The 72089-nt window shown below is 39.6% G+C and overlaps 1 long non-coding RNA gene across 1 annotated transcript; it reads right to left on the minus strand.

The window, feature by feature from the left end:
- Window positions 1-8989: 8989 nt before the first annotated feature.
- LOC140174246 (uncharacterized) lies at window positions 8990-11786 on the minus strand. The gene is made up of 4 exons (XR_011863511.1): window positions 11673-11786; window positions 11528-11582; window positions 11282-11439; window positions 8990-9092 (listed from the first exon to the last, which is right to left on the minus strand). It is a non-coding gene; the product is annotated as an uncharacterized lncRNA (long non-coding RNA).
- Between the last annotated feature and the right edge of the window lie 60303 nt (window positions 11787-72089).

A 72089-nucleotide genomic window follows, 5' to 3' on the forward strand; every position in this document is an offset into this window, starting at 1 on the left:
CCTTGCCGTCCTAGCAGAAGTCGGAAAGTACTTCTTATAGAACTCCTCTTGGAAAACATTCCAAGTGATATAGTCATCACCCTGCTGTAGAAGACGTCGGATACCTTGCCACCAATGGATGCTTCACCGACAAGCATATAGGTAGCAAACTCGACACGCTGTCCTTCAGGCACCACTTGCGCTTGCAGCGCTCGCTCTATAGCTTGAAACCATGTGTCAGCCTCAGTCGGACTAGTAGTTCCCTTGAACGTAGGCGGATTGACCTTCAAAAAGTTTGCCAAGGTCATCGGACCCTGAACTCCACCTCCATCATTACCATGGTTGTTCATCTGTTGACCAAGAGCCTCAGCAGTGGCTTGCATAGCAGCAGCCATGTTCTCCAACGCAGCCATAAAGTTTACCGGGTCATTAGGGTTATTCTCCGGTGCACGAGCATTCGTACGACCTCTCGCACTACCTCTACCGCGTCCACGAGGCGCCATCTGGTTCCTATACATACCCAACAATCGATATTAAGTTGATCAGTCTCAATATCGGAAGTCTAGTACTTCAAAGTCCCAAATGCATGCTCATGAACGTTTATGCCAATTATATCAAGCAGATATACTAATAGCACATAACACACACACACACACAGAATGCACAGAAGCATAATAATCAGTCCATCCCTCAGGCTCTACAGGAACGAACTGCTCTGATACCATAATGTAACACCCTACCATACAAAGTCTTATGCTTAAGTCATAATTCAGAGATGGCAAGGTATTACGACCTCTAAAAAAAAATTAGTACATATAGTAGTATGAATAATTGATTATAACTAGGAGCCTTTGTAGAAAAAAAAGGGTAAACAAAAACCGCAACCATAAAGCGCAACACTCCGATCGAAAACGTAACATATAAGGATAAACCAACGAGAGATTATATATATATACAAGGAGTGTCAAAAACAGGAATATCAAGACTCAAGATCCGGATGCGAAGATAACCGGTCCGAGCATAACAATATGTACATATGATAAAATAAGGAAAACCCCAAAGGGACACAAATACATAAAACCTATTCTCCAAAATCTCCCATAAGAGGAGTCATCACAGTTTATATTATTTAATGGAGATAAAAGTATCTAAGCAAAACATATAAACCAAAACATAGCCCCGAGAACAAAGGATCTTCGCAGTAATAGAAGTCTCCAGCATGCATCAGCGGGACGCCTCACGTCCTGCATCTGAAAACCACAAAATCCGCATGGGTGAGAACCAGAGGTTCCCACAGGTAACAGCTTCCACATATATAATACATAATAATAGAGGAAAGCCAAAGGCAATCCTAGAACTTCCTCCAAATAATATCAAAGCTTACAAACAAGCTAACCATATAAGGGTATCTGACTAAAGATTCTTCAGTCTATCTAATACTTCCCTTTCCACTTCCTTCAAACCTCCCAACCACCAGCAGGAGTATAATATAGCAAACACAGTTATATCAAACAAAGAATATACAAATAGGAGCAGTTAAGACATTTAGACAAATAGCAATTAATATGCAGTCAAATAGGCAATCTCAAACAATTCACATAGTATGCATATGATGAATGCCTGTCCCTAGTGGCCGATGATATCATCTTGTCGGTTATATAGCCAACCCGACAAGTCCTGGTCGCTAACCATTGGACTGTCCCTCTGTCGTGCATCCCCAAACTCGAGTTATACTCGTTATAAACTTGATCATAAACATGATCCATATCAATCACCTTCACTGGTGAATATTTACGGGGGTTCGAGCTCATCCGGGCCTTTCACAGTGCCCGGCCACACTTACAACATAGGGTTAACAGAGCTTCGAGTCTCAACCTGGAGCACGTGGTGGCTAGCCACTGCTACTACCCAAGGAAACTCGTACTCAGATAGTGGAAGTGCAATTTCACAATTATTAATAATTCAGCATCAACATGCGTGAATTCTCATCCATGGATCAATATCCATATCAGCCATTCCGACTCACGGTTCAATCCAGAACCAGCCAACATTCATAGCATACACAGCTATCCCGGCTCATGGTTAAATCCATAACCAGCCATTTCATTAACAATTATAGCCTTTCGGCCCATGGTATAACAGCACTTCCACCACCATCCTCCACATCTCACATAATCATCTTGATCCTCATTGATCATTCATATTTCCCTTGCTTCACTTACAAGTTATCACATTCACTAGCCCTTTTTAGTAGCTAGGCATACCATAATGATTTAAGACATAAATGGTGAGATCGGAGGCTTAGAAGTATGAATTTGGCTTTTAAAACTCAAAAATCAACTTTGGGATGAAAACAGGGCCGCGCGTACGCGCACTCCACGCTCACGCGTGGGTGGCCTCAAAAACTCATCGACGCGTAAGCGCCATGCACGCTAACGCGTGGATTCCAAACTTGCCCATTGACGCGCACGCGTCAACCACGCGTACGCGTGGGTGTTCTCGTGCCCCAGGCACAACACCGGCACAGTTCTGGCATAACTCTCTGGAAAAATGGCTGGGCATTGGGTGCAGCACAATCGGCGCGCCCGCGCACGTCACGCGTACGCGTGGATGGCACTTTTCGGAAGACCGGCGCGCACGCGCCAGGTGCGCCCACGTGCAAGGGGTCATTCTGCTAAAAATTTTCTAAGTTAAAAACTGCAGAATTCACAGATTTATACCCCAATCTTCCAACGGACATAACTTCCTCATTTTAAATCGTTTTTCGCCCGTTCTTCGAACGGCATGGACATCCCGGATCCAATTTCATTTCTAAATAGATTTGGTACAAAACGGAGATCCGTAGTCCAAGTTATGTTCCGCCAAAGTATGCCCAAAAACCATATTTTCATACAAAACCACAATATGCCATTTTCAAAACAAACCATTTTCAACTCTTTCCAAAACCAATCAAAACATGCCAATTTCATCCCTTTTCTTTAAAATCAATCAAAATGTATCAAATTCAACATCAAGCCTCCTCAATTCACACATTGACACATTACCACAATATACAAAATCACTACCTCATCATTTTACCCCACTTCTCCCAAGTGGCTCAATTCAAACATATTGACATATCATATACTATTCCTCATGCCAATTATCAACAACACCAATTCCAATAAATCATTATGGTACACAATTAACATCATACTCACCATCAACATGGTCCAACCCACAATTCAACCATAACCAATTATCAAGCATATATCACAACATGCATACTTCTCATACATCATACCATTAAGGCATCAATAATCACCATCACATATATGACCACATCATATATCTCAATCATTCAACAACATCAACCATTCAATGCCTATCTTAGGGCCTCTAGCCTAAGCATTTCCTACCACATTACATATTAGATACGGGAAACCGAAACCATACCTTAGCCGAATTTCCCAAGCTCCACCGGAGCACTTCCAAACCACTTAACCACAAGCTCTCAAGGCCTCAACACTTCCAAGAACAGATTTTGCACCACCAAACCCTTTCCAAGCTTTTCAAAGTCACCAATCAAGCTCCAATATCCACACACACACAACCTAAGCCACAACCATCATACCCATGCACAACATCTCAAAATCCAAACATCATAAAATCACAAAATACACTAGGGTTGAGAATCTTACCACACCCAAGGTCCAAGGAGACAAGATTAACCTTCTCCTTCAAGAGGGTTGGGTCCTATAACATCAAAGAACCCAAAATCTCAACATTTTACCCATGAAACTCGAAAATAGGGGCTGAGATTTCGAACAGAAACTTGTGGCTTACCTCAAGATTGATGGTATGGGTTTTGTAGAGCTCTCCGCGGTGAACGCGTGGCCGCAAACGGGCGGCAATCGGAGCTCTAGATCAAAAGTTATGGTGATTTGAAGATCAAGTGAGAGATAGAGGTTTGAGAGAGTGTTCTTCCCCCATTTTCTCTCTTTTTCAGCGTGTTGGGTGTTGTGTGAGGAGAGAGAGTGCTGAAAACTAGGGTTTTGGTTAAGTTATGTTGGGCCAAGGGCCCACTTTGGGTCCGTTTGGCCCGGTTTGGCCCGTTCGGTCCAATCTTGGTCCGAATTCTATAAAATTGGTACCGAAATTCTCGTCTCAATCTCCTCTATCACATTTAGCCATAAAAATCACATTTTAGGCTTTCTAGAATAAATTCTCATTTATGGGTTAATTAGCCGTTAATTAACCGGGTTTTACATTCTACCCACCTAATTGGGAATTTTGCCCACAAAATTCAAATGCAATTACCTGAGAATAAATGCGGATAGTCCGTTCGCATCTCCGACTCAAGTTCCCAAGTGTGTTCCTCAACACCGCCTCGACTCCATGCCATTTTGACCAATGACACCTCTTTTCCACGCAACCGTTTGATACTAGTATCATCGATTCTGACCGGAGTCACTGGAAGCGTCAAATCTTCCCTCAATTGAACCGACTCAGGTTCCAACACATGGCTAGCATCAGGAGTGTACTTCCGAAGCTGCGACACGTGAAACACATCGTGCAGATTCGAAAGATGAGGTGGTAGAGCCATCCGATACGCCACCGGCCCAATCCTTTCTAGGATCTGAAATGGACCAATGTATCGAGGATTCAACTTCTTTGCCTTAATCGCCCTACCTACTCCCGTGGTCGGAGTAACCTTAAGGAAAGCATGATCTCCTTCCTCAAATTCTAAGGGCTTTCGCCTCTAATCGGCGTAACTCTTTTGACGACTCTGCGCCGTAAGCATCCTATCACGGATTTTCTTGACTTGTTCAGTAGTCTCAGCTATCATTTCCGGCCCTAACAAGGTTTTCTCTCCAGCTTCATACCAACATAGCGGAGATTGACATTTCCTCCCATACAAGGCCTCATACGGAGCCATTCCGATGCTTGCATGATAACTATTATTGTATGCAAACTCCACCAATGGCATATACCGATCCCAACTCGCCGGTTGGTCCAAAACACAAGCTCTCAACATATCCTCTAGTGTTTGGATCGTCCTCTCGGATTGACCATCGGTTTGAGGATGGTAAGCCGTGCTCAAGCTTAATCGGGTTCCAAAAGCTTTCTGAAATGCACCCCAAAACCTTGAAGTGAAGCGACGATCTCTATCAGAGATTATAGTAGCAGGTACACCATGAAGTCTCACAATCTCTTTTATGTACAACCGTGCTAGCTCCTCAAGGGTGTAAGTCATCCGAATGGGCAAAAAGTGAGCTGACTTCGTTAGTCGGTCCACAATCACCCAAATAGCATCAAAACCAGCCCTAGTCCTTGGCAATCCCGACACAAAGTCCATTGCAATACTTTCCCACTTCCATTGTGGAATCTCTAAAGGTTGCAACATCCCGGAAGGTCTTTGATGTTCAATCTTTACCTTTTGACAAGTTAAGCACTTTGAAACTTATTCCGCCACATCATTCTTCATTCCCGGCCACCAGAACATTGCCTTTAAATCATGGTACATCTTAGTACTTCCCGGGTGAATGGAGAATCCACTTTTGTGTGCCTCCTTTAAAATATCTTGCCTCAAAGTGCCAACATCCGGCACAATGATTCTACCCTTGAATCTCCATAACCCATCTTTTTCTTCCGACATTCTCCACTGTTTTCCTTGCTCAATGGTCGGTAACACTTTCCATAACGCTTCATCATTTTGATGAGCCTTTAGGAGTTCGGACTTAAAATCACTTGAGATCTCTAATCGGCTCAAACACAAAGTTCCGGATACTTCTCGAGCACCAATTTTCAGACTCTCGAATCCCTTGAGCAACTTCTCTTGAAGCATCATCCAAGCCGCATATAACGACTTCCGACTTAACGCATCCGCCACTACATTCGCCTTTCCCGGATGGTAATGCAACTCGAAGTCGTAGTCCTTCAACAATTCCATCCACCTTCTCTGCCTCATATTAAGCTCTTTCTGATCAAAGAGATACTTCAAGCTCTTATGATCAGAGAAAACTTGGAACTTAACCCCATAGAGATAATGCCTCCACACCTTCAAGGCAAACACAACCGCAGCGAGTTCCAAATCGTGCGTAGGGTAACTAACTTCATGAGGTCTCAACTGTCGTGAGGCATACGCCACCACATTACGATGCTGCATCAGCACGCACCCTAGACCCTTCAATGAGGCATCACAATACACCTCAAATGGCTCATTCGGCTCGGGTAACACTAACACAGGTGCAGTGGTCAACTTTTTCTTCAATGTCTGAAAGCTCTCCTCGCATTCAGGAGTCCAAACAAACGGAGTGTCTTTGCGGGTTAACTTTGTCATTGGCAAAGCTATCTGTGAAAAGCCCTTGATAAACCTTCGGTAATAGCCAGCTAAACCCAGAAAACTCCTTATCTCTGTTACGGTGGTTGGTTGCTTCCAATCCATCACAGCCTCCACCTTAGTTGGATCTACGGCTATTCCCTTCTTACTCACCACATGGCCCAAAAACTTCACCTCACTCTTCCAAAACTCGCACTTAGACAGTTTTGCATAGAGTTTCTTCTCCTTTAGAATCTGCAACACGGTCCTCAAGTGTTCCGCATGCTCTTCTTCAGTCTTGGAATAAATCAGTATGTCATCAATGAAGACAACAACGAATTTATCCAAAAACGGACGGAAAACTCTAACGGTGACATCCTATAAGGAGCACTTGAGATTGGTCCCGCCCCGGGCACCAACTCAATAGCAAACTCAACCTCTCGGTTAGGTGGAAACTCATCAATATCATCAGGAAATACTTCCGGAAACTCACACACAACCGGAATCTGTTCCAACTTTTGATCATCACCTGAAACACCCGCTGTTAACAACATGATACCTTGACATTCGGTTCCGGAACAATTCACCATCATCGAATTCAAGTAATAATTATTCACCACGACCGGCCCTTCAGTATCTTCCGGCATAAAGTACACCGACTTTGTAGAACAATCAAGCAGAACATGGTTCTTAGATAACCAGTCCAATCCCAAGATAAGATCAAGACCAATCATCGGCAAGCAGATTAAATTATGAACAAAATCACGCTGCTTGAATCTAAAGGAAACTTCCGGACATCCTAGCCTAGTTACCATGGCTTCATGGGTAGCATTATATACCTTTAGGTCATAACCTAAAGTTGCAATCTTCAACCCTAACTCATGGGCTTTCTCAAATGCAATGAATGAATGTGATGCTCCCGAATCAAATAAAGCATTTAAAGTTTGACCAGCTATTTCACAGTTACCTCGAATGAGTGTCTCAGATCCCTCAGCTCCTACAGCTGAAGTGGTGAACACCCGACCAGTCTGTTGTGCCTTCCCAGCACCTTGTTTCTGCCTCTCCAGACAATTGGCGGCTTTATGCCCCGCTTTTCCATAATTGTAGCACAAACCCCATCCGGCCTTGCATGGTGCTCCCGGATGGTGACTCCCACACCTAGTGCAAGCTTGATCATTCTGAGGCTGCTTCCCAAACTTCTTTCCTTGGGAATTGTTGTTGTTGTTGGGCCTCCTGAAAGAGCTTCCTCTCTTGAAAGACGAACCTCTAGGTGCAAAGCTCTTCCCTCGGTTCTGTGGGAATGATCCCCTTTGACTCCCTTTCTCAGCGGTTGCCCTCTTCACACACTCTTCAGCAACCCTACACTTGTTTACCAACTCGGAGAAAGTCCTAATCTCCATTGGTCCCACTGAACTGAAAATATCACTCCGGAGTCCTCCTTCATACTTAACACACTTCCATTCCTCATAGTCCACCGGAGTCCCTTGGCACATACGAGAGAACTTGAACAGCTCCTCAAACTTGTCAGTATACTCTGATATGGACATAGTACCCTGCTTCAGCTGTAACAATTCAAGTTCCTTAGCCGTCCTAGCAGAAGTCGGAAAGTACTTCTTATAGAACTCCTCTTGGAAAACATTCCAAGTGATATAGTCATCACCCTGCTGTAGAAGACGTCGGATACCTTGCCACCAATGGGATGCTTCACCGACAAGCATATAGGTAGCAAACTCGACACGCTGTCCTTCAGGCACCACTTGCGCTTGCAGCGCTCGCTCTATAGCTTGAAACCATGTGTCAGCCTCAGTCGGACTAGTAGTTCCCTTGAACTTAGGCGGATTGACCTTCAAAAAGTTTGCCAAGGTCATCGGACCCTGAACTCCACCTCCATCATTACCATGGTTGTTCATCTGTTGACCAAGAGCCTCAGCAGTGGCTTGCATAGCAGCAGCCATGTTCTCCAACACAGCCATAAAGTTTACCGGGTCATTAGGGTTATTCTCCGGTGCAAGAGCATTCGTACGACCTCTCGCACTACCTCTACCGCGTCCACGAGGCGCCATCTGGTTCCTATACATACCCAACAATCGATATTAAGTTGATCAGTCTCAATATCGGAAGTCTAGTACTTCAAAGTCCCAAATGCATGCTCATGAACGTTTATGCCAATTATATCAAGCAGATATACTAATAGCACATAACACACACACACACACAGAATGCACAGAAGCATAATAATCAGTCCATCCCTCAGGCTCTACAGGAACGAACTGCTCTGATACCATAATGTAACACCCTACCATACAAAGTCTTATGCTTAAGTCATAATTCAGAGATGGCAAGGTATTACGACCTCTAAAACAAAAATTAGTACATATAGTAGTATGAATAATTGATTATAACTAGGAGCCTTTGTAGAAAAAAAAAGGGTAAACAAAAACCGCAACCATAAAGCGCAACACTCCGATCGAAAACGTAACATATAAGGATAAACCAACGAGAGATTATATATATATACAAGGAGTGTCAAAAACAGGAATATCAAGACTCAAGATCCGGATGCGAAGATAACCGGTCCGAGCATAACAATATGTACATATGATAAAATAAGGAAAACCCCAAAGGGACACAAATACATAAAACCTATTCTCCAAAATCTCCCATAAGAGGAGTCATCACAGTTTATATTATTTAATGGAGATAAAAGTATCTAAGCAAAACATATAAACCAAAACATAGCCCCGAGAACAAAGGATCTTCGCAGTAATAGAAGTCTCCAGCATGCATCAGCGGGACGCCTCACGTCCTGCATCTGAAAACCACAAAATCCGCATAGGTGAGAACCAGAGGTTCCCAGCAGGTAACAGCTTCCACATATATAATACATAATAATAGAGGAAAGCCAAAGGCAATCCTAGAACTTCCTCCAAATAATATCAAAGCTTACAAACAAGCTAACCATATAAGGGTATCTGACTAAAGATTCTTCAGTCTATCTAATACTTCCCTTTCCACTTCCTTCAAACCTCCCAACCACCAGCAGGAGTATAATATAGCAAACACAGTTATATCAAACAAAGAATATACAAATAGGAGCAGTTAAGACATTTAGACAAATAGCAATTAATATGCAGTCAAATAGGCAATCTCAAACAATTCACATAGTATGCATATGATGAATGCCTGTCCCTAGTGGCCGATGATATCATCTTGTCGGTTATATAGCCAACCCGACAAGTCCTGGTCGCTAACCATTGGACTGTCCCTCTGTCGTGCATCCCCAAACTCGAGTTATACTCGTTATAAACTTGATCATAAACATGATCCATATCAATCACCCTCACTGGTGAATATTTACGGGGGTTCGAGCTCATCCGGGCCTTTCACAGTGCCCGGCCACACTTACAACATAGGGTTAACAGAGCTTCGAGTCTCAACCTGGAGCACGTGGTGGCTAGCCACTGCTACTACCCAAGGAAACTCGTACTCAGATAGTGGAAGTGCAATTTCACAATTATTAATAATTCAGCATCAACATGCGTGAATTCTCATCCATGGATCAATATCCATATCAGCCATTCCGACTCACGGTTCAATCCAGAACCAGCCAACATTCATAGCATACACAGCTATCCCGGCTCATGGTTAAATCCATAACCAGCCATTTCATTAACAATTATAGCCTTTCGGCCCATGGTATAACAAGCACTTCCACCACCATCCTCCACATCTCACATAATCATCTTGATCCTCATTGATCATTCATATTTCCCTTGCTTCACTTACAAGTTATCACATTCACTAGCCCCTTTTTAGTAGCTAGGCATACCATAATGATTTAAGACATAAATGGTGAGATCGGAGGCTTAGAAGTATGAGATTTGGCTTTTAAAACTCAAAAATCAACTTTGGGATGAAAACAGGGCCGCGCGTACGCGCACTCCACGCTCACGCGTGGGTGGCCTCAAAAACTCATCGACGCGTAAGCGCCATGCACGCTAACGCGTGGATTCCAAACTTGCCCATTGACGCGCACGCGTCAACCACGCGTACGCGCGGGTGTTCTCGTGCCCCAGGCACAACACCGGCACAGTTCTGGCATAACTCTCTGGAAAAATGGCTGGGCATTGGGTGCAGCACAATCGGCGCGCCCGCGCACATCACGCGTACGCGTGGATGGCACTTTTCGGAAGACCGGCGCGCACGCGCCAGGTGCGCCCACGCGCAAGGGGTCATTCTGCTAAAAATTTTCTAAGTTAAAAACTGCAGAATTCACAGATTTATACCCCAATCTTCCAACGGACATAACTTCCTCATTTTAAATCGTTTTTCGCCCGTTCTTCGAACGGCATGGACATCCCGGATCCAATTTCATTTCTAAATAGATTTGGTACAAAACGGAGATCCGTAGTCCAAGTTATGTTCCGCCAAAGTATGCCCAAAAACCATATTTTCATACAAAACCACAATATGCCATTTTCAAAACAAACCATTTTCAACTCTTTCCAAAACCAATCAAAACATGCCAATTTCATCCCTTTTCTTTAAAATCAATCAAAATGTATCAAATTCAACATCAAGCCTCCTCAATTCACACATTGACACATTACCACAATATACAAAATCACTACCTCATCATTTTACCCCACTTCTCCCAAGTGGCTCAATTCAAACATATTGACATATCATATACTATTCCTCATGCCAATTATCAACAACACCAATTCCAATAAATCATTATGGTACACAATTAACATCATACTCACCATCAACATGGTCCAACCCACAATTCAACCATAACCAATTATCAAGCATATATCACAACATGCATACTTCTCATACATCATACCATTAAGGCATCAATAATCACCATCACATATATGACCACATCATATATCTCAATCATTCAACAACATCAACCATTCAATGCCTATCTTAGGGCCTCTAGCCTAAGCATTTCCTACCACATTACATATTAGATACGGGAAACCGAAACCATACCTTAGCCGAATTTCCCAAGCTCCACCGGAGCACTTCCAAACCACTTAACCACAAGCTCTCAAGGCCTCAACACTTCCAAGAACAGATTTTGCACCACCAAACCCTTTCCAAGCTTTTCAAAGTCACCAATCAAGCTCCAATATCCACACACACACAACCTAAGCCACAACCATCATACCCATGCACAACATCTCAAAATCCAAACATCATAAAATCACAAAAATACACTAGGGTTGAGAATCTTACCACACCCAAGGTCCAAGGAGACAAGATTAACCTTCTCCTTCAAGAGGGTTGGGTCCTATAACATCAAAGAACCCAAAATCTCAATATTTTACCCATGAAACTCGAAAATTGGGGCTGCGATTTCGAACAGAAACTTGTGGCTTACCTCAAGATTGATGGTATGGGTTTTGTAGAGCTCTCCGCGGTGAACGCGTGGCCGCAAACGGGGCGGCAATCGGAGCTCTAGATCAAAAGTTATGGTGATTTGAAGATCAAGTGAGAGATAGAGGTTTGAGAGAGTGTTCTTCCCCCATTTTCTCTCTTTTTCAGCGTGTTGGGTGTTGTGTGAGGAGAGAGAGTGCTGAAAACTAGGGTTTTGGTTAAGTTATGTTGGGCCAAGGTCCCACTTTGGGTCCGTTTGGCCCGGTTTGGCCCGTTCGGTCCAATCTTGGTCCGAATTCTATAAAATTGATACCGAAATTCTCGTCTCAATCTCCTCTATCACATTTAGCCATAAAAATCACATTTTAGGCTTTCTAGAATAAATTCTCATTTATGGGTTAATTAGCCGTTAATTAACCGGGTTTTACATCTCTCCTCTCTCTTAGGATTAGGATTAGGATTATAATTTCATCTTCTTCAATCACAGGTTCAATATTCCTTTTATATATTTTCCCAATTTAGTTTATGAACTCTTTATGTTTGGATTGATTTTCTTAATTAATGTTATTTGAGGTATTTTAGTTTATGATTGTTTTATTTATATAAATGCTTTTAATTTAATTTAGATATTTTCCCTTTTGGCTTTGGTTAAATAATTGGTGACTTTTGAGTTATCAAACTCATTGTTGATTGAAAATTAGAATTCTTCAAGAATTAATTTAAGATCCAATAACTCCAACTTTTCCCAAGGAAAGACTGGGACTTGAGGATTCGAATTAATTCATCCACTTAACTTACCTTCATAGTTAGAGGTTAACAAAGTGGGAGAAAAATCCAATTCTCATCATAATTGATAAGGATAACTAGGATAGGACTTCCAGTTCTTCATACCTTGCCAAGAGATTTTATTATTATTAATTTATTTTACTTGTCATTTGAATATACCTGTGCCCATTGCCCAAACTCCAAAACCCCAATTTACAAACTCATAACCAATAATAAGAACATACCTCCCTGCAATTCCTTAAGAAGACGACCCGAGGTTTAAATGCTCGGTTATCAATTTTAAAAAGGGGTTTGTTACTTGTGACAACCAAAACGTTTGTATGAAAGGACTTTTGTTGGTTTAGAAGCTATACTTGCAACGGGAATTTATTCTGAATTCTAGACCACGCAAAAGTTCTCTCATCAAAATCTCGCCGTTGTCGGGGAATTGCAAACGTGTGCCTTATTACTGGTTATTGTAAATATTTAAAAAAAATTTCAGATTTTTATTTTAAAATTTTTATCTTATCTTATCTTATTTTTCGAAATTCAATTTTTTTAAAATCATATCTTTTTCAAAATATTTTCTTTTTGTTAGTTTTTGTTTTTTTTCTCTCACTACTATGAACTCTCACTCCTTTGGCTATGAGTCTGGTTACAATTATGTTGCAGAATGAAGAAATTACAATGAGAACATGCATCAAGGTTTGAACAATCAAAGATGGGAGGAGCCACAAGGATTTGATCAACCCGCATGGCAACAACCACCTCCAAAGGACTATCAACAATCACCACCATATGCCTATGAACCCTCTCCTCAACATGACTTTGGACCACCATACTCACAAGCCCCTTTCTGCCATTCACCTCCATATGACTGTAACCCTCAACCACCATACCAACCACCTTATGAGCCATATGAACCATATATAGAACTACCCAAATTCCAACCCAATTACTCACAAGAACCACCACTTCAATATTCACCATCTCCATATCCATCAATCCAAGAGCACTATGATCCTATTTATGACAGCCGAGCGCATCAAGAGACAAAGGATCGTTTCAAAGAAACAGTGGATCGATTTCAGGCAACCCTTCATCAATTGGAGCAAGTGATAAATCAATTAGTTTCCCGATGTTTGAACACTCAAGGAACCCCCATGGCTTCATGTGGACAATCTAATGAAGAACGTAGCATGAAGGAGATACTAGAAACTCCAGTGAACAGTACGGAGCATGACTTTGTACTGGAACAAGTGGAGGAAGCCGGAATTATTGAGGAAGAAGAAGTGGTTGAAGACTTAGGAGATGCAGAACCTCCATGGGAAAGTCCAGTCATAGAACCCCCTTCCAAGACGTTCGAAATTTATGTTGAGGTGGGTGTACAACCTCCAAGGCATATCACAGTTGAAGACTTGGAAGAGGTTGATCAAGAGATGGAGATTCAAGAAGAAGAAGCACACCCTCCCATGCCCTTGGAAAGCAATGAAGAGGAGATTGAATTGGAAGAAAGCTACCAAGAGGAAGAGGTTGAAATTAAAGAAGCTTGCAAAGAGGTGATAATTATCAGTAAAGAGCACAAGGGAGTGGAGCTTGCAATTTCATTAAAAATACCTCCCCCTAAGTTGCCATCATCCTTCACAACATTCAAGTGGGTAAAATTCATATCCCTTAGCTTTCTAATTCTACTTGAATATGGGCTACTGGACACGGATGGTAAACTTAGAGCTCTTTGTAACATTAAGAGTAAAAGGAAGATGGCCAGTGGTAAGAATTGTCCTGCAAGGTTCATCATGGTTGGAAGCTTTAAGTTTAAACGCAAAGGTTGGTGTAAAGCTCAACTGAATGGGTCTAGGAAGCTGTTTGGTAGCTGCAGTGAGAATTCAAATTACTTATCACCCAGTTGGAAAAATACAGATCCCGACAAAAGATGGGTGTAAAAGCAAGATTTGGGATCCTGGAATCTGCTCTGACACTTGTTATCCCGAGTGCCTAAGAATCTGTTTGAAGCTTCTTAAGGGCTTTACATGCTTAGTTTGGGACCCCAGAGGTTACTGGAGATACAAATATTGGTGGAGATTCCTGGATGAGTTCAAACACAAGCCACCATAACAGGGAGCTCACCAAATGTCCAACTTAAGGACTTTAACTAAAAGTGCTAGGTGGGAGACGACCCACCATGGTATGATCGTTCTTTTCTTTATTTTTAGTTTTTCTAATCAATAACTCTTTTCTTTATCAGCACATTTCGTGCATCTGCATTTGCATACTTTTAATTTAAAAAAAAAATGCCAGTGGCTAGAGGGGAGAAAATAAAAACGAACAGAGAGTCACACTGGAGCGTGGCTGGAGGCGTGCCAGCGGCACAAATCGACCCACGCGACTGCGTCACCGACGCGTCCGCGTCACATGGGAATAATGGCCTCCCACGCGACCGCGTGACCCACGCGGCCGCCTGCCCTGATTTTCGACGTAAAAAGGGTGCACAATGAATTATTGTGCGAGAGTGGTGCTGGATTGGTGCTGAACACACAATTCTACCCACGCAGACGCATGGCTCACGCGTCCGCATCATTCCCTTCTAAAGCCCACTCACGCGATAGCATGCCCCACGCGATCGCGTCACGCCAAATTTGGCAAATAAAATAATTCGAACAGAGAGTTGTGCAGGCGCGAGGCTGCACTCGCGCCAGAAGCATAACATGTGTCACGCGACCGCGTGACCGACGCGACTGCGTCGATTAACTTAAAGCGCAAGTCACGCAACCGCGTGCTCCACGCGTCCGCGTCACTTGTGCCGCACAGCTTATCCTAATTTGCCAAATATCTTATCTTTTCTTCCCCAATCCTAATTTTTCCCTCCCTCCTTTCTTACCCACTTCTTTCCCTTCTCACTCTTCTTATCTTTCATTTTATTTTACTTAATTTATTTGCATATTTCATTCATTGCATTTTAATTTAGTGCATATTCTTCTTTTCTTTTCTAAATTTATTATTTTTCCTTTGGTGTTGATTTTATTATTTAACTGTTGCATCTTTTCTGGTGTCATTTTGATGCTTAGTGACTTGTTTTACAATGTTGGGTAATGTTAATTTTCTGTCAATGTCAATCTTTTATACCTGTATTCCTTTTGCATTGGCATGAACTTACATTGTCTTTCATTACCCACTCTCTTCCCCATTGTTGTACATTTTGTCCCACTGGCATGCCATGACTTCTATTGTTTTCTAACATACATGTTGAAGCTTCCATGTAAATGAGACCCTTATCATTTGGCATTAACCCAACCATACTTCATTTATTTTCTTATCTTTATTTCTGGGTTACTTTTCTTCCCTATTTCCTTTCAGGATGGCCACCCGGAAGGGAAGTGGAAGACATTTATATGGGGAGAGAAGACAAGTCCATCTGCACAATTTTTGGAGAACAGCATCAGTTGGAACAACCCGTCCACCTGCACATCTTAGCATGCACCGAGGACGGTACAATCTTTAAGTGTGGGGAGGTCGATACCGATCTCCATGGGTTAGTTATTTCCTATTTCAACACCAATGTTTTATTTTATTTGATAGTTCATTTTTGCATTTGCATATTTGTTTGATTTTTGCATATTTTACCACTTGGTTAAAGTAATAATTTCTTTTGCAATAAAATTTTTGTTACACTTGTTTGAAGTTGTATTTAGAACATGGTTTTTGAGCCAAAGAACACACAACCTACGAGATTTTGAGCTTATTTACATGGTTACATTATTTAACCATAATATTTATTCTTGTGTGTTTTCTTCTCTATAATTGCAATCTTTACTTTGTTCCATTCTATATGTCCATTATTTAGTATATTTACATGCTTGCATATGATTGAGGCCATTGTTTGATTCTAGCTCACCATTCCCAAATTAGCCTACCTTTACATCACCCTTGTTAGCTCCCTTGAGCCTTTAAATCCCCTCTTGTTTTATAACCACATTACTAGCCTTAAGCAGAAAAATAAAATAAAAGTCCCAAGTTGAATCCTTGGTTAGCTTAAGATAGAAATTGTGTAATTATTTAAGTGTGGGGAAACTTTATGGGAACACGGATGATAGAAACAAGGTAGAAAGTTAAAAAGAACAAAGATATTTCAAAATAAAAATTTTTGGGAAGCATGCTCATGTGAAATCAAAGTAATTAAATTACCATGTGCATATAAAAAAATTTCAGTATTTAAATAAAGGGGATACAAAAGAATTCCCCAAGTGCAAAATAAAGCAATGCACATGGGACAAAATTCAAAAATAAGTTTGATACATGAGCATGTAATACAAAAGTGGGAAAAATTTGGGTAGCTAGGTAAAGTATTTTAAAATTGTATAAAGTATGTATATGTTAGGTGAGATATTAGACTAATCAAGGATTCACTTTGTTAGCTCACTTAGCCTTATATATATACATCCTTACCTTTACCTCAGCCCCATTACAACCCTGAAAAGACCTCATGATGTTTGCATTTGTATACTAAATTTTGTTGCTTGGTTAGATGAAGAACAAAGTTTAGAAAGCATGACTAGAGAAGAGTAGAGAGATTAACCCTAGACACTTGAGAGATTAGAGTGCATATACACTACCAGTGAGGGTTCAATGCTTGATTCTATGTTCCCTGCTTTTAGGAGCTATCTTCTTACAAGTTTACTTATTTTCACTGTATGATTTGAATTAGTGAAATCCAGTTCATATTTATTCTTGAAGGATTTATTTACTTTTCTACCAAGTAGGTAGAAACATTTTGCATGTAGTTGCATTCACATTCATATGCTGCATTGCATGAGTCTTGCCTTTCCCTATTCATTTATTTGGTCTCCTTGAGTTTATCATGAGGACATGCTAATGATTAAGTGTGGGGAGGTTGATAAACCACTATTTTATGGTTTATATTGTATTTAATTGAGTGGTTTTATCAAGCTTTTCACCCACTTATTCATAGGATTTGCATGATTTTACAATTCCTTCCTAGTTTAGTTCTATGATTGAAAACATTTTTCTTTAGTCTTAATTTAGCTAATCTTAATCCTCTCTTATTACCATTCAATGCCTTGATCTATGTGTTAAGTGTTTCAGGCTTCATAGGGCAGGAATGGCTTAGAGAATGAAGAGGAAGTGTGCAAAGATGGAGGGAACACAAGGAATTAAGGAGATGACCAGCGAGAAGTGACGCGATCACATGGCTCACGCGACCGCGCGAAATGGAAGAAATCAGAGTGACGCGTTCGCGTGCCTGACGCGACCGCGCGGATTGGAAGCTGCACGAACGACGTGAATGCGTGGACGACGCGCACGCGTGGTACGAAAAACGTTGAGTGACGTGATCTCGTGGACGATGCAGACGCATGACGTGCGCGATCTGTAGAATTACAAAAGTTGCTGGCAGACATTCTGGGCTGCATTTCAACCCAGTTTTCGGCCTAGAAACACAGATTAAAGTCAGGGAACTTGCAGAGACTCAACATACTCTCATAATTCATAATTTTAGTTTTAGATGTAGTTTTTAGAGAGAGAAGTTCTCTCCTCTCTCTTAGGATTAGGATTAGGATTAGGATTAGGATTTCATCTTCTTCAATCATAGGTTCACTATTCCTTTTATATATTTTCCCAATTTAGTTTATGAACTCTTTATGTTTGGATTGATTTTCTTAATTAATGTTATTTGAGGTATTTTAGTTTATGATTGTTTTATTTATATGAATGCTTTTAATTTAATTTAGATATTTTCCCTTTTGGCTTTGGTTAAATAATTGGTGACTCTTAAGTTATCAAACTCATTGTTGGTTGAAAATTGGAATTCTTCAAGAATTAATTCGAGATCCAATAACTCCAACTTTTCCCAAGGAAAGACTGGGACTTGAGGATTCGAATTAATTCATCCACTTAACTTACCTTCATAGTTAGAGGTTAACAAAGTGGGAGAAAAATCCAATTCTCATCATAATTGATAAGGATAACTAGGATAGGACTTCCAGTTCTTCATACCTTGCCAAGAGATTTTATTATTGTTAATTTATTTTACTTGTCATTTAAATATACCTGTGCCCATTTCCCAAATTCCAAAACCCCAATTTACAAACTCATAACCAATAATAAGAACATACCTCCCTGCAATTCCTTGAGAAGACGACCCGAGGTTTAAATACTCGGTTATCAATTTTAAAAAGGGGTTTGTTACTTGTGACAACCAAAACGTTTGTATGAAAAAACTTTTGTTGGTTTAGAAGCTATACTTGCAACAGAAATTTATTCTGAATTCTAGACCACGCAAAAGTTCTCTCATCATTCACCAAAGTTTAACTATAAATGAGCTTGAAGATAATTGGACTGGTTTTGTGAACGTCTACTATCTCGAGGATAATGAACGGTTGCAAGGGTTGTGAAATTATTACTGACGTTGGGTTCTATTGTATCTGAAGGGTGACTTTTCAGCGGGAATATCATCCACTTAGAGAAGTGAGAGCGCCAATGTCTTGTTTAACAAGTATCTAACCCCACAGGCAACTTTGGCCAAATTTTTAACCCAATACAACAATGATCTAATGTTTAGGGTGGAAAAGGAAGATGTGAAAAATTTTGACTCTCTAAACAAAGTTGTGCTGTGTTGCTCCAAAAGCAAGATTGACGTGTACTTTTTGTTGGATACATGAATGACATCTTTCAGAAGGTGCAGCGTGAATTTCGAGAGAAAATGAATTGCGTTGTCTCCTTGACATGGGATAAAGATGATAACCAAGTTTATGAGGTGGTCCATGATGTGAAGATAGCAGGCCAACAACAAGAAGTGAGACACCGAGTCATATTTGACAAGGACGGGGAGTATGTATGGTGTGATTGCCTTCAACTTGAATTCAAGGGCATTATGTGTTGTCATTCACTGGTTGTGCTTCAACAGGAGAGAATTTCAACTGTCCCTAATTGGTATTCGCTTCAGAGGTGTAGCAAGAGAATTTTTAGAAGGCATTCTACCATCAAGAGTTGCTACATGGTGGACCATTGATGGCCACACGTGAGGCATTATGACCACCTTTAGGACTATTTCAACAAGGTTGCGGAAACTGTTGTATACTCTGATCAGTACACTAACCTCTTGCACAACATGCTTAAGGAGTTCCATGCCGGTCTTCCCCAAAATGTTTCTTGCAGTGACTGCGATGCATTTGGTAACCATGGTTGAAAAGGAATAAATGATTGTGGTAGAATTGAAACGGATGCCAAACTCAGCATCCGTAGTCTCATGAAGGGTAAGCATAACAAACTGCCCCTCAAAGAATAGAACGGTTTTGGCTTTTGAACGTGAATCTGTAAAATGTAAGAAGCGTGCATTGAAGAGGAGTGTGGACTCCAATTCCAACCATAAAGGGAATAATAGTGAAGGGAAATGACAAAAAATGATATCCACAAAGGACGTCGAAGAGGTAACTTGTCATTAAAGTCTCTATCTTAGTTGTTTCCATGTTTTTGTTAGTATAATAATGAACAATAACTTTAATGGTTTCTAGTGTCATCCTAACCAAAGTGAATTAACTGCTACGATGTGCTTCGAAGCAAAAATCTCAATTTTTGTGTAATTAGTTTTTTAGGACCAAACCTATTGATGAGTTACTAAGCAAATGTACATTCTAATGGTGACTCGTCGTTATTTGCGTTATTGATTTATATTTGAATTTTTAGACCTCCTTTATAGGCTGCCCATTTTGAAAGCATGGCATCTATGTTGAGATGATAAATATGGTCAAATTTTATTATTGTGACAAATTTTTTATTACTGATGATCATTTATTGTTTTTATGCTACCTGTTCATTTACTCTTCTTATTGTTATGCATATTTTTTTTGCAACTTTAGTCAAGCGGGACCTAAAAAATCGTAGGAGATGTGTGGCCAGGCTCAAATTGTAGAGAAAATAAGTTTGTGTCATTACTTCAATCAACTGATATTTTAAGTTATTATCGAACTGATTTTTCTCTCCATAGTTCAACCACTAAGACTACCTAAAGGACATCAACGATTTCAGTTTCAGACTCATTGGATTTATTTCATTTTACATTGCGACTCTACTCTCAAAGTGAAAGTGAAGGCTGTGTTGTCTCTTTGTTTTTTTTTTTATAGAACACAGTCACAACCTTTTATAACCATGTGGAGAAATACTTTAGGTTGGCCTATTCAAAAGGAATTTTTATTCATGCCCCACTTAATGTGCATATCAACCAGTCAGGAATAGCCACTCGCATAACCCAGTTTGCTGGGTGTCGTGTTTTCGACGAAGGAAAAAGCCCCCTCCCATAAGCAGGCACGAACCCATGCTTATGAAATTGGGGGGGGGGGGCACTTGCCCCCAGTCTCATTTCATATTTTTAAACCAATATATATATATATATATATATATATATATATATATATATATATATATATATATATATATATCCGTTTTAAATTTTAAATGACCCCACTACAAATAAACTAAACCCAATTATTAAAAGTCCAAACCCATTTTATCTTTCTATGACTTTGACTATTAGTTAACCTAATTAAATCTAGTCTTCTTCTGTTTTCAAATCCCAGCCGTCACTCATTTATTCTCTTAAACCATTTTCTTAGTTTCACATTTTCAACCTTTTTTTCTATTCCTTTTTTAGTGGCCATCTTCTCTTCATCAAAAGGTAAATTTTAAATTCTCTATTTTGTTTTATATAGCTCTCTATGACTCTATGTATCTTTCAATTTCATTGTTTCTCTTTTTGATAATTTCAATTACAAATTTTAATTTAAATAATTACAGTTTAGGTATTAAACTATTTTTTATTCTCTTCATGATTTTATATATTTTATTTTATTCTCAATTATGTGATCCTTATTATTTATTTGTTTATCTTTTGTTCTATTCTATTATATGTAATTATATTGCATATAAATTTTTAAAGTGAATTGATCATTTTACTAATTTAGAATATATATATTTTTATTTTTAGAAATAGTAATGGAAAAATATTTCAAAAGAAAGCTACCACTAGAATCTGAAGTCACTCCATTAGTCTCTTCTAGTAAAGAGAAGTTCTTAGAATTCAGTATGGAAAGTCTGGTAGCTGATCGTGGACAATGACCTAAAATTTCAAATTATGATCCAAATGACGGAGATGAAATTAGACGAGCTTGTTTGCAAAAAGGGCCTTGTCAACCAAGAGAACATGATTTTCCATAAACATATTTTGGAACTTCTCTCCGTAGATTTAATGCTAATTGGTTTGATGAATTTGGAAATTGATTGGAATATAGTATTTCAAAAGATGCTGTCTTTTGTCTCTGTTGCTATCTTATGAAACCTGATGGTGCGAGTAGTAATGCTTTTGTAAAAGAGGGCTTTTCAAATTGGAAAAGGAAGGAGCAATTACGAGCACATGTTGGAAATCATGATGGTGCTCATAATCAAGCTCGAAGAAAATGCGAAGCACTAATGAAGCAAAAGCAACATATTGAAGTTGTTTTTCAAAAGCATTCAGACCAAGCTAAAAGAGATTACCGAACTCACTTAACAGCAACAATTGAGTACATTAGGTTCTTACTGCGATAAGGATTGGCCTTTCGTGGTGATGATGAATCGCACAATTCAAACAATTAAGGTAATTTATTGGAGCTTCTTGACTTTCTTGCTCAACATAATATACAGATTGATCGTGTTTTAAAAAATGCTCATGAAAACCTTAAGCTAGTAGCACCTAAAATTCAAAAAGATATTCTTAGAGCTACTGCAAGTGAAACCACTAAAGCTCTTTATGCTTTGACTTTACTCTTGCATCAAGTTTAATGATATGCCTTAGCGTATATTGTTTTCTCACTCACATGTTGTAGCTACGATGTAGTTGAAAACCTTACTCTTATTTGGCATTAGCCTCCGCCTATATTCTATTTGCTTTGATATCTTTGTTATAGGCTTAATTTTCTTTCTTTTTCTCTCCTTTTAGGTTGGCCACCAAAAGAGGAAAAAGGAAAAGTTTCTACATGGGGCGACAAACAAGTCATCCGCACAATCTTTTGAGGAAGCTCATCAATTGTAGTAACCCATCCACCTTGCTCTTCTTTGCATACACTGAGGACGGTGCAATCTTCAAGTGTGGGGAGGTCGTTCGACCGACTTCCGTGGGTAACTGATAAACTGCTATTTTATGGTTTATCTTGTGTTGAATTTAGTGATTTTTATCACCTTTCTCCTACACCTGCTCATGTAATTAGCATGTTATACATTTGCCTTCCTAATTTAATACTATGATTAAAAACTTGCTTCCAAAGCCTTTAAATTGTAGATTTTTATCCATCTCTATACCATTCGATACCATGATCTGTGTTAAGTGTTTCCAGGCTTCACAGGGCAGGAATGACTTAGAGAATGGAAAGGAAGCTTGCAAAAATGGAAGGAACACAAAGGAACGATGGAGCTGACCAGCGAGACATGACGCACACGCATGGCCAACGCGTGTGCGTGATTTGGAGCATTTCATAGTGACGCGCACTTGATGCGCACACGTGATTAGCACAGAGGATGAGGAGTTTTTGCAAACGACGCGCACGCGTGACAAGGAGTTTTTGCAAACGACGCGCATGCGTGACTGACGCGTACGCGTGACATGCGCGACGTACAACAGTTGTAGAAAATCGCTGGGGGCGATTTCGGGCCAGTTTTAGACCCAGTTTTCGGCTTAGAAGCACATACTAGTGCCAGGGAACAGCAGAGACTCAAAACACATTCTCATTCTGCATAGTTTTAGTTGAGTTTTGAATCTAGAGAGAGATTTCCACTTCTTTCTCTAAGTTTTCTTCACATTCATAGTTCTTAGAACATTATTACTTTTTGCTATTGATTGGGATATTGAGAAGAGTTTCTACCTCCGTTGAAGTTTCATTTATTCCAGTTTGTTTCCTTTGTCCCTTACTCTTCCATATCCTTAATCCTTATTCAGAGTTACAATTGGATTTTTTTTAGAATTTATTAATGCAAGAACTATTTTTACTTTTAATTAATTTTTAGTTATTGTTTATCATGTCTCACTTTTATCCGTCTCTTAATTCTGTGAAAGTTATATTCATGTCAACGGAGTAGAACTCCCACTTGACTTGGGGGTTGATTAAAAGGAGACCCTTGAGTTGGAATGTCCAAGCGATTAGTTAATTTGGAAGTTATTGGCTAATTCTATATTTACTAATGCTAATTCTTCCTAAGGGAGAGGATTAGGACTTGCAAATAAGAGTTAGCTCAATCACTTGAATTTTCTTTATCTAGTAAGGGTTAACTAAGTGAAAATAACAACCTCTTGAAGCTACACTTGAGAAATTCTAACAAGGATAGAACTTCCAATTAATCTACCCCCGGTCAATGCTTTTTATTTAATTATATAAATTCTCAACCACTTATCTCTCAGTTCTTCAACTCTTAAAAATCCTTGAAAAACCTCTGATAAATAAAATAGCACTCTTTTGTCAGCTCGTTGGGAGACAACCTGGGATTCATACTCCAAGTAATTTATTTCCAAATGTTGTGACAACTCTTTTAAATTGATACGCGGTATCTTCATTGGTTAAGATCTATACTTGCAACGTTGTTCTCTTTATAAACTCTTGATCGGTGATTTTCCGTACGTCAATTTTTGGCATCGTTGTCGGGGAGTTGCAACAGTGTGCTAATTTATTGGTTGGAATTTATTTATTTGCATTTTTTCTATTTTATTACCATGAGCTGTATGTTTCTTTCATTGAATGACGCGTTCACTACCTGATCCGAGCCTACTCATATTTGATCCTGAAATTGAAAGAACTATCTTACGTATAAGGCGGGCTCGGCTTCGGTTAGTCCTTTCTAAGGACGAATCTGAAACGTCATTTAAGGAAGAAACAAGCTCCTTTCCTATTGATTTGGTTGATTTACGCACAGAGAACATGGCAGCTCCAATGAGAATTACTCTCTAGAAAGCAGGAACTCCGGACTTTACACTACCACCTTTCCAAGCGCGTCATCCAAATCTGGGTGCAGATATTGAACTGAAGACTGCACTAATCAATCTACTGCCAAAGTTTGATGGCTTACCTGCTCAAGAGCCTCTCAAGCACCTCAGAGATTTTTGGACAGCCTGTTCTACTGTCAGGCATAATGGTGCAACTGAAACTTCTATTCTGCTAGCCGTCTTTCCATTTTCTCTTGAAGGAAACGCGAGAGAGTGGTACTACACTCAACCTGAAGCAGTTGTTACTAACTGGGACACGCTCGGGAGAGAATTCTTGGAAAAATACTTTCCAGCTGAAGTTACTGATAGACTGAGGAAAGAAATTTCAATAATTATTCAAGGCGAATCTGAGACTCTTTACGAGTATTGGGAGCGTTTCAATAATCTCCTAGAGGCATGCCCCCACCACATGATTGAAAAGTTGGTATTGATCAGCTACTTCACACAGGGCATGAAGCCTCAGGACAAAACTACATTGGATGGTGCGAGTAATGGTTCTCTGAAAAAGTATAAGACCACAGAAGAAGCATGGCAACTGATCACCGACCTGGCTGAGTCCGCTCGGAATCACAAGCACAGAAACAATCATCCCAAGGCTGTGGCAGAGGTCTCCTCTAGCAGTGAGACTACTGCTCTCACACAGAGTCTATATGAGATGACCAAATTACTGAAGCAGATACACCTGAATCAACAACAACCTCAGCCTCCCCCAACACAACAGAGTCATCAACTGGTTCCTCAGAGAGTATGCGGAATATATGCTAATTATAGTCATTACACTGATGAGTGTCTACAGCTCCGACATGAGGACAACACCTTGACAGCTAGTCACAACTTCTATGATCGCCCGAATCAAGGATACTATCAACAAGACGGCAACTACAATCAAAGTTGGCAGGACAACTCCAACCAGGGTTGGAGAGATAATTCCAACCAAGGATGGAGGGATAACTACAACAGAGGAGGCAGAGACAACAATAGAAATTAGAGGTGGAATAACAACAACAACAGATAGCAGAACCAAAACCAGCCTTACAGAGCACCTCACCGAAGGCAATCCCAAGCGCCTCAGAACAACCAACAGCAGACTCCTCAGATTACTTACCCCCCCTTCCTCTTCTAATGACGAATTGCTACACTCTATTGATCAAAGATAGAAGACCATGGAGAACAACCTTACTTCTACCTTAAACGGTCTAAATTATACTTTACAAGCTCTCGTCTAACAGATTGGATCATTGAACAACTCCAACAACTAGCCTTTAAGCTCTAGTGGAATTTCTTCTCAACCTTTACCCAACCCCAAGGGGGGGCATCAATGCCATCACTTTGAGGTCCGGTACCACACTGCAAGAGCGGAATCATGAGGAGCCGAGACCACAAGAACACGCCCCAGCTGAAGACATGGTTGAAGTGGAGGATGTTGAGGAAGAAGATGAAGTACAAGGCATGGTTGAAGATGAAGTAACTCAACCAGAGAATGGCGCACCAGAAGAAGCTAAAGCTACCAGAGATGCCATCCCTATTCCATTTCCACACCTTGCAAGGAAGCCCAGAAAGCAGATGGAACTTGATCCTAAAATGGTAAAAATCTTCAAAAAGGTTGAGGTAACTGTTCCCCTTTTTTATGTTATTCAGAAAGTACCCAAATATGCAAAGTTTCTGAAAGATTTATGCATCCATAAGGATAAAATTGATGAATTAGAAACTATTCCTTTAGGTAGTTCTATATCTGCTTTAATGGGGGATATACCTGAAAAATGTAGTCACTCAGGTCCATGCATGGTTAGCTGTACCATTAGAGGTGTAATATTTTCTGACTGCATGTGTGATTTAGGTGCGTGCGTTAGTATTATACCTTTGTCTATATATGATGCTTTGAGGCTCCCTCCCTTAAAAAGGTCGGCAGCTCGTTTTGTGTTAGCAGATAAAAGCATTATTACAGTGGCTGGAATTACTGAGGACGTACTGGTGAGCATCAAGGGGCTCACATTTCCCATTGAATTCTACATCTTGGAGATGCCCCCAAATGACTCAGGAAGATCGTCATCCATCTTGCTCAGAAGACCATTTTCGAAGACCTCAAAGTTCAAGTTGGATGCATTCTCAGGAACTTATTCTTTTGAGATAGACGACCGAGCAGTGAGCTTCAATCTGAATGAGGCTATGAAGCATCCTTCGAAAGACCATTCCATCTTCCAGTACGACATCATTGATGAGACTGTAGTTGCAGTTCACCAGGAGGAAGTAGAGGAGCGGCACATGGAGCAAGGTGCAAGTGTAGGGACATCCCTTGGACAAGACAGAGACACATTACAACCGTCACTAATTCTAAATTATCAAGTGCCTAACCATGAGTAGAGATTGGAGTTAAAGCCCCTTCCACCCCACCTCAAGTATGCTTACCTTGAGGATAACCAGAAGCTCCCATTTATCATTGCAAGGGAACTCACTTCCCAACAAGAGGAGCAACTGCTTAGTGTGCTAAGAAGACACAAGAAAGCAATTGGGTGGAGTTTGGCGGATATAATAGGCATCAGCCCTCAAGTTTGTGAGCACAGAATATTTTTAGAAGAGGGAGCAAGGCCTGTCTGTCAACCCCAAAGAAGACTGAATCCCACCATCTTAGAGGTTGTCAAGAAGGAAGTGACCAGACTATTGGAGGCAGACATCATCTACCCAATCTCAGATAGCAAATGGGTCAGCCCAGTACAAGTGGTTCCAAAGAAATCTGGAGTCACAACAGTAAGGAATGAGCATGGAGAGCTCATTGCGACTAGGGTGCAGAACGCCTGGAAGGTATGCATTGATTACAGGCGTCTCAACCAGGCTACTTGTAAAGATCACTACCCCTTACCATTTATGGATCAGATGCTTGATCGCCTGTCAGGTAAATCACACTACTATTTTCTAGATGGTTACACTGCCTATTTTCAAATTCATATAGCTCCTGAAGATCAGAAGAAAGCTACTTTTACATGTCCCTTTGGAACGTATGCGTATAAGAGGATGCCTTTTGGCTTATGTAATGCACCGGCAACATTCCAAAGATGCATGATGAGTATTTTCTTAGATCTCCTTGAAGGCTGTATGGAAGTTTTCATGGATGACTTTAGCGTGTATGGTGATTCTTTTAGCCTTTGCTTGGATAGTTTAGCTAGAGTATTAGACAGGTGTGTTAGTTCAAACCTTGTTTTGAATTTTGAAAAGTGTCATTTTATGGTCCAACAAGGTATTGTTCTAGGACACGTTGTCTCCAATACTTGTATTTCTATAGATCCAGCAAAGGTAGATGTCATTTCTAGTTTACCTTACCCCCCCTCTGTGAGGGAAGTCCGTTCGTTCCTTGGCCATTCAGGTTTCTACCAGAGATTCATCAAGGACTTCAGTAAGGTAGCTTTACCTTTATCTAGACTGCTGTAGAAAGATGTTGAGTTCGAGCTGAGTGAGGACTGCATGGAAGCATTTGATAAGCTGAAGATTGCCTTGACTCAAGCTCCAATTGTGAGAGGACTAGATTGGAGCCAGTCTTTTGAGATTATGTGTGATGCATCCAACCATGCTGTAGGAGCGGCGCTGGCCCAGCACGCAAGTAAGGATCCTTTTGTAATTGCATATGCTTCAAAGACATTAGGCACTGCTCAGTCCAATTACACTACCACTGGAAAAGAGCTTCTAGCCATTATTTTTGTTCTGGATAAATTCTGAGCCTACTTACTTGGTACTAAGGTGTTAGTGTACCCAAACCATGCAGCTCTAAAATATTTATTAGCTAAAAAAGAGTCCAAACCAAGGCTAATATGTTGGATACTGCTTGATAAACCACTATTTTATGATATTTATTGTACTCAATTGAGTGGTTTTTATCAAGTCTTTGCTCACTTATTCATATAAATTGCTTGGTTTTACAATTCCTTCCTTATTCTTTGATGTATGTGAAAACATGTTTCTTGGACCTTAAAACTATTAATTTTAATTATCCTTTATCACCATTTGATGCCGTAATCTGTGTGTTAAGTATTTTCGGGCTTTATAAGGTAGGAATGGCTTAGAGGATGGAGAGGAAGCTTGCAAAAAAATGGAAGGAACACAAGAAACTAAGGAGATAACGAGCGAGCAGCGATGCGCACGCATGGCTCACGCGTTCGCGTGACATGGAGAAAATTGCAGTGACACATGCGCGTGCCTGACGCGTATGTGTGGATTGGAGTTCTGCAATATGACGCGAGAGCGTGCTTGACGCGAATGCGTGACACGCCAAAATGACCAGTGACAGGAACGCATGACTGACGTGTATGCGTGACATGCGCGATCTGCAGAATTAACAGAAAATGCTGGGGGCAATTTCTGGGCTGTTTTTGACCCAGTTTTCGGCCCAGAAAAGACATATTAGAGGCTACAAAGTGGGGGAATGCATCCATTCATACAACATTCATTATTCACAATTTTAGTTTTAGATGTAGTTTTTTTTAGAGAGAGGCTCTCTCCTCTCTCTTAGTTTTTAGGATTTAGGATTTTTCTTAGGTTAGGTTTACTTCTTCTTCATTCCAGGTTCAATGTTCCTTTACTTTGGGTTCTCTTCTATTTTTATTTATTCTATTACTTTGATTTATGGATTCTCATGTTAGATTTGATTTTATATTTAATATAATTTGAGGTATTTCAGATTTATGATTGCTTTCTTTTATTTATGATATAAATAATTTGGATTTTTTCCCTTTTGGCTTTGGTTGAGTAAGTGGTGACACTTGAGTTATCAAACTCGGTGCTGATTGAAAATTAGAATTTGCTGATTGATTTGGATTCCTCTAACGCTAGTCTTTGGAGTTGACTAGGATTTGAGGAATCAAACTGATTAGTGCACTTGACTTTCGTGAATTTAGTAAGGGTTAACTAAGTGGGAGCAATAAACAATTCTCATCACAACTGATAAGGATAACTAGGATGGGATTTCCAGTTCTCATACCTTGCCAATAGTTTTTTATTTATTAATTTATTTTCTTGCCATCTAAATTCCTTGTTCAACCTTTTCAAGAAAACCCAAAAGATACTTTTTCATAACCAATAATAAATCATACCTCCCTGCAATTCCGTGAGAGACGATCTGAGGTTTAAATACTTCGGTTATAAATTTTACTGGGTTTGCTTTAGTGACAAACAAGTTTTTTGTACGAATAGATTTTTGTTGGTTTAGAAGCTATACTTTCAACGAGAGCTTATTTGTAAAATTCTAGACCACGCAAGAATCCATTCGTGAAAATGGCACCGATGCCGGAGAATTGCAAATGTGTGCCTTATTATTGGTTATTGTAAATATTTGCTTTTTCTTGTTTATTTGTTTTCATTTTTGTTTTTTTTTTATTTTCATTAACTACTATGAATGCTCACCCCTCTGGCTTTAAGTTTGGTTCTAATGTCGTTGTAAGGAATGGAAGCTATAATGAGAACAGGCATCAAGGTTGGAAGAATCAAAGATGGGAGGAGCCACAAGGATTTGATCAACCCTCTTGGCAACAACCCCCTCCAATGCGCTATAGCCAACAACCACTCTATGATGCATACGAAGACAATAGTTATGGTGGACCTTTTCGTGACAACTGGTGCACGAAATTGTGATCATCAACAATGGCGCCAAAGACTTGGTGCTCTCAAATGTGAATCACACTTTGTCACAACTTCGCACAACTAACCAGCAAGTACACTGGTTCATCCAAGTAATACCTTACGTGAGTAAGGGTCGATCCCATGGAGATTATTGGTATGAAGCAAGCTATGGTTATCTTGTAAATCTCAGTTAGGCGGATTCAAATGATTATAAAGGTTTTCGAAATTAATAATAAATAAAGCATAAAGATAGAGATACTTATGTAAATCATTGGTGTGAATTTCAGATAAGTGTATGAAGATGCTTTGTCCCTGTTAAATCTCTGCTTTCCTACTACATTCCTTCAATCCTTCATACTCCTATCCATGGCAAGCTGTATGTAGGGCATCACTGTTTTCAATGGCTAATTCCCATCCTCTCAGTGAAAATGGTCCAAATTCTTTGTCACAGCACGGCTAATCATCTGTCGGTTCTCGATCATGTCAGAATAGAATCCATTGATTCTTTTGCGTCTGTCACCACGCCCAACAATCGCGAGTTTAAGGCTCGTCACAGTCATTCAATCCTTGAATCCTACTCGGAATACCACAGACAAGGTTTAGACTTTCCGGACTCTCAGGAATGGCCGCCAATAATTCTAGCTTATACCACGAAGATTCTGATTAAGGAATCCAAGAGATAAACGCTCGGTCTAAGGTAGAACGGAAGTGGTTGTCAGTCACGTGTTCATAGGTGAAAATGATTATGAGTGTCACGGATCATCACATTCATCAAGTTGAAGTGCAGCGAATATATTAGAACAGGAATAAACTGAATTGAATAGAAAATAGTATTAATTGCATTAAAACTCGAGGTACAGCAGAGCTCCACACCCTTAATCTATGGTGTGTAGAAACTCCACCGTTGAAAATACATAAGTTATGGTGGTTCAGGCATGGCCGAATGGCCAGCCCCCAAAACGTGATTAAAGGATCAAAATACAATCCAAAGATGTCTAATACAGTAGTAAAAGGTCCTATTTATACTAGACTAGTTACTAGGGTTTACAGAAATAAGTAATTGATGCAGAAATCCACTTCTGGGGCCCACTTGGTGTGTGCTTGGGCTGAGCATGAGCTTTACACGTGCAGAGGCTTCTTTTGGAGTTAAACGCCAAGTTGTAATGTGTTTTTGGCGTTTAACTCTAGTTTGTGACGTGTTTTTGGTGTTTTACTCTAGAATGCAGCATGGAACCGGCGTTGAACGCCAGTTTGCGTCGTCTAAGCTCGAACAAAGGATAGACCATTATATATTGCTGGAAAGATCTGGATGTCTACCTTCCAACGCCGTTAAGAGCGTGCCATTTGGAGTTCTGTAGCTCCAGAAAATCCATTTCGAGTGCAGGGAGGTCAGAATCCAACAACATCAGCAGTCCTTTTTCAGCCTGAATCAGATTTTTGCTCAGGTCCCTCAATTTCAGCTAGAAAATACCTGAAATCACAGAAAAACACACAAACTCATAGTAAAGTCCAGAAATGTGAATTTTGCATAAAAACTAATGAAAACATCCCTAAAAGTAGATAGATCCTACTAAAAACTACCTAAAAACAATGCCAAAAAGCGTATAAATTATCCGCTCATCACAACACCTAACTTAAATTGTTGCTTGTCCCCAAGAAACTGAAAATCAATTAGGATAAAAAGAAGAGAATATACTATAAATCTCAAAATATCAATGAATATTAGTTCTAATTAAATGAGCGGGACTTGTAGCTTTTTGCTTCTGAACAGTTTTAGCATCTCACTTTATCCTTTGAAGTTTAGAATGATTGGCATCTATAGGAACTTAGAATTTCAGATAGTGTTATTGATTCTCCTAGTTAAGTATGTTGATTCTTGAACACAGCTACTTTTATGAGTCTTGGCCGTGGCCCTAAGCACTTTGTTTTCCAATATTACCACCGGATACATAAATGTCACAGACACATGACTGGGTGAACCTTTTCAGATTGTGACTCAGCTTTGCTAAAGTCCCCAGTTAGAGGTGTCCAGAGTTCTTAAGCACACTCTTTTTGCTTTGGATCATGACTTTAACCACTCAGTCTCAAGCTTTTCACTTGGACCTGCATGCCACAAGCACACGATTAGGGACAGCTTGATTTAGCTGCTTAGGCCTGGATTTTATTTCCTTGGGCCCTTCTATCCATTGATGCTCAAAGCCTTGGATCCTTTTTACCCTTGCCTTTTGGTTTTAAGGGCTATTGGCTTTTTCTACTTGCTTTTTCTTTTTCTTTCTATTTTTTTCGCAAGCTTTTGCTTTTTCACTACTTTTTCTTGCTTCAAGAATCAATTTTATGATTTTTCAGATTATCAATAACATTTCTCTTTGTTCATCATTCTTTCAAGAGCCAACAATTTTAACATTCATAAACAACAAGATAAAAAATATGCACTGTTCAAGCATTCATTCAGAAAACAAAAAATATTATCACTACATCAATATAATTAAACTAAATTTAAGGATGAATTCGAAACTCATGTACTTCTTGTTCGTTTGTATTAAAATATTTTTCATTTAAGAGAGGTGAAGGATTCATGGAATTATTCATAACCTTAAGACATAGTTGCTAAATACTAATGATCATGTAATAAAGACACAAACATAGACAAACATATAGCAAATAAACTGATAAACAGAGAAATAAGAACAAGGAATGAGTCCACCTTAGTGATGGTGGCGTCTTCTTCTTGATGGACCAATGATGTCCTTGAGTTCTTCTATGTCTCTTCCTTGCCTTTGTTACTCCTCCCTCATTGCTCTTTGATCTTTTCTAATCTCATGGAGAATGATGGAGTGCTCTTGATGCTCCACCCTTAGTTGGTCCATGTTATAACTCAAGTCTTCTAGAGAAGTGTTGAGTTATTCCCAGTAGTTGTTTGGAGGAAAGTGCATCCTTTGAAGCATCTCAAGGATTTCTTGATGATGAGCTTCCTCATGTGTCTCTTGAGATCCATGAATGGGCTCTCTTGTTTGTTCAATCCTCTTCTTAGTGATGGGCTTAACCTCCTCAATGAGGATGTCTCCTTCTATGATAACTCCAGCTGAGTAGCATAGATGGCAAATGAGATGAGGAAAAGCTAGCCTTGCCAAGGTAGAGGGCTTTTCGGCTATTTTGTAGAATTCAAGAGAGATGACTTCATGAACTTCTACTTCCTCTCCAATCATGATGCTATGGATTATGATGGCCCGATCCACAGTAACTTCGGATCGGTTGCTAGTGGGCATGATAGAGCGTTGGATGAACTCCAACCATCCTCTAGCCACAGGCTTAAGGTCCAGTCTTCTCAATTGAACCGGCTTGCCTTTTGAGTCTCTTTTCCATTGAGCTCCTTCCACACATATGTCCATGAGGACTTGGTCCAACCTATGATCAAAGTTGACCCTTCTAGTGTAGGGGCGTGCATTTTCTTGCATCATAGGCAAGTTGAACGCCAACCTTATATTTTCCGAACTGAAATCTAAGTATTTCTCCTGAACCATTGTAAGATAATTCTTTGGGTTCGGGTTCATACTTTGATCATGGTTTCTAGTGATCCATGCATTGGCATAGAACTCTTAAACCATTAAGATTTCGACTTGTTGAATGGGGTTGGTCAGAACTTCCCAACCTCTTCTTTGGATCTCATGTCGGATCTCCGGATACTCATTTTTCTTGAGCTTGAAAGGGACCTCGGGGATCACCTTCTTCTTAGCCACAACTTCATAGAAGTGGTCTTGATGGGCTTTTGAGATGAATCTCTCCATCTCCCATGACTCAGAGGTGGAAGCTTTTGTCTTCCCTTTCCCTTTTCCAGAGGTTTCTCTGGCCTTAAGTGCCATAAGTGGTTATGGAAAAACAAAAAAAGCTATGCTTTTACCACACAAAACTTAGAATATTTCTCGCCCTCAAGCAAAAGAAGAAAGAAAAGAAGAAGAAGAAGAAGATATGGAGGAGAGGGAGAGAGATGTGTATTCGGCCAAGGGGTAGAAGAGAGGGTTGTGTTGGGTGAAAATGAAGAAGGATGGAGGGGTTTATATAGTGGAGGGAGAGGGTATTGGTTCGGCCATTTAGAGTGGGTTTGAGTGGGAAAGAGATTTTGAATTTTGAAGGTAGGTGGGGTTTATAGGGAAGAGAAGATGGATGTGAGTGGTGAAGAGGTGATGGGGAAGAGAGATTGAGGTGATTGGTGAAGGTCTTTTTTTTTGGGAAAGAGTGTTATTGGATTGTGTGAAAGAAGAGAGAGAGTGAGTTGAGGTCAGTGGAGATCTTGTGGGATCCACAGATCCTGAGGTGATCCTGTGGGGTCCACAGATCCTGAGGTGTCAAGGATTTAACATCCCTGCACCAATTGGGCGTGTAAAATGCCATGTCTATGCAATCCTAGCATTTAACACCAGATTGATGCTTGTTTATGGCGTTAAATGCCAGCTCTATGCTTGTTTTGGGCGTTCAACGCCAATCTGCAGCATGTTTCTAGCATTGAACGCCAGTTCCATGCTTGTTTTTGGCGTTTAACGCCAGCTCTCTTCAGGGTGTAATCCTGGCGTTTGAACGCCAGATTGCTGCTTGTTTCTGGCGTTCAACGCCAGATTCATGCTCTGTTCTGGCATTGAACGCCAGCCAGATGCTCCTTACTGGAGTTTAAACGCCAGTAAGCTCTTCCTCCAAGGTGTGCTGTTTCTTCTGCTATTTTTGATTCTATTTTTAAGTTTAGTAATTATTTTGTGACTTCACATGATCATGAACCTAATAAAACACAAAAGAACAATAAAATAAAAAATAAAATTAGATAAAAAAATTGGGTTGCCTCCCAATAAGAGCTTCTTTAATGTCAATAGCTTGACAGTGAGCTCCCTTGGAGCTTCACAAGTGATCAAGTCAATGTTGTGGACTCCCAACACCAAACTTAGAGTTTGAATGTAGGGGTTTGTCAATACCAAACTTAGAGTTTGGTTGTGGCCTCCCAACATCAAACTTAGAGTTTGATTGTGGGGGCTTTGTTTGACTCTGTACTGAGAGAAGCTTTTCATGCTTCCTCTCCATTGTTACAGAAGGATAGCCTTGGGCTTTAAACACAAGGTAGTCCCCATTCAATTGAAGTACTAATTCTCCTCTGTTAACATCAATCACAGCTCTTGCTGTGGCTAGGAAGGATCTTCCAAGGATGATGCATCCATCCTCATTCTTCCTAGTCTCTAAGATTATGAAATCAGCAGGGATGTAAAGGCCTTTAACCTACACTAACACGTCCTCTACGAATCCATAAGCTTGTCTTTGTGATCTGTCTGCCATCTCTAATGAGAATGTGACAGGTTGTACCTCAATGATCCCCAGCTTCTCCATTACAGAGAGTGGCATAAAATTTATGCCTGACCCTAGGTCTCACAGAGCCTTCTCAAAGGTCATGGAGCCTGTGGTAAAGGGTATTAAGATTTTACCAGGATCTTATTTCTTTTGAGGTAAAGTTTGCTGAACCCATGTATCTAGTTCAATAATGAGCAAGGGAGGTTCATCTCCCCAAGTCTCATTACCAAATAATTTGGCATTTAGCTTCATGATAGATCTTAGATATTGAGCAACTTGCTCTCCAGTTACATCTTCATCCTCTTCAGAGGAAGAATAGTTCTCAGAGCTCATGAATGGCAGAAGAAAGTTTAATGGAATCTCTATGGTCTCTATATGAGCCTCAAATTCCTTTAGGTCCTCAATAAGGAACTCCTTCTTGCCTGGGAGACATCCCATGAGGTCTTCCTCATTGGGATTCACGTCCTCCCTTTCCTCTCTAGGTTCGGCAATTTTGATTATATCAATGGCCTAACACTCTCTTTTTGGATTCTCTTCAGTATTGCTTGGGAGAGTTCTAGGAGGAGTTTCTGTGACTTTCTTACACAGCTGGCCCACTTGTGCCTCCGAATTTCTGATGGAGGACCTTATTTCACTCATGAAACTTAAAGTGGCCTTAGATAGATCAGAGAATATGTTTGCTAAGCTAGAGGAACTCTGCTCAAAATTCTCTATCTGTTGTTGAGAAGATGATGGAAAAGGCTTGCTATTGCTGAGCCTGTTTCTTCCACCTTTATTAAAGCCTTGTTGAGGCTTTTGTTGATCCTTCCATGAGAAATTCGGATGATTTCTCCATGAGGAATTATAGGTGTTCCCATATGGTTCACCCATGTAATTTACCTCTGTTATTGCAGGGTTCTCATGATCATAAGCTTCTTCTTCAGAAGATGCCTCTTTAGTACTGTTGGATGCATTTTGCCATCCATTCAGACTTTGAGAGATCATGTTGACTTGCTGAGTCAATATTTTGTTCTGAGCCAATATGGCATTCAGAGCATCAATTTCAAGAACTCCCTTCCTTTGAGGCGTCCTATTACTCATGGAATTCCTCTCAGAAGTGTACTGATGACTACGCATCATGTACCCATTTTCCTATCTAAAAGGACCATAAAATGAGCACATTCCTATTGAATCAATGCAATTTCATGGAACAAATGATATATATTGTGGTACATTTTGAAATAATTTGTGTTAAATTTCAGGTGAAAAAAGAAGAAAAAAGAGCACAAAACAAGCAAATAAAATTGGGCGTGCCACTTGGAGCTCTGGGCATGGCACGCCAAGCCAACATTCCAGCAAAGAAGGTTGAAGAATTTCACATGGGCGTGCCACTTGGAGCTCTGGGCGTGGCACGCCAAGTTTGTGAAGCCAAGATGTCAAAGATGGCGTGCCACTTGGAATTTTTGGCGTGGCACGCCGGGGCATATGCCAGCCTGACCTCCTCTCATTAAAATAAAGATATCTTGAGCTACACAACTCCAAATGAGATGATTCCAGTGCCATTAAAAAGTAGACATCCAAGAGCTTTCCAACAATATATAACACTCTAGGGTGGACATTAAAACCAGAGGTGAAAATGGCTATTATTTCAGCATTGCAAAACCTGGGCGTGCCACTTGGTATCGAAGGCATGGCACGCCAGCTCAAGAATCTCACTATGGCGTGCCACTTGAAGCTTTGGGCATGGCACGCCAGTTCTAATGGCCAGAGAGGAGATTTCGGTGCATCATTAAGGTGTGGCACACCAGTTTTGGGCGTGGCACGCCAGCTTCAAAACATATGGGGCGTGGCATGCCAGAAGTGGGTGTGGCACGCTGGGCTACCTGACAGACTGACCTCTTCACATTCAAATGGACATAACTTGAGTTTCAGAGATCCAAATGAGTTAATTCCAATAGCGTTGGAAAGCTAACATCCTGGGCTTTCCAAAAATATATAATACTTCATAGTGGACATTTAGTTTGAGGCCCAACCAACTCCATACTTTCAACGTTACAAAGTGGGTCATATTCCAAAGGGCAAATTCAAGTGGGAGTGGCACTTGGAACCACACGCTAACTTCTTCCTGCAGCCCCCAACCTTCAATCAAGCCCACTCCAACTCTCATTCAAGCCACACTTATCAATCAATCAAGGCCACAAGAAGAGTCTAGAATAGTTTATTTTCATTTCATTGTAATTTGCTTTTAATTTCATTTAAGTTTGTAATTTAGGAGAGCCTATATAAAGGCCTTAGTTTCATAGAATTACTCATGTTGGATTGGGGGAAGTCTTCGGACCCTCTCTGTTCACCATCAGCTTCCTTTCTTTTCTTTCTAATTTTTATAAATATCTTTTACTTATGAATCACTAACTCTTTCCGTTGGGAAAGAGAGCTCTATTGTTTTTCAATGGATTGATTGTTTTTATTCTTCTTCTTCTCTTCATCTCTCTTTGATTTACTAGAAGAAATTTCATTCTTAATGCTTAGTGTTCAGTTATCTTGGGAAAGAGATTGAATGCAATTGGGTTTCATGGGAACCTTGGGAAGGGAAAGATGAAACCATGCTTGAAATCCCTTCTCACACTTGAGTAGAATCTGGGTTTTGGTGTTTGGATACGTGACATATAATCCTCCCTCTACCTAGACCTATAAGGGTGTGTGGTATAATCGGGGACCATTCTTCATCTCTTCTCATGAGCAATTAGGCCAAGGAATTGGCTATTGATCAAGATTTGAGAGATTGAATCACCAAGGGATTGGTGTTCAATCAATCATGATTGCCAAGAGGTCAATGAGTTGCATGATTGAAGATGAGATGAAATCAATTAATCTGGAGAATGCAATATCTCTTTATCCCAATGTTTATTTTATCTTTCTTTTATTTTCTTTGTGGTTATTTACATTTTCTGCACTTTACATTTTTAGCACTTTACTTTCTTGTACTTTACTTTCCTTGCCATTTACTTTCTTGCACTTTATTTCTTTCCTTTACTTTTATGTCATTTACAATTCCTTGTTGCTTATCACCCAATTATGAATAGTCTAACTAGGATAATTAATCAACTATTGCTTGCTTAATCCAATTAATTTCTGTGGATACGATCCCACTCCATTGTGGGTTATTACTTGACGATAATTTTGGTGCGCTTGCCAAAAGAACGGATTCACTTTATATGTCGGTAGTGAAATCCGGTCATCAAGTTTTATGGTGCCATTGCCGGGGATCGAATTGTGATTAACAAACTACCGGTTGGATGATTACCTAGATTAGACATTTTTTTTCCTTTCTCTTTTGTTTTGTCATTTAATTTCTTTTTATTCTCTCTTGCTACTAAGGTGTTTGTGTTATTGCCTCACTAAGAACTCCTTATCTCTGATATAAGGAATTTTAATTTTTCTTGGTGTTTGTGTTTTACAAAATTTAAATGGAGTTTACCTCACATTTCAATCAATCATATCATATGGGATATTGCCCACCACCACAAAATGATTCAAGTCATTATCCTAATGGTGGCTGGGAATATCACCAAGGAATGAGACAAAATGATCAATCAAATTTCATGAAAAACTTTCCACCACCATAAAATGATTAATGTTATTATACTCATGGTGGGTGTGAGTATCAAGAACATGAAATGGGGTGCTTTCCAGGGCCATAAAATTGTCCATATTTTGATGAGTGTAATTAATACTCATGTTGTGGTTGGGAAGTTCAAAATCAGAGAGATTTCACTCATTCATACCCCATTCATCAAGAGCCATCACTTTTTAATTATCCAACCTCACCTCCTAGTTTTACGTGTCCAAATTCTTCATCACTTGAGCATGCCTCAGCACAAAATTCCTTTCCAAACCCATACAGTTCAATTCACAGTCCACAAAACTCATTCCATCACCCACAAAGCCCTTACGACTCCAACCAACCTCCACCACAACCTCCCTTAGATCCACTTTCTAGGCTATAATTTCTCATTGAAGATTGCATAAAGAACATTGCAAGATCTTTTAAAGAAGCAGATGAGAGGGAAAAGAAGTCTAGAGAAAAAGAGGAGATAGCAAAAAAGGACCATGAAGAAGAAATGAGAAACTTAGCACAATTCTATGCTAAAAATCCAACCACTCTCTTTCCTTGGCTAAAGGAAGAATACAATACCACAAGAAGAGGAGTGCTAAGCAAAGAGGATGAAGATCAAATGGTGGGTGAAAAGGAGGAAGTGAAAAAATAAGAAAAAGAAGCCCCTGTACCAAGAGAAATTCCAATGAAGAAGGTGGAGGTTGTGAGAGTATATAAGCCTAGGGCTCCATACCCACAGAGGCTACTAAAAGTGACAAATGAACATGCAAGCTTACTCCCAAAGGAAGTAATACAAAATTATACAGAAGAAAGGGAGGAAGCCAATCAAGGGAGTCCACACTCCAATGAAACAGAGAGTTGCATAAAGGGTGAGTTCATTGAACCACCACTTCAAGAAGCTCTTGATGAAGAAGAAACTCCAACCATCACAAAACAACCAAGCCTGGAAATAAAAATAGTGAAGGCAATCAACAAAAGCACCAAAAAGAGGATTGTGACCAAGAAATGAAGGACAACATTCATGAAGAAGAAAAGGTCAACTGTAAACAATCCAACCCCTGCCTCAACAAGCAAGGAAAATCAAGCAATTTACAAAAGAAAGCTTGTTGGGAAGAGGCCAAAACAGGGGACATCAACTGGCTCTTCTCTCCCCTTGAGGTCATTCCTCTTGACAAATTGGAAGAAGAGGAAGAAAGTTGAGCACAACATGACAAGCTAATGACATTAAAAGAGCGCTTGTTGGAAGGCAACCCAACCGTAGGTAATGTTTCTTTCCTTGCTTTGTTTACTTTCAATAATTTAGCATATGATTGCATTCTAAGTTTGGTGTTGCTATGCAACAAGTTGATTTTCAATCTTTTTGGATACTTGCATCAATTTCAAGAGAAAGTGTCACACTAAGTTTGGTGTGCCACTTATTTTTCAATGCAATATATCTAACAACGCCCTCTTGGTTATGCAATCATATTGGCTTTGTTTTACTTCTTGTGCCCTTATTGTATCCTTAACTCTGCTTGTTTGAGCACATGTACTACTCACATTTTATTGTTAAAGACACTCATGACCCATCATAAATCCCATCACCACTGTTTTATTTGTTGCTTGAGGACAAGTAATCATTCTAAGTTTGGTGTGGGAAGGGAAAGTATAGGAGGAAAGTGACAACAACAATGAAGATGAACTACAAGGTGGTAAAGTTCCTTTTCCTCTTATTTGTTTCCAGTATTTTTAAATTGCATGATTGTCTTCTATTTCCTTGTATGCATGTGTGATTGCTCTTTATAAATAATAATAGCTTGATTTTTGAATTGGAATATGTTGCTGTGTTATCATAATTACCATCTTGAATTTTGTGAGTTCAAAGCAATTTAGATTCATGATCATAAACAAACAAGGTAATTAAAGAAGAAGTTAGCATGAGCTTATAAGTATTGGGAAGCTAGCATGATTATTATTGCTCAATTGCATTAGAATTTATTTCATCGAAGTTTTCATCTAGGACATTTTATGAAATTTTTGAAATCATAAAAACCTTGAAGAAGCAAATGCAACTAAGGCAAGAAAAAGAAAAGGGAAAGAATGAGAAAGCTGAAGGCTCTGAGTACCAATGGCAATTCATTTGTTAAGTACTTGTGGTGTTTATGTATCAAGCAAAAAGCTTAAAAACAAAACACTTAGAGTCAAGGCTAGGCTCAAGTGCAAAAGTACTCCCTCAAAGCTCAATGCTCTGAGCATCAATGATTAGAGAATAAAGAAAAGAAACAAATAAGCATAAAGAGTCCTCTAATTAAATGCTTGTGGTGCTTATATATCAAGTGGTAATACTTGAAAACAATGCATTTAGAGTCGTAGCTTTCAACACATGGTGCAAAGCACCCAAAAAGTTAAGCTAAGAAAAGAATGAAAAGCTTGTTTCAAGGAAGGAACATAAAGAAAAATATTTCATAAAATGAGCTAGATAGAAGCATCAATCATTCGAATCTCTTTTGTGATTATAGCATGCATAAGAAACTAGCCAACCATGAACATAAATATTGCTACTCTTCCCACCTTTGTTTGTCAAAATCTATTGCATGATTCTTTGTTTGCTAGAAGACAAGCAAAGTTTAAGTTTGGTCTTGTGACGACTACGCATCATGTACCCATTTTTCTATCTAAAAGGACCATAAAATGAACACAATCCTATTGAATCAATGCAATTTCATGGAACAAATGATATATATTGTGGTACATTGCTTTGAAATAGTTTGTGTTAAATTTCAAGTGGAAAAAGAAGCAAAAATAGCACAAAACAAGCAAATAAAATTAGGCGTGCCACTTGGAGCTCTGGGCGTGGCACGCCAAGTTTGTAAAGCCAAGATGTCAAAGAGGGTGTGCCACTTGGTATTTTTGGCGTGGCACGCCAGGCTTAAGTTCCAGAGGAGTGATTTTGAGCCCCACTATGGGCGTGGCACGCCAAGAAGTGGGCGTGGCACGCCGGGGCATATGCCAGCTTGACCTCCTCTCATTAAAATGAAGATATCTTGAGCTACACAACTCCAAATGAGATTATTCTAGTGCCATTAGAAAGTAGACATCCAAGAGCTTTCCATCAATATATAAAACTCTAGGGTGGACGCTAAAACCAGAGGTGAAAAAGGCTATTATTTCAGCATTGCAAAACCTGGGCGTGCCACTTGGTATCGAAGGCGTGGCACGCCAGCTCAAGAATCTCACTATGGCGTGCCACTTGAAGCTTTGGGCATGGCACGTCAGTTCTAATGCCCAGAGAGGAGATTTTGGTGCATCATTGAGGTGTGGCACGCCAGCTTCACAACATATGGGGCGTTGCACGCCAGAAGTGGGCGTGGCACGCTAGGCTACCTGACAGACTGACCTCTTCATCTTCAAATGGACATAACTTGAGCTACAGAGGTCCAAATTAGTTGATTCCAAAAGCGTTGGAAAGCTAACATCTAAGGCTTTACAACAATATATAATACTTCATAGTGGACATCATTTGGAGGCCCAACCAACTCTATATTTTCAACGTTGCAAAGTGGATCATACTCCAAAAGGCAAATTCAAGTGTGAGTGGCACTTGGAACCACACGCTAACTTCTTCCTGCAGCCCCCAACCTTCAATCAAGCCTACTCCAACTCTCATTCAAGCCACACTTATCAATCAATCAAGGCCACAAGAAGAGTCTAGAAGAGTTTATTTTCATTTCATTGTAATTTGCTTTTAATTTCATTTAAGTTTGTAATTTAGGAGAGCCTATATAAAGGCCTTAGTTTCATAGAATTACTCATGTTGGATTGGGGGAAGTCTTCGGACCCTCTCTGTTCACCATCAGCTTCCTCTCTTTTCTTTCTAACTTTTGTAAATATCTTTTAGTTATGAATCACTAACTCTTTCTATTGGGAAAGAGAGCTCTATTGTTTTTCAATGGATTGATTGTTTTTATTTTTCTTCTTCTCTTCATCTCTCTTTGATTTACTAGAAGGAATTTTGTTCTTAATGCTTAGTGTTCAATTATCTTGGGAAAGGAAACATAAAACCATGCTTGAAATCCCTTCTCACACTTGAGTATAATATGGGTTTTGGTCTTTGGATACATGACATATAATCTGTAACAACCCAGATTTTTGAGTACGCGAGATCTTTTCTGAAAGTACGGATTTCTCCGGAGGATCAGTAAGGGGATAACCTCTAATATATCATCAAGTATTTCAATCCTCATTGTCATTATGTCATCTTTAAACTAGAACCTTTTCCGAGGCAAGCCCAATAACGCAGTCACGAAGAACATAGTTTTTGAACCGTATCGGTTAGGAGTTTTAATCCGGGTTTTCGTAAATAGTCTCAGTTTGACGAACCGGACTCGATTCATGAGAGAAGAGAGATAATAGGGTAATATTATCATTATATTAGTATTAGAAGCTGCTTGAATAATATTATAAGGTTACCTGGTCAGTTTTAGTTAAAAACGAAAAATCGGTTTAACCGGGTTCACAATTTACTGGTGCAGTTTAGCACCAGCACTCTCTGATGACTTTAGCAATGCTAAGGCCTCATCATACATATTTTATTCTCATAATAAATATGTTACTAGTATCATTTATGCTAGTAGCTCAGAAAATAATTTTTAGAGATGTTTTCACAAGTGTTCCGATACACCTAGTTTTAATAGTTATACACCTGAGATATTTTAATATTATTTTAATCCACCTCCAATCCAACCAATCACAACTCACCCTACACCCCCAAAAACCCCAAGGCTGGTTTATTTTCTCCTTGTGGCCGAAATTTCCAAGAGAGAAAAAGAGAGAAAAGTTCTTAGTTCCAAATCTTCAAATCTTGATTTCTGTTGAACTAAAACTCAAATCAAAATTCCAATCCGACCAAAATGATCCTCTCTTCTTTCTCCACATGATCATATGACTTATTAAGGCTGGAATCAAGGTGAGTTGGCTTCACCATCTCTCTTTTGATTCGGTTTCAAGGAAACATGCTCAAACATGTGTTTTCTTGATGTTCTTCCTTAGGAATCATGCTTAACTTGACTTGAGGGCCAAGAAACGTGACTTTCCAGCAAGTCTAAGGTTAGAAATCACTTCCTAACATTCTGAGTGAGATTTGGTTAGTTGAGAGTTTTTGGATTTAAAGTTGTTCTTGATGTGATTTAGGAGGAAAAAGTGCTAAAGGACCACCTGAAAGTCTAACTGAATTAGGAGCAGCAAAATCAGGTAGGGTGTCACGAAATTAATCTTGATTATTTGTGTTTGAGTTGTGTGAATGTTGTATGATTTGGCTGTGCTAAAAATTGGTTGCTTATATGATTGATTCTTGGTGAAAATTTGGTGAAATTTTGATGAAATTTGATGAAATTCAAGCTTTAAAGTTCATGTTCTTGGGGCAGCTGAAAAAACGAAACCCTAGGCTTAAATTGAAGTTCAATTTGTGTTAAAATCATGTAGAAAAGATAGGGTTTTAGTGGCTGCTAATTTATTATGAATTATGATAAAAATCAGTTGCTGAAAAGACTGAAAAACGTGTAAAAACAGAGAAAGAATCTGAAGAATTTATGAAGAACAAGAAGAACACTTTGAGTGTGATGAAGAACAATGAAGAACAGGCTTTAGATCCTTAAAAGGGCAAGGAAGTAAAATTTTTGGTGTTTAAGGGGTTATTTGGTAATTTCTGAAAGTTAGGGTGGTTAAAGTAGAAATAATAAAAGTTACCGGGGTAAAAAGTGAATTTTAAAGGTAAAAAGGTAAAGAAAGGTTAATTTTCGAAAATTTAATAATAAAATAATAAATAATAATAAAATATTAAATAATAATATTTAATTAAAAATAATATTTTAATAAAAATGATAAAATAATGCGAAAAAGGCAGTTTTCTGTAAAAGCTTTAGAAAGACAACTTTAAGCGCAGAATCTCATAATTACCTTCATAAAACACTTAGGGAGTGGTAAGAACATATTAGGGAGGCAAAGATTAAAGAAAGATAAAAGCTAAAGAAAAGATAAAAAAACAAAGAAGAAGTCTGTAAAGTTTTAACAATAGAAAAACAGACAGAGACTAGCAAACGAACTAGGGCAACATAGTTAGTCCTTGAGTTACGACTAGGGTTAGGTATAATATGAAAAGTTAAACTGTTTCAGTATAGACTTAATGAACCTATACTTGGGACAGGCTAACTATTCATATCGAGATTTACATAAGCTTAAAATACACATGTTAAACAGAGGAATCAGAGCAGAGTAAAGAGATTAAGAGCAGAGGACTTATTGAAAAGTTAATTATTGCTTGAGGCAACCCAAGGGATATTGTTTGCTTATTCGTTGCTTAATGCAACCCAAGAGATAATGTTTATTTATCTGTTGCTTAAAGCAACCCAAGAGCTTCTGCAGGAAAACTAGTATATCTATAGCAATTTTTCGTTCCCAAGAGTATATTTCCTGCGAGTAGAAAGCAGAGACTGTCTCAATAGAGCTGCTAATAATTATATGCGCATTTATTTGAATGGAAAATCGTATCCGGGAAATCGTGAACTCGTGACCGGATAAATGTCGGGAATGCAGGTGCTAACCGACACATGAGCTCATGGCCTGTACTAGGGCTAGACATGCATCATGCTTGTCCGTGCATCATTCTCTGTTGTTTTCCTTCTTGTGTATGAACTATTTCTTTATGTTTGTCTGGTTGAGTGCTATGTCTATGCTTTATTTCCTTGTGTTCTTCTGTTTGTGTTTTATTTTCTGTTTTTCTATCTATTTATAACTACTGTTTACCACTTTACTGTATTCTAATATCCATCTGCTAATCAGAATCGAATAAATGAATGTAACTAACAACCCCGACCTTACTAAGAACTCCCCAGCTCTTACCCCTTCTCTCCCTTCTTCCCCCTCAGATGGAGACGAGCGTGATATTCTATGAGTTTGAGAACCCCTATGTCTACGAGGATCCGATACATCACAGTTACTTCATCATGGGATTGGAGCCTCGTATTAGACAATATGTGTTACCTAATCGAGCTTTTCAACATCCTCTGTCTAGCCCGCATTTTGTCCCCGATGCTCCTTACGACTTTCCCTTATCCTGGTTACATCCTGACGCACCTGTACATCCTTTTCCTGATGATCCTGAGCACCGTATACCAGCTCAACCTTTGAATGAGGTGGAACCTGAGCCTATCATTCCTGATGAGCCTGAGTTAGCTGGTGACTACGTACCGGTGATACCACCAGAGTGGGACTTTCCCCCTGAGCCGATCCTTGCTTTTCCGCAGCCCGATGAGCCGACACTACCAGATGGTGGGGTAGCCCCTATATACGCGAACGGACCTGTGCTCGGGAATGGTTTTTTACATAGTGATAGCAGTGTTTTTGGTGGATCCGAGGGTTTAGCTGTAGCTGCGGACGATGAGGAAGAGGAGGATCCTAAGATAGAGATAGAGCAGGATGAAGAGATGGACGAGCCTTACGGCGATTCTCCGAATGGCCGTGTATAGATATAGTCTGAGAACAGAAGGGGCATTCTTTTGATGACACTCTAGTCTAACATTATCTATTAGTTAGTCTCTCACTTGTGTTAGTACACCCGAGAGCTAGGAGCTATATAGTGGTTAGGCTAACCTGGGTGCCAGTTTAGCGGCTTTTTTTATGGGCTAGGCCCTATGAGTGTCGTGTATATATTAGCTACGTAGGATGACGAGGATGTAAACTGACTTGATCTTGTGTAAACGCTACATGTTTTGTTATAGTGTATATGATGTATATTATCAGTTATATTTCTATGTTTCTTTATGCTACTTTCCTTTTACTCTCAATGTATGCTTGATTATTTTATCTCTTCTCCGCAACGAATAAAAAAAAGTTACTCGTAAAATTGGCATCGTTCTAACAAGGAACAGACTCATATATTAAATATTATTTAATAATTAGGAAGGATAAGTTAGTAACACTTAGCTTCTTGTATGACCATGGCATACTGAAAGTTGGGTCGTTACAATTTGGTATCAGAGCAGTTTGTTTCCAATAGAGCCTGGGGAGTGGACTGACTGTGCTTCATTGCACACTCTGTTGTATGTCTCATGCTTATAGGATATCTATGTGATATGTGTTGCATGATTCTCTCTGTGTTTTCATTCTGGGAATCTTTACGCTTGACTTGAATTGTTAAGACTGATCACCTTAATAATGATTGTTTGGTGTGAACAGGACCACGATGGGTTCACAGAGACGAGGCGTACGGGAAGGAATTCCTAATGTTAACCACGAGAGGGAACAAGAAACGTTTATGACTACTATGAACGCTGTGGCTGAGGCAGTGCGCGAGGCTGCAGTAGCAGCGACTAGGGCTGTTGAACGTCTTGGGGTGAGAAACGGGAATGAGAATGAACATGGAGAAGATAGTGGAAATGATGAGAATAACTTGGGGCATCTCGAAAGACCTATGATCCTTGCGACTTTTCTGAAGGTTAAACCGCCTAAGTTTAAAGGTACACTAGTTGCGACTGATGCTGACAATTGGTTTCGAGCTATCGAACGATCAATGCAAGCACAGCATATTCCGGAAGGCCAACACGTGGAGTTCGTTACTTATATGCTGGAAGGAGAAGCTGAGCATTGGTGGTAGGGGATACAACGACTGTTGCAACAAGATGAAGGCGATGTTCCTTGGAATACTTTTAAGGATGAATTTTATAAGAAGTATTTTCCAAGGGCAGCTCGTGACGCTAAGGAAATGGAACTTATGTAGCTAAAACAGGGTAACACAACTGTTGCAGAATATGCCCGTAAGTTTGATGACTTGTGCCGTTTCTCCAAGATTTGCCAAGGGAATCCTGCTGATTTTGAAGAATGGAAGTACTTAAAGTTTGAAAGGGGGTCTTCGTGAGGATCTGATGAGTTCAGTAGTCCCATTGGAGATACGAGATTTTGCTGAGCTGGTTAATAAGTGTAAGTTAGTGGAAGAATGTGCTAAGAAGGTAATTGCATCTAAAACAAGTCGTCAAGGATTTCCACCAAGGAACTACAATAGTTATAATTGGCAACCACGAAGGATAAACTTCAAGACACCTGGTGTGCCACAGTGAAGGAATCCACAAGTTGGTAATGCTCCTGCTCGCCCTATGGGTGGAAACGGAGGTAGACCAAGGCAGGATAATGGTAAACGACCCCAATAGGCACAGGTGAATACTGCATGTAGGCAGTGTGGGAAAGATCATGGTAATAGACCCTGCTTGTTTGGAACATCCAAGTGTTATATTTGTAATGAACCAGGACATATGGCTAAGAATTGTTCAAAGAGGTTTACTCAGAATCCAACGCAAACCCAGCAACAAGGTCGAGTGTTTGCTATAACTGCTGATGATGCTATGCAATCAGACGCCCTAATCCAAGGTCAGTGTTATGTTAAAAATCGATTTACTGTACTGTATGATTCGGGTGCATCACATTCCTTTATTTCTTTAACTGTTGCTCGTGAGTTGGGACTAGATTTCTCTGAGTTGAACTTTGATCTAATTGTCCATACCCCTACATCCCAAAATGCTTTGACCAGTTTAGCGTGCCTGCAAGTACCATTCACTATTAGGAACAGGACTTTTTTACATGATCTAATCTGTTTGCCTCTATGTGGTTTAGAAGTTATTCTAGGATTAGATTGGTTATCTAAGTATCATGTTTTCCTTGATTGCTATGAAAGAACTGCTGTTATTCTATCTAATGGTTTAGATATTAAACCATTTTTGTCTCATACTTTATATCTGAATTCTGTAAGAGTTACCTTAGACGGGAGTGATTGTGAGGGGTACGTTCTGTTAGCGGCTAGCTCGAATGACAGTGAATTAAGCTTAGAACGAATCCGAGTGGTGAAGGAATTTCCCGATGTTTTCCCGGACGACATACCTGAGTTTTCTCTTCATCGAGAGATAGAATTCAGCATTGAACTAGTACCTGGAACCGGACTGATTTCCATAGCACCGTACCAGATGTCACCATTGGAACTTACAGAGTTAAAGAAGCAGTTGGATGAGCTACTTGGAAAGAAATTTATTCGTCCCAGTGCATCACCTTGGGGAGCTCTGGTATTGCTAGTAAAGAAGAAGGATCGTGGAATGAGACTTTGCGTAGATTACCGACAGTAAATAAAGTCACTATCAAGAACAAGTATCCACTTCCACGGATAGATGATTTGATGGATCAGTTGAAAAGTGCAACTGTGTTCTCGAAGATTGATTTACGATCGGGCTATCACCAGATTCGAGTAAAAGAATCAGATATACCAAAGACTGCATTTAGAACTCGATATGGTCACTATGAGTATACGGTTATGCCGTTTGGACTAACTAATGCTCCTGCAATTTTCATGGATTACATGAATCGTATTTTTCGTCCATACCTTGATCAGTTCATAGTAGTTTTCATAGACGATATTCTCATCTCTTCGAAGACAGAAAGAGAGCATGAAGAACATCTAAGGACTGTATTGCAGATACTGAGGACTTGGAAGTTATATGCTAAACTATCAAACTGTGAATTTTGGACAGATAAAGTGGCATTTTTGGGACATGCCATATCACAGGGAGGAATTGCAGTGGATCCTTCAAAAATTGAAGCAGTAGTGCAATGGGAACCACCTACAACCATTACAGAAGTTCGGAATTTTCTCGGACTTGCTGGATATTACCGGAGGTTTATTAGAGGGTTTTCACATATAGCCTTACCTCTGAATTACCTTACACGAAAGGAAGTTCCGTTCGTTTGGACAGCTGAGTGTGATAGAAGTTTCAACATGCTTAAGGAAAAGTTAATAACTGCACCTGTATTAGTACTACCCGACCCACAGAAACCATTTGAAGTATACTGTGACGCCTCTCATAAAGGACTTGGGTGTGTGCTGATGCAAGACAAGAATGTGGTGGCTTATGCTTCCCGGCAGCTGAGACCTCATGAACGAAATTATCCAACGCATGACTTGGAGTTGGCTGCAGTAGTGTTTGCTCTGAAGATCTGGAGACACTATTTGTATGGCGCTTAACTAGAAGTTTTCTCCAACCACAAAAGTTTAAAATATATCTTTGACCAGAAAGATCTTAATATGCGACAGCGAAGGTGGATGGAATTTTTGAAGGACTATGATTTCAAGTTAAGTTATCACCCAGGGAAAGCGAATGTGGTGGCAGACGCTTTAAGCAGGAAGAATTTGAGTATCTCTTGGATGATGATAAAGGAAGAAAAGCTACTTGCGGAATTTGAGGACCTTAAATTGACTATGACTGAAATGTCAAGTGGAGTCCGTCTGGCCCAATTGCATATAACACCAGATTTTAAGATTAGTATTCAGCAAGCACAAACACATGATTCAGAAATGATGACGATGCTAAGACGGATGAAAGTAGAGGAACCAGAAGCTGTAAAACAAGATCGTAGCGGTCTCTGGAGGTACAAGAACATGATTTGTGTGCCTAGCTCTGGAGATTTGTGACAGAGGATTCTTGTAGAAGCTCATCAAAGTAGATTCTCCATGCATCCTGGAGTGACAAAGATGTATCAAGATTTGAAATAAATGTTCTGGTGGCCGGGCTTAAAGAAAGAGGTTGCTGACTATGTCTCAAAATATTTAACCTGCCAGAGGGTGAAGGTGGAACATCAGAAGCTGTCAGGAACCCTGCAACCCTTGGAAATACCCCAATGGAAATGGGAGTAGATCACTATGGATTTTGTCACGGGATCGCCAAGGACCATAATAGGGCACGATGCTATTTGGATAATTATGGACAGGTTAACAAAATCAGCGCATTTCCTTCCGATTCGAGTTGACTATACTTTAGAAAGGCTAGCACGGATATATATTCAAGAAATCGTACGATTGCATGGGATACCTTCGTCAATTGTTTCAGATCGAGATCCGAGGTTTACTTCCAGATTCTGGGGAGCTTTCCAGAAAGCGTTGGGGACAGAATTGCACATGAGTACAGCATACCACCCTCAGACAGACGGACAATCAGAGCAGACAATCCAAACATTAGAAGACATGCTAAGATCTTGTGTGTTGGATAACCAAGGCAATTGGGATAAGTATTTGCCCTTGATCGAATTCATCTACAATAACAGCTACCAACAAAGTATCGGAACGGCACCTTATGAAGCTCTCTACGGAAGAAGATGTCAGACACCATTGTGTTGGAATGATGAAGGAGAAGCTAGTATCTTGGGTCCAGACTTAGTTCAAGAAACTACAGAGAAGATAAAGAGAATTAGTCAGAAGATCCAGACAACACAAAACCGTAAAAAGAGCTATGTCGATAATAGACATAGACCCTTAGAGTTTAGTGAGGGAGACCATGTTTTCTTAAAGTAACCCCGACTACTGGAATAGGTAGAGCCCTTAAGACTAAAAAGCTTAACCCTCGATACATAGGACCTTTCCAAATACTTAAAAGAGTCGGTCTAGTAGCGTATCAAATAGCCCTTCCTCCATATCTGTCAAACCTTCATGATGTTTTTCATGTCTCGCAACTTAACAAATATATTCCCGATGAAAATCACATTTTACAACCAGAGATAGTACAGTTACAAAACGATTAACATATCAAGCATCACCAGTTCAGATCGTAGAAAGAAGTGATAAGCAGCTAAGAGGCAAAACTGTTCGCCTAGTAAAAGTAGCTTGGGGACAAAGAGGAGAAGAAGAGCACACCTGGGAACTGGAAGATAAGATGAAAGTTCATTATCTGCATCTATTCTCAGGTAATTGAAATTTTGAGGACAAAATTTTCTTTTAGGAGGGTAGAATGTAACAACCCTGATTTTCGAGTACGCGAGATCTTTTCTGAAAGTACGGATTTCTCCGGAGGATCAGTAAGGGGAAAACCTCTGATATATCATCAAGTATTTCAATCCCCATTATCATTATGTCATCTTTAAGCTAGAACCTTTTCCGAGGCAAGCTCGATAACGCAGTCACGAAGAACATAGTTTTTGAACCGTATCGGTTAGGAGTTTTGATCCGGGTTTTCATAAATAGTCTCAGTTTGATGAACCGGACTCGATTCATGAGAGAAGAGAGATAATAGGGTAATATTATCATTATATTAGTATTACAAGCTGCTTGAATAATATTATAAGGTTACCTGGTCATTTTTAGTTAAAAACAGAAAATCGGTTTAACCGGGTTCACAATTTACTGGTGCAGTTTAGCACCAACACTCTCTGATGACTTTACCAATGCTAAGGCCTCATCATACATGTTTCATTCTTATAATAAATATGTTACTAGTGTCATTTATGTTAGTAGCTCAGAAAATAAGTTTTAGAGATGTTTTCACAAGTGTTCCAATACACCTAGTTTTAGTAGTTATACACCTGAGATATTTTAATATTATTTTAATCCACCTCCAAGCCAACCAATCACAACTCACCCTACACCCCCAAAACCCCCAAGGCTGTTTCATTTGCTCCTTGTGGCCGAAATTTCCAAGAGAGAAAAAGAGAGAAAAGTTCTTAGTTCCAAATCTTCAAAGCTTGATTTCTGCTGAACTAAAACCCAAATCAAAATTCTAATCCGACCAAAATGATCCTCTCTTCTTTCTCCACATTATCATATGACTTATTAAGGCTGGAATCAAGGTGTTTTGGCTGCACCATCTCTCTTTTGATTCGGTTTCAAGGAAACATGCTCAAACATGTGTTTTCTTGATGTTCTTCCTTAGGAATCATGCTTAACTTGACTTGAGGGCCAAGAAACGTGACTTTCCAGCAAGTCTAAGGTTAGAAATCACTTCCTAACATTCTGAGTGAGATTTGGTTAGTTGAGAGTTTTTGGATTTAAAGTTGTTTTTGATGTGATTTAGGAGGAAAAAGTGCTAAAGGACTACCTGAAAGTCTAACTGAATTAGGAGCAGCAAAATCAGGTAGGGTGTCACGAAATTAATCTTGATTATTTGTGTTTGAGTTGTGTGAATGTTGTATGATTTGGCTGTGCTAAAAATTGTTTGCTTATATGATTGATTCTTGGTGAAAATTTGGTGAAATTTTGATGAAATTTGATAAAATTCAAGCTTTAAAGTTCATGTCCTTGGGGCAGCTGGAAAAACGAAACCCTAGGCTTAAATTGAAGTTCAATTTGTGTTAAAATCATGTAGAAAAGATAGGGTTTTAGTGGCTGCTAATTTATTATGAATTATGATAAAAATCGGTTGCTGAAAAGACTGAAAAACGGATAAAATTAGAGAAAGAATCTGAAGAATTTAAGAAGAACATGAAGAACACTTTGAGTGTGATGAAGAACAATGAAGAACAGGCTTTAGATCCTTAAAAGAGGAAGGATGTAAAATTTTTGGGGTTTATGGGGTTATTTGGTAATTTTTGAAAGTTAGGGTGGTTAAAGTAGAAATATTAAAATTACCGGGGTAAAAAGTGAATTTTAAAGGTGAAAAGGTAAAGGAAGGTTAATTTTTGAAAATTTAATAATAAAATAATAAATAATAATAAAATATTAAATAATAATATTTAATTAAAAATAATATTTTAATAAAAATGATAAAATAATGCGAAAAAGGCAGTTTTCTGTAAAAGCTTTAGAAAGACAACTTTAAGCGCAGAATCTCATAATTACCTTCATAAAACACTTAGGGAGTGGTAAGAACATATTAGTGAGGCAAAGATAAAAGAAAGATAAAAGTTAAAGAAAAGATAAAAAAAACAAAGAAGAAGTCTGTAAAGTTTTAACAACAGAAAAATAGACAGAGACTAGCAAACGAACTAGGGCAACATAGTTAGTCCTTGAGTTACGACTAGGGTTAGGTATAATATGAAAAGTTAAACTGTTTCAGTATAGACTTAATGAACCTATACTTGGGACAGGCTAACTATTCATATCGAGATTTACATAAGCTTAAAATACACATGTTAAACAGAGGAATCAGAGCAGAGTAAAGAGATTAAGAGCAGAGGACTTATTGAAAAGTTAATTGTTGCTTGAGGCAACCCAAGGGATATTATTTGCTTATTCGTTGCTTAATGCAACCCAAGAGATAATGTTTATTTATCTGTTGCTTAAAGCAACCCAAGAGCTTCTGTATGGAAACTAGTATACCTGCAGCAATTTTCCGTTCCCAAGAGTACATTTCCTGCGAGTAGAAAGCAGAGACTGTCTCAATAGAGCTGCTAATAATTATATGCGCATTTATTTGAACGGAAAATCGTATCTGGGAAATCGTGAACTCGTGACCGGATAAATGTCGGGAATGCAGGTGCTAACCGACACATGAGCTCATGGCCTGTACTAGGGCTAGACATGCATCATGCTTGTCCGTGCATCATTCTCTGTTGTTTTCCTTCTTGTGTGTGAACTATTTCTTTATGTTTGTCTGCTTGAGTGCTATGTCTATGCTTTATTTCCTTGTGTTCTTCTGTTTGTGTTTTGTTTCCTATTTTTCCATCAATTTATAACTATTGTTTACCACTTTACTGTATTCTAATATCCATCTGCTAATCGAAATCGAATAAATGAATGTAACTAATAACCCTGACCCTACTAAGAACTCCCCAGTTCTTACCCCTTCTATCCCTTCTTCCCCCTCAGATGGAGACGAGCGTGATATTCTATGAGTTTGAGGACCCCTATGTCTACGAGGATCCGATACATCACAGTTACTTCATCATGGGATTGGAGCCTCGTATTAGATGATATGCGTTACCTAATCGAGCTTTTAAACATCCTCTGTCTAGCCGGCATTTTGACCCTGATGCTTCTTACGACTTTCCCTTATCCTGGTTACATCTTGACGCACATGTACATCCTTTTCCTAATGATCCTGAGCACCCTATACCAGCTCAACCTTTGAATGAGGTGGAACCTGAGCCTATCATTCCTGATGAGCCCGAGTTAGCTGGTGACTACGTACCGGTGATACCACCAGAGTAGGAATTTCCCCCTGAGCCGATCCCTACTTTTTCGCAGCCCGATGAGCCGGCACTACCAGATGGTGGGGTAGCCCCTATATACGCGAACGGACATAGGCTCTCGAATGATTTTGTACATAGTGACAGCAGTGTTTCTGGTGGATCCGAGGGTTTAGCTGTAGTTGCGGACGATGAGGAGGAGGAGGATCCTGAGATAAAGATAGAGTAGGATGAGGAGATGGACGAGCCTCACGGCGATTCTCCGAATGGCCACGTATAGATATAGTCTGACAACAAAAGGGGCATTCTTTTGATGACACTCTAGTCTGACATTATCTATTAGTTAGTCTCTCACTTGTGTTAGTACACCCGAGAGCTAGGAGCTATATAGTGGTTAGGCTAACCTGGGCGCCAGTTTAGCGACATTTTGTATTGGCCAGGCCCTAGGAGTGTCGTGTATATATTAGCTACGTAGGATGACGAGGATGTAAACTGACTTGAACTTGTGTAAATGCTACATGTTTTGTTATAGTGTATATGATGTATATTATCAGTTATATTTCTATGTTTCTTTATGCTACTTTCCTTTTACTCTCAATGTATGCTTGATTATTTTATCTCTTCTCCGCAACGAATAAAAAAAAGTTACTTGTAAAATTGGCATCGTTCTAAAAATGAACAGGCTCATATATTAAATATTATTTAATAATTAGGAAGGATAAGTTAGTAACACTTAGCTTCTTGTATGACCATGGCATATTGGGAGTTGGGTCGTTACATAATCCTCCATCTACCTAGACCTATAAGGGGGTGTGGTATAATCAGGGACCATTCTTCATCTTTTCTCATGAGCAATTAAACCAAGGACTTGGCTATTGATTAAGATTTGAGAGATTGAATCACCAAGGGATTGGGGTTTAATCAATCATGATTGCCAAGAGGTCAATGAGTTGCATGATTGAAGATGAGATGAAATCAATTAATCTGGAGAATGCAATATCTCTTTATCCCAATGTTTATTTTATCTTTCTTTTATTTACTTTGTGGTTATTTACATTTTCTACACTTTACATTTTTAGCACTTTACTTTCTTGTACTTTACTTTCCTTGCCATTTACTTTCTTGCACTTTATTTCTTTCCTTTACTTTTATGTCATTTACAATTCCTTGTTGCTTATTACCCAATTATGAATAGTCTAACTAGGATAATTAATCAACTATTGCTTGCTTAATCCAATTAATCTCTGTGGATACGATCCCACTCCATTGTGGGTTATTACTTGACGAAAATTTTGGTGCGCTTGCCAAAAGAACGAATTCACTTTATATGTCGATGGTGAAATCCGGTCATCATGTACATAAACTGGTTATTTGCAACCATGTCAATAAGTTCTTGAGCTTCTGCAGGTGTTTTCTTTAGGTGAATGGATCCACCTGCAGAATGGTCTAGTGACATCTTAGAGAACTCAGATAGACCATAGTAGAGTATATCCAAAATGGTCCTCTCTGAAAGCATGTCAGAAGGACACCTTTTGGTCATCTGCTTGTATCTTTCCCAAACTTCATAGAGGAATTCACCATCTTTTTGTTTGAAGGTCTGAACATCCACTCTAAGCTTGCTCAGCTTTTGAGGAGGAAAGAACTTAGCCAAGAAGGCCGCGACCATCTTATCCCATGAGTCCAGGCTATCTTTAGGCTGTGAGTCCAACCATGTTCTAGCTCTGTCTCTTACAGCAAAAGGGAAAAGCATGAGCCTGTAGACTTCAGGATCTACTCCATTAGTCTTAACAGTCTCACAAATCTGCAAGAACTCAGTTAAAAACTAATAGGGATCTTCTGATGGAAGTCCATGAAACTTGCAGTTCTGTTGCATTAGAGCAACTAGTTGAGGTTTCAGCTCAAAATTGTTTGCTCCAATGGCAGGGATTGAGATGCTTCTTCCATCAAACTTGGAAGTAGGTGTAGTATAATCACCAAGCATCCTCCTTGCGTTATTATTTTTGGCTGCCATCTCCTCTTCCTTTTTAAAAATTTCTGTAAGGTTGTCCCTGGATAGTTGTAATTTAGCTTCTTTTAGTTTCCTCTTCAGAGTCCTTTCAGGTTCAGGATCTGCTTCAACAAGAATATGCTTGTCCTTGCTCCTGCTCATATGAAAAAGAAGGGAACAGAAAATAATAATAGGGATCCTCTTTACCACAGTAGAGAGATTCCTTTATGTTAGTAGAAGAAGAAAAGAATAGGAGAAGGAAAAGGTAAGAATCCAAACACAAGGGGGAGGAGTAGGTTCGAATTCTTGAGATAAAGAGAAGTGTTAGTAAATAAATAAATAAATAGAAAAAGATGAGAGAGAGGAGTTTTCGAAAATCATTTTTGAAAACAGGTTAGTGATTTTTGAAAATTAAGAGAAGAAATAAAATTAAAATTAAAATTTGAAACAATTAGTTATTTAAAAGAATTTTGAAAAAAGAGGGAAGTGATTTTCAAAAATTAGAAAGAGAAAAGTAGTTAGGTTTTTTATTTTTATGATTTTATTAAATTTTTTATATTATTTTTATTTTTTTTTGAAAATAATTTTTAGGAAAAACGAAAAAGAAGAAAAAATTTTGAAAGATTTTTGAAAACTTTTTGAAAAGAAAATTACCTAATCTGAGCAACAAGATGAACCGTCAGTTGTCCAAACTCGAACAATCCCCGGCAACGGCGCCAAAAACTTGGTGCACGAAATTGTGATCATAAACAATGGCGCCAAAGACTTGGTGCTCTCAAACGTGAATCACACTTTGTCACAACTTTGCACAACTAACCAGCAAGTGCACTGGGTCGTCCAAGTAATACCTTACGTGAGTAAGGGTCGATTCCACGGAAATTGTTGGTATGAAGCAAGCTTTGGTCATTTTGTAAATCTCAGTTAGGCGGATTCAAATGGTTATAAAGGTTTTCGAAAGTAATAATAAATAAAGCATAAAGATAGAGATACTTATGTAAACCATTGGTGTGAATTTCAGATAATTGTATGTGATGGGTGTTTTGTGGAAAAACGAATTTCCAACACACAAATCTAACCGGCAAGTGTACCGGGTCACATCAAGTAGTAATAACTCACAAGAGTGAGGTCGATCCCGCAGGGATTGATGGATCAAGCAACTTTAGTGGGTGATTAGTTTAGTCAAGCTAACATTGAAGTGAAATTGGATGAAATGTAGCTAACAAAAAGTAAATGGCAGGGAATTAAAAGTGCAGAATAATTAAATTGCTGAAACTTAAATAGCAAGAAAGTAAAAGAGCCAAAACTTAAATTGAAAGAAAAGTAAATTGCAGAAACTTAAAGTGTAAGAAATGTAGATTACTTGAAGAATAAAAGGGAATTGGGTGCTGGGATTTCAGAAATTAAACAAGAGAGCATAAGTAGCAATCAAACAGAGAAGTGGAAGATGAAATAAGTGCAGCAGATTTAAACAGCAGAGAACAATTGCTTGAAGAAGCAAAGCAGAAAATAAATTGAAATCAATTGTAGAATCTAAAGGAGAGGTTGAAGATCTCAGGGATTCAGTGAGACTAGAAAACAAGTCTAGATCTCAAATCCTTCCTTGATCCAACAGAGAATAATTGCAGAAGAAAATAGAGAAGCAAGCAGTGAAGACTTAAATTCAATCCTCTATTTCTTAGAAATCTGCAGAAAGTAAACAAAGAGAATTCTCAAAGTGAGAATGAAACAGAATTCCTCCAATCTCACTCAAGATTCAAAACAGAAAAGAAAACTAAGAGAGAAAGCTCTCTATCCTACTCCTAATGCTCCTTAGTAGAGCTAGCCCTCTAATGCTTTCTATTAGAGCTAGCCTTTTCTTTTAGAAAATGAGAATGATGCCTTGATATAGGCTTTTTACAAAATAAAATGAAATTGAAATGAAAAACAAATTAAATGAAAAGCCTAATTCTAGCTTGTTCTTGTGCCTTTGATGATAATGGGCTTAGCTTGCTTTGGATTTGAAGATCTAGATGGCCTTGGTTCAATTGGTGAGGAATTGAATTTAAATGGATTTTTGGTTGAATTTTGGCCCAAGGATGACACTCCCAGGAGGATGCTCTGCTCTTGTGGAGAGCAGAGCATTGGTGCCTTGTGTGGGGATCCTTTGTTGCGCACCAAGGTTACATAGCAATCAGGATAGTGCTCTGCTCTTGTGGGGAGCGGAGCATTGGCTTCCTTGGTGAGGTACCCGTGTTCAAGCCTTGGTGAAAGCATTTGGGGAGAGATTTTCCTTGAATTTTCATGAAGAGAGCACGACAATGCTCTCTCCAAGAGCAGAGCATTATGCTTTGGAGTGAGGCTCCAACTTCGAACCTTGGTGGAAGCATTGGCTGATTTTTTTGCTTATTTTTTGTCCTTAAATATGCCTTTCACTCGTGCCTCAATTGTACGCCAAATATGAATTGCTATATATCGTTGAAAAGCTCTGAATGTCAGCTTTCCAACGCAACTGAAAGCACATCAATTGGACGTCTGTAGCTCAAGTTATAGCCCTTTGAAGGAAGCATAGTCATGCTGTGAGCGCCCAAGCTTAACTTAGTGAAAATTCTTGCTTCCAAGTTGAAATTGCATCACGATGATGCTCTGCTCTTGGCAAGAGCGGAGCATTGTGTGCTGATTGCCTATTCTTCTTTAATTTGGTCATGGGCCATGCTTTCAAAAGTGTGGCCTAAGGCTCCAAAGTGTGCTCCAACTTCAAAGTGTGCCCCAAAGCTCTTTTTTTCTCCTTTTTAGCTTATTTTGTGCTTCTTTGCTTCTTTTTCTTCTTATTTCCTACAAGATTTATAAAATTAAAAGATCAAGGAAATATTCCAATTAAGCACAAAAGAATGCAATATTTAAGCACTAATCATCAATTTATTGTATGAAAAAGCATAGAAAAACATGACATGGTGACATGTCATTAGTATGAAGATGCTTTGTACCTGTTGAATCTCTGCTTTCCTACTACCTTCCTTCAATCCTTCATACTCCTTTCCATGGCAAGCTGTATGTAGGGCATTACCGTTTTTGAATGGCTACTTCTCATCCTCTCAGTGAAAATGGTCCAAATGCTCTGTCACAGCACAGCTAATCATCTGTCAGTTCTCGATCATGTCGGAATAGAATCCATTGATTCTTTTGCGTCTGTCACCACGCCCAACAATCGCGAGTTTAAGGCTCATCACAGTCATTCAATCCTTGAATCCTACTCGGAACACCACAGACAAGGTTTAGACTTTTCGGACTCTCAAGAATGGCCGCCAATAATTCTAGCTTATATCACGAAGATTCTGATTAAGGAATCCAAGAGATAAATGCTCGATCTAAGGTAAAACGGAAGTGATTGTCAGTCACGCGTTCATAGGTGAGAATGATGATGAGTGTCACGGATCATCACATTTATCAAGTTGAAGTGCAGCGAATATCTTAGAATAGGAATAAACTGAATTGAATAGAAAATAGTATTAATTGCATTAAAACTCAAGGTACAGCAGATCTCCACACCCTTAATCTATGGTGTGTAGAAACTCCACCGTTGAAAATACATACGTTATGGTGGTCCAGGCATGGCCAAATGGCCAGCCCCCAAAACGTGATCAAAGGATCAAAATACAATCCAAAGATGTCTAATACAGTAGGAAAAGGTCCTATTTATGCTAGACTCATTACTAGGGTTTACAGAAATAAGTAATTGATGCAGAAATCCACTTCCGGGGCCCACTTGGTGTGTGCTTGGGCTGAACTTAAGCTTTACACGTGCAGAGACTTCTTTTGGAGTTAAATGCCAAGTTGTAACGTGTTTTTGGCGTTTAACTCTGGTTTGTGACGTGTTTCTGGCATTTTACTCTAGAATGCAGCATGGAACTGGCGTTGAACGCCAGTTTGCATCGTCTAAGCTCGAACAAAGTATGGACCATTATATATTGCTGGAAATCTCTGGATGTCTACTTTCCAACGCCATTAAGAGCGCACCATTTAAAGTTCTGTAGCTCCAGAAAATCCATTTCGAGTGCAGGGAGGTCAGAATCCAACAGCATCAGCAGTCCTTTTTCAGCCTGAATCAGATTTTTGCTCAGGTCCCTCAATTTCAGCCAGAAAATACCTAAAATCACAAAAAAATACACAAAATCATAGTAAAGTCCAGAAATGTGAATTTTCCATAAAAACTAATGAAAACATCCCTAAAAGTAGCTAGATCCTACTAAAAACTACCTAAAAACAATGCCAAAAAGCGTATAAATTATCCGCTCATCAACAACCAACCTCCACCAAATTACGATAGTCAAGAGCCATTCCAAGGTGCGTACCAAGATGATAGATATGGTGGATCCCCTTGTAGTTACCAACAAGCCCCACCATATGCCTATGACCCCCTCCTCAACATAGGTTTGAACCACCAAACTCATAAGCCCCTTACCACCAAACACCCCCATATGACCCTGACCCATATCCACCACACCAACCACCACATGAACCACACCTAGAACCACCACCTCAATATTCACCATCTCCATATCCTTATCAAGAAGAACCACCTCCGTATTATGAGCCTTTTTCCCAACAAATAAACCCTCTTATCCACCCCAACCTCCATTGGATAACAACACACTCATCTCTAATATCATTGGTCTCACCTCTACACTACAAAATCTTATATCCCGCATGAACCAACCCTCTACCTCCAATATTCAACCCTCAACCTTTAGTGCGCTTCCTTTTTAACCACATAATAATCTTCCCATCTCATCACCACCCTCCATGGAAGAGCACCCACATCCATCAATCCAAGAGCAAGATAATCCCAGCTATGCTATTGATAAGAAACAAGAGAAAAGGGATCGTCTTTGCAAATTCATACTTCATAAGAAGCTAGAGGAGGCCCTACAGGTGGTGGTAGTGGAGACCCTTGAAGTCGAAGGAGTGGTTGAAGAATTAGTGAAGGAAGACATCAAGGAGGAGTCTGATTTTGTCTTATAGCAAGAGGAGGCCCAAAATGTGGAGGTAGGAGAGACCCTTACAGATGAAGGAGTAGTTGAAGGGAGTTGTCATGGAGAGGAAATCATCAAGGAAGAGTACGATTTTATACTAAAACAACTGGACAAAGCAGCAATTATTGAAGAGGAAGAAGAGGTTGCAGACTTAGGAGATGCTGAACCTCCATGGGAAAGTCCAGTCATAGAGCCTCCTTCCAAGATGTTTGATGTTGATGTTGAGGAAGGTGTACAACCTCCAAGGCATATCCTGGTTGAAGACTTTGAAAAGGTTGATCAAGAGATGGATTCAATCATTGATGAATCCTTATCTACAATTGAATCATCTCCCATTGGACTTGACATGGAGATTAAAGGAGAAGAAGCATAACCTCCCATGCCCTTGGTAGGTAATGAAAAAGAGATTGAATTGGAAGAAAGCTACCAAAAGGAAGAGGTTGAAATTAAAGAAGCTTCCAAAGAGGTGGAAGTTGCCAAGGGAGAGCACAAGGCAATGGGGCTTGAAATCACCTTGCCAAAGCTATTGGAGACCTCTCCCCCAAAGCCATTACCATCCAATACAACATTCAAGTGGGTAAAACTCCTATCCTTGACCTTTACTTTCCCACTTGAATATGGTTTACTTGAGACAGATGGTCAGCTTAGAGCTCTTTGTGGCTTTAAGAGTAAGAGGAAAATAGTTAGTGGTTGGCAACACAATCCAAGGTTCAATATGGTTGTATGCTCCAACTTGAAATGCAAAGGTTGGTATAGAGCTCAATTGAATGTGTCTAGGATGTTGTTTGGCCACTTCAGTGAGAATTCATACTACTTGCCACCCGAATGGAACAATATTGCTCAACAAGAAGATGGGTGCAAAAGCAAGGTTTAGGACCCTGGGATTCATTCCAACTGTCATCACTCTTGGGGCCTTGTCACCTGCTTTGACTTGCTTGAAGGCTTTATGCGCCTAGTTTGGGACCCCGGAGGCTATTGGAATTACAAGCATTGGTGGAGATTCTAAGAAGAGTTCAAGCACAAGCCACCATGACAAAGAACTCACCAATTGTCCAACTTAAGGACTTTAACTAAAAGTGCTAGGTGGGAGACAACCCACCATGGTATGATCGTTCTTTTCTCTCTTCTTAGTTTTCTTTTTTAAGTGACTCTTCTCATTATTAGTACATATAGTTTGCATCTTCATCTGTATATTGCATAAAAAAAAGTTCAAAAATTGGACAGAAAGTTGCGTGGGAGTTGTGCAGGAAGTGTGCTTTACGCACAAACAACACCACGCGCACGCGTACTCCACGCGTGCGCGTCAATTGCGGTTATGGAAAACCACGCATACGCGTCACTGACGCGCACGCGTGGCCATGAAAAATAGACGTAAAAGGTGTTTGGCCGACATTTGTGATGGCTTGGTGCTGGCATCGTGCTGGAAGCACAAATTCACCCACGCGTATGCGTCCCTGATGCGTACGTGCCATTTTCACCTTATTGCCATCCACGCGTGCGTGTGCCTGACGTGCACGCGTCGTATGCAATTTTGGCCCCAATGCGAAACGAACAGAAAGTTATGCGTGCGCGAGGCTGGACTCGCGTGATTGGCACCATCACGATCATGCGTATGCATACTGGACGCGTCCGCGTCACATTGCTGTTCCTGTTTTCACGCGCACACGTGACCTGCGCGCGCGCGTCGCTTCCTGTTCTCCAGTTTTACTTCTTTCTGCTCTCCTTTCTTATTCTTTCTCCTTTTCTTTGGTGTTGAATTTTCTTGCTCAACTGTTGCATAATTCTTGAATTATTTTGGGTGCTCCTTGACTTGTTTGCTATTTAGTTGACATGCTCTGTGCTTCTATTATTTTCTCACTTACATGTTGTAGCTACCATGTAGTTGAGAACCTTATTATTCGGCACTAGCCCACATATGTTTTATTTCTTTTCATATCTTTTCTTGTGCGTTTTCTCCCTTTCTTTTTCTCTTCTTTCAAGATGGCCACCAAGAATGGAACACTTCTAACTGCATCAATAGACAAGTCTACTGCACAATCTTTGGAGAAAAAGCATCAGTTGGAACCACCCGTCCACTTGCACATCTTTGCATGCGCCAAGGACGATGCAATCTTTAAGTGTAGGGAGGTCGATACCGACTTCCGGTGGTTAGTACTCTCTGACGACTCAACACCAATGTTTAGTTTTCTTTGTTAAATTAGTTGTTGCATTTGCATGATTGATTGCATGTTTGTTAGAGTCTTGTGCATATTTTACCATTACTTGGTTGAAGTAATATTTTCCTTTTCAAGAAACTTTTTATAGAATTTCACTAACTTGAATTAAAACTTTTGTTAAACTTGTTTGAAGAAATATTATATTGGAACATGGTTTAAAGCTCGAACACACAAAACCAGTGAGATTTTGAGCCTATTTAATTGGTTGCATTTTATCAACCTATATTTTATTTTTGGTGTGTGTTATTCTCTCTAAAATTGTGATCTACATCTTGCTTGATAATATATTTTCATTGTTTAATGTATGCATGCACTTATATGGTTGAGGCCTTGTTTCACTTAGCTTACTTACCCATATGGCCTTAACCTTTTCATTATCTTTTGCAAACCAAAGTTGAGCCTATTTTACCTCTTTGTTCTTTACTTTAGCTCATCACTAACTCTAAGCGGAAAATAATAATGTCCCAAATTTGAATCTTTGGTTACCATAGACTAGTGAGAGTGCTCACGAATTAAGTGTGGGGAAATTGGGATTGAAAATATTTGGTTTGAGAATTGGGTGTTGTATATTCTTGAGAAAATGTGAAAAAGAATGTTAAACACATGTTTATGCATTCAATACCTTAGTCATATGCATTGAGAAAAACAAAAGAAAAAATATAAAAAAAAGAGAAAAAAGAGAAAGAAAAAGAGCAAATAATAAAAGGGGACAAAATACCCCAAAGTAAATGGTGATAGCAATGCATACAAGTTGTACTTAAATTTGGGATGCATGAATATGTGCAAAACATGGTTAATGGATAGTTAGGTTGTGTATTTTGATTGCATGGATTGTCCTAAATTAGGTGAGAAGTTTGGGTTAATTAAGGATTCAGATTTTAGTCCACTTGACCAAATACAATCCTACCTTAACCCTAACCCCATTACAACCCTTAAAAGCCCTCTTGATATGTGTATTTGTGCATTAAATTTTGTTTATTGGTAGAAGAAGAGCAAGTCTTAGAAAGCAAGGTTAGTAGAGAATTGAGAGAATCGAACCTTAAACACCTGAGCGATTAGAGTGTATACACTTCCAGTGAAGGTTCGTTGCTCAATTCTTTGTTCCCGGCTTTCATGAGCTATTTTCTTCTGCAAGTCTATTTGTACTTTATTTTTATGATTTGAATTAGTGAAATCCAGTTCATATTTGTTCTTGAAAGGTTTAATTACTTTTCATCAAGTAGGTAAAAGCATTTTGCATGTAGTTGCATTCATATAGATAGGTTGTATTTCATACTTTCTACCATTCCTCTTCACTCTTTTAGTTCTCTTGAGCTTAGCATGAGGACATGCTAATGTTTAAGGGTGGGGAGGTTGATAAACCACTATTTTATGATATTTCTTGTACTCAATTGAGTGGTTTTTATCAAGTCTTTGCTCACTTATTCATATAAATTGCTTGGTTTTACAATTCCTTCCTTATTCTTTAATGTATGTGAAAACATGTTTCCTCGACCTTAAAACTGTTAATTTTAATTATCCTTTATCACCATTCACTGGCGTAATTCATGTCTTAAGTATTTTCAGGCTTTATAGCGCAGGAATGTCTTAGGGGATGGAGAGGAAGCTTGCAAAAAATGGAAGGAACACAAGAAACTAAGCAGATAACCAGCGAGCAGCAACGCGCACGCATGGCTCACGCGTGCGCGCGACATGGAGAAAATTGTAGTGACGCGTGCGCGTGCCTGACGCGTATGCGTAGATTGGAGTTCTGCAATATGACGCGAGCGCGTGCTTGACGCGAACGCGTGACACACCAAAATGACCAACGACACGAACGCGTGACTGACGCGTACGCATGACATACGCGATCTGTCGAATTAACAGAAAACACTGGGGGCGATTTCTGGGCTGTTTTTGACCTAGTTTTCGGCCCAAAAAACACATATTAGAGGCTACAAAGTGGGGGAATGCATCCATTCATACAACATTCATTATTCACAATTTTAGTTTTAGATATAGTTTTTTTTTAGAGAGAGGCTCTCTCCTCTCTCTTAGTTTTTAGGATTTAGGATTTCTCTTAGGTTAGGTTTACTTCTTCTTCATTCCAGGTTCAGTATTCCTTTACTTTGGTTTCTCTTCTATTTTTATTTATTCTATTACTTTGATTTTTGGATTCTCATGTTAGATTTGATTTTATATTTAATATAATTTGACGTATTTCAGATTTATGATTGCTTTCTTTTATTTATGATTTAAATAATTTGGATTTTTCCCCTTTGGCTTTGGTTGAGTAAGTGGTGACACTTGAGTTATCAAACTTAGTGCTGATTGAAAATTGGAATTTGCTTATTGATTTAGATTCCTCTAACGCTAGTCTTTCCATAGGAGTTGACTAGGATTTGAGGAATCAAACTGATTAGCCTACTTGACTTTCCTTTATTTAGTAAGGGTTAACTAAGTGGGAGCAATAAACAATTCTCATCACAACTGATAAGGATAACTAGGATGGGATTTTCAGTTCTCATACCTTGCCAATAGTTTTTCTAGTTATTAATTTATTTTCTTGCCATCTAAATTCCTGGTTCAACCCTTTCAAAAAAACCCAAAAGATACTTTTTCATAACCAATAATAAATCATACCTCCCTGTAATTCCGTGAGAGACAACCCGAGGTTTAAATACTTTGGTTATAAATTTTACTGGGTTTGCTTTAGTGACAAACAAGTTTTTTGTACGAAAGGAATTTTGTTGGTTTAGAAGCTATACTTTCAACGAGAGCTTATTTGTAAAATTCTAGACCATGCAAGAATCCGTTTGTCACTGTTGCTGCAAGAATTTGATTTAGAAATTAAGGATAGGAGTGGTTCTCAGAATTTAGTAGCGGACCATTTAAGTCGCCTTGAGCACAATAAGGCTGACTCCGCTCCTATCAATGATGCTTTTCCATTTGATAGCTTGCATGCAGTATCTGAAGTAGTTCCTTGGTATGCACCTGTAGCTAATTATCTAGTTAGTCATACCTGTCCTCCCAATTTTACTAAGCATCAGAAGGACAAGCTGAAAAGCGAGTCCAAATATTATATATGGGAAGACCCATATTTGTGGAGGTACAGTGCTGATCATATAATTAGGTGTGTGCCTCAATCAGAATTCGAGTCCATTTTAGAGGCCTGCCACTCCTCTGAGAGTGGTAGACATTTTGGCCCTCAAAGAACAGCTAAAAAAATTTTAGACTGTGGATTCTGGTGGCCTACTCTTTTTAAAGATGCTACTACCTTTTGTAAATCTTGTTCCCCATGCCAAAGGTTCAGGAATATATCCAGGAGGGATGAGATGCCCCAACAAATGCTATTCTGTGAAATTTTTTATGTTTGGGGCATTGACTTCATGGGTCCATTTCCAAACTCTAGTGGTTATCTTTATATACTGTTAGCTGTAGATTATGTTTCTAAATTGGTGGAAGCAATTCCTGCCCGTACTGATGATGCTAATATTGTTGTCTCCTTTGTTAGAAACCACATTATCTGTTGCTTTGGATCACCACGAGCAATCGTGAGTGATCAAGGCACTCACATTTGTAATAGGAGATTAATAGGACTACTGAAGAAGCATGGGATTGTCCACAAGGTAGCAACTGGCTACCACCAACAGACTAACGAACAAGTAGAGGTGTCTAACTAAGAAATAAAGCATATCCTGGAGAAGATAGTCAAGCCTCATAGGAAGGACTGGAGCACCAGGCTACAAGATGCGCTTTGGGCATATCGGACAGCATACAAGACACCAATCGGGATGAGCCCCTTCCGCCTAGTATATGAAAAGGCTTGCCACCTCCCTGTGGAGGTGGAACACAAGGCATTCTGGGCAGTGAGAGAAATCAACATGGGATTTGAGAAGGCCGGAGCTGAAAGGAAAATGCAACTACAAGAATTAGAGAACCTTCGCCTAGAAGCATATGATAACTCCAGGCTATACAAAGAAAAGATGAAGGATGTGCATGATAAGCACATTAAAGGGAGGTAGTTCAGACCTAGGGAATTAGTTCTCCTTTACAACTCAAGGTTGAGGCTCATACCGGGCAAGCTGAGATCAAGGTGGGAAGGACCCTACAGAGTAGAGAAGGCAGAGCCATATGGAGTCTTCCACCTGAGCCATCCTTCAAGTTCCAATCTCATCAAAGTCAATGGACATCGCTTAAAGCTGTATCATGGTGAGAAAATAGAGGACAATAAATAACTAGAGGTTTTCCTCTTGGAGGACCTGCCAACAGAAGCAGATTAACCTTGTGGATCGTCCAACTTAAGGACGTTAAAGTGCTGGGTGGGAGACAACACACCATGGTATGATCGTTGATGAGCGGATAATTTATACGCTTTTTGGCATTATTTTTAGGTAGTTTTTAGTATGATCTAGTTACTTTTAGGGATGTTTTCATTAGTTTTTATGCTAAATTCACATTTCTGGACTTTACTATGAGTTTGTGTTTTTTTCTGTGATTTTAGATATTTTCTGGCTGAAATTGAGGGACCTGACCAAAACTCTGATAAGAGGCTGACAAAGGACTGCTGATGCTGTTGGAATCTGACCTCCCTGCACTCGAAATGGATTTTCTAGAGCTACAGAACTCCACATGGCGCGCTCTTAACGGCGTTGAAAAGTAGACATCTAGAGCTTTTCAGCAATATATAATAGTCCATACTTTATTTGAGATTTGATGACGTAAACTGGCGCTCAACGCCAGTTCCATGCTGCATTCTGGAGTCAAACGCCAGAAACACGTCACGAAACAGAGTTGAACGCCCAAAACACGTTACAACTTGGCGTTCAACTCCAAGAGAAGCCTCAGCTCGTGGATAGATCAAGCTCAGCCAAAGCACACACCAAGTGGGCCCTGGAAGTGAATTTATGCATCAATTACTTACCTTTGTAAATCCTAATAGCTAGTTTAGTATAAATAGAACTTTTTACTAGTTTATTAGATATCCTGGATTGTATTTTTGATCCTGTGATCACGTTTTGGGGGCTGGCCATTCGGCCATGCCTGGACCTTCATCACTTATGTATTTTCAATAGTGGAGTTTCTACACACCATAGATTAAGGGTGTGGAGCTCTGCTGTACCTCAAGTTTCAATGCAAGTACTACTATTTTCTATTCAATTCGACTTTTTCTTATTCTAAGATATTCGTTGCACTTCAACATGATGAATGTGATGATCCATGACACTCATCATCATTCTCACCTATGAACGCGTGACTGACAACCACTTCCGTTCTACCTTAGACCGGGCGCATATCTCTTGGATTCCTTAATCAGAATCTTCGTGGTATAAGCTAGAATTGATAGCGGCATTCATGGAAATCCGGAAAGTCTAACCTTGTCTGTGGTATTCCGAGTAGGATTCCGGGATTGAATGACTGTGACGAGCTTCAAACTCCTGAAGGCTGGGCGTTAGTGACAGACGCAAAAGAATCACTGGATTCTATTCCAACCTGATTGAGAACTGACAGATGATTAGCTGTGCTGTGACAGAGCATTTGGACCATTTTCACTGAGAGGGTGGGATGTAGCCATTGACAACGGTGATGCCCTACATACAGCTTGCCATGGAAAGGAGTAAGAAGGATTGGATAAAAGCAGTAGGAAAGCAGAGATTCAACAGGGACAAGCATCTCCATACACTTGTCTGAAATTCCCACCATTGAATTACATGAGTAACTCTATCTTTATTTTCTGTTTATTTTATTATTTTTATTTAAACCAATAATCTCTTAAATTAGTTAAACCCACCTGACTGGGATTTACAAGATGACCATAGCTTGCTTCATACCAACAATCTCTGTGGGATCGACTCTTACTCACGTAAGGTATTACTTGGACGACCCAGTGCACTTGCTGGTTAGTTGTGCGGAGTTGTGACTAAGTGTAATTCACGTGTGAGAGCTACCAAGTCATTGGAGTCATTGTTGATGATCACAATTTCGTCCACCAATCGTTCCTCTCTTCTTTGCTTCTATTTTTAGTGACTCTTCTCATTATTTCTGCATATAGCCTGCATTTACATCTGCATAAAAAAAATGGCAGAAAGTTGCGTGGAAGCAGTGCAAAAAGTGTGCCAATCGCACAAGCATCACCACGCGTACGCGTCCCTCACGCGTACGCGTCATCTGAGAAATTGGCACTCCATGCGTACGCGTCAATGACGTGCACACGTGAGCTTGCGAATTCGATGTAAAAGGTGTGGTGGCCGAAAGTTAGGCTGGCTTTGTGCTAGTGCTGTGCCCGAGGCACAAATTGCATCACGCGTACGCATCGTGGACGCGTGCGCGTCGCTTTCACAATAAGCACTTCCACGCGTGCGCGCGCCTGATGCGCACGCGTCATATGGCATTTTGACACACATCCCAATTTGAACAGAGGGTTGTGGGAGAGCCACATTGCCCTCGCGCTAGTAGCACATACACGGTCACGCATCCGCGTGATCGACGCTTACGCGTCACCTCCCTTTCTGCGCAACCCACGCATACGCGTCATCAATGTAGCGCAACCTGATCCCTGTGCCGCCACTTTTCATATCTTTTCCTTTTCTAATCTTAATTTCTTTCTTCTTCTTTCTTTCTTTTTTCTCCACTCTTCTTTTTCTTCTTCCCTTACTCTTTTCTTCTTCTTCTTCCCCTTTCTCTCATATTCTCTTAATCGCACATTCTCCATCATCTCTCTCTTTATCACCTTTTTCTCAAGGTTCTTTCTTTCTATTTTCTCTCCCTTCCTCCTCTTAATTATTTACCTTTGCATTATTTTTCTTGGTGTTTGATATCTTAATGGGTGATTTCTTCTATAATTGCTTGTGATTATTATTATGGAGTTGTTTGACAATTTATATTAATTATTTTTGGAATGCTTGCATGTTCTAATTTAGTCCTTTCCCTATCATATTAAACATGCATACTAAGTGTTTGTGAAAAAGCCCATACGGCATTAATGCCTGATTTTTACAAAACCCTTTCCATATTTTATTAATTTAATATAATTGTCAATACAAACGTGATTGTTAATTTGTTACAAGTGATAATACATTTTTTGCAATTAATGCTTGATCTATGCTACTCAAGCCTTTGCCAGCATGTCAATAAACATCTTGCATTTAATTGCCTTCATCTTTTTTGCTATATTTCCATTGATGTCCTACTTACATGAAGTCGCGACCATGTGTTAAAGACATCCTTCTTTACCTTGGCAAGATCATCACTTGTAAGGTCTTCTTCCTTGCTCTAACCTTTGGACTTACATGCTACTTCTCTTTTCTCTTTCAGGATGGCCACCAAGAAAGGTAAAGAGAAAGCTGCCCCCAAACCACCGGCAAAGAGAGGAACAAAAAGAGTGCTAGCTGCGGAACCATCTTCAACAGTAGTCAAACCATCAACAAAGCGAGTCAAGAGGATCATCAAGGTCAATGAATCTGAAAAAGCCTTTCCAGCAAAGGACACTGCGTGGTTCACTAACCGCTTCTGTGAGCAGATGTTCCCCATTCTGGCGGCAAGAAACTACAATAATGAGCACATTCTTATCCTCCCTACCAACATTGTTGACCTGGTAGAGCCCCGCATTGAACAAAGACACTGGATTTTTTACGGAAGCAGCCATGGCAGGTCAATCTTTCATGGGTAGTCGAATTCTACTCTAACTTTCACATGCCAACCCTGCAGTCTATCTATGTCTGTCAAAAGTAAGTTCCCATCTCTAAAAGGGCCATTCAGCAAGCTTTAGATCTCCCCCTGCTCTAGAAGGATTGGACGCATTTCAAGAAGCCTCTCTCAAGTGCCAGCAATACCAATTTGACTGGGACGACGTTCTCAGAACTATAGCACTACCTGGCAGCTCTTGGATCTATAGTTACAATCGATCCCATCCTAAGAGCATACTGGCTTTCGCACTTACTTTTGAGGCTCGTGTGTGGGCACAGATTATGTCCCACTACGTCTTTCTGAGCACTCACGAGTCCTCCTTCACTGCAGACATGG

This window comes from Arachis hypogaea, chromosome 7, assembly GCF_003086295.3.
Source record: "Arachis hypogaea cultivar Tifrunner chromosome 7, arahy.Tifrunner.gnm2.J5K5, whole genome shotgun sequence".
NCBI classification, from domain to species: domain Eukaryota; kingdom Viridiplantae; phylum Streptophyta; class Magnoliopsida; order Fabales; family Fabaceae; genus Arachis; species Arachis hypogaea.